General features: G+C 45.2%; 1 protein-coding gene across 1 annotated transcript; it reads right to left on the bottom strand.

The window, feature by feature from the left end:
* Window positions 1-26,886: 26,886 nt before the first annotated feature.
* On the bottom strand, window positions 26,887-45,836 carry Tnfsf10 (TNF superfamily member 10). The gene is made up of 5 exons (XM_059265283.1): window positions 45,475-45,836; window positions 37,755-37,886; window positions 35,007-35,049; window positions 28,806-28,904; window positions 26,887-27,533 (listed from the first exon to the last, which is right to left on the bottom strand). Exons 1-5 carry the CDS (start codon window positions 45,622-45,624, stop codon window positions 27,088-27,090), a joined length of 870 nt encoding a protein of 289 aa, XP_059121266.1. The 5' UTR covers window positions 45,625-45,836; the 3' UTR covers window positions 26,887-27,087.
* Between the last annotated feature and the right edge of the window lie 26,253 nt (window positions 45,837-72,089).

Genomic DNA, 72,089 nt, shown 5'->3' with positions numbered 1-72,089 from the left:
TTGCCACAAAGGAAAGAAACTCCATGCAGAGTATCTTCGATGCTCATCATCTTTTCTGGAGTGTATTGGTGCTGCCAGGAGCAGTTGTGTCTCACTGACATGAGAAGTCTAAGTTATTAAAACATTTTAAATGGCATATTATGTAGGTCTTTGAAGTGTTTGAAGATTACCTATTTATCTGAAATATATCTCTGTATACCTAGAAAATCTAACTAACATGACTGTAAATTTGACTATTATTGATGACTATTAATCTGTATGTCTTAAACTTAATTGAGCTGCATAAGCACAATACCTTAAACAAGAGTAGAAATATTCATACAGTATAACAAAATTAACTTTAAATTTGTATCAATAAACTAAAATCTATACCAGTATAAAATATTTTGAGATTGACAATTGTATTTTGGATTAAAGTAGATTCAATAATCTACCCTTTTTTCCTACCATAATAATCTACCCTTCCCCCCCATCATTTCTATATCATGTCCCCCTTTCTTCTGTTTTGAAAGAGATTTGTAACCAACCCCCCTTAAATGAAAGCAAACATTTGTAACCAATATTTTGAGGATGTGTGTGTAGTTTTCTAGACTACATCCTGCTGATTGGTGGGTGCTGGTAAACTTTGAGGGACCCTGAGAATATCAGGACAATTGTTAAGTTTTGGCTTGAGTATTCTGTGAGGCTGCATCATCTCAGTCAGAGACCTTCAAGCTGTTTTGGATGTTGGATCATCTGGGCCATTTTTATTGGTGTCTGGTCCCCTTGTTCTGAAAATACACAAACTTTTAAAGGTAACACACATATCTGTATTAATACAAATATAAACTGTGCATTATATGCAAGTCAGCCAAAGATGATTTTTTTGCTATGTGTCTGAGCAGGTAAAATATACTTCATATGTCTTGTAGTTCTTTTAGGTTTAGTTCTTTATGTCTATATTCAGGATTTCAGGGAGGTCTTCCTTGATCAAACCTGATCATCTTTAACCTTTAATGAATTCACTGCCTTTCATTTCCTGTGGAAATAAAAGCAAAGTCTCTCCCCCAAAGCAGCATACCTTCTGACTTAAATTTTGGAGTCAAGATATTTTTAAAATATATAGGTTGGTTTAATTTAGTAGCTTTTACAATCAAATGCCTCTCAGCAGCTATCATTCATCCATTAATAGTAAAAAAATCCAAAGACAATACAATAAAATATAGAATCCAGACTCTCTGTGTATTTCCCATCTTTAAGTGTCTTATTATAATTTTTATTACCCTATTCCTTTTTTAAGGACTTTTGGTACCATTTTTCTTTTCTCTCCCAATCCTACACGTACTTTTTAACACACTGTAAAACCATTTAGAGGTTTTTTTTTTAAATCTGAATCTGTCTTTCCTGCATATTTCTGTCTTTTTCAGATCACATGAGCCTTTAAACTACTAAGAGTCATGGCTAGGTCCACAGCAGTAGCCTTGGTGGCTGGCTCTGCCCCATTCCTTTTTTCATGGAGTGCCTAGCTTCATGGCAGAGGTACCAGCTGGAGCCATGTTTACCACCCCAACTCTAGAAAATTTGTGAGTCCACGCTGCCACTGAGTTGCATCCTGCCACCTGCTGCTCATTAACCCCATTTAAGTGTTTGGTAGCAGGACCTCTTAAAAGAGCCACTCAGTTTTTGCTGCTAGCACTGAGTTAGGAAACTGTCTCTTAGAGGAGCTGTGTCTCTGCTAGCTGCTAGTGAGCAGAACCCACCCAGGAAAAAGTGGTTATCAAGAAGCTGAGTTTGACTCCATTTTTGTGTGTTTAGAATCTCTTTTAAAGCTTTTTCAGGCTTTATGTGGAAATTCTTGCCAAAAGTTTGGCAACCATATGTAATTGGACATTTCCTGTAGAGACTGCCTGTTCCCAAATATCCAGCAGCTGCTTCCCAAATTACCACACAGAGGTTTAAAATAATTATAAATGCCAGGCCAGTAGCTCAGGCTTATTACTAACTAGCTCTTACACTTAAGTAACACATAATTCTTATCTGTTTAGCCATGTGGCATGGTACCTTCTCTCAGTATAGCATTCTCATCTTGCTTCTCTGCATTTGCTGATGACTCTCTGACTCTGCCCTTCCTCTTCCCAGAATTCTCCTAGTCTGGCTCTTGTGCTTAATCTCATCCTGCCCAGCTATCAGCCAATCAGCTTTTTAATTAAACCAATAACAGCAATACATAATCATAGTGCAGAAAAGGATTGTTCCACAGTAGCTGAGCCCTCTGGCCCTCAGATGATGATCTCTTCTTCCTCCTCCTCCTCTTCCTCCTCCTCTTCTTCCTCCTCCTCCTTCTTCATGTTAGGGCTCAGTTCCTTTTCTTGTTGCTGTGATACAACACCTTGGGGAGAAAAGCAACCTAATGAGAAAAAGGAAGGTTGTTTGGCTCATGGTTCAAGGACACAGTCCACTGTCGTCAGGAAAACAAGGCAGTAGGTTTGGAGCAGCTGGTCCCTCATGGTTCACGGATACAGTCCATTGTCGTCAGGAAAACAAGGCAGCAGGGGTTGGAGCAGCTGGTCACCTCACATCCACAACCAGGAAACAGAAATACTTACCCTTTTCTGGGCCCAGTACCCCAGACTTTAAGAAAGGTGACACCCACCTTTAGGATGTATCTTCTTATCTATATCACCCTAATCAACACAATCCCTAACACCAGCCCAGAGGCTAGATGATCCCTCACAGGTGTGCCTGGAGGTTTGTCTCCTGGGTGATTTCAGAGTGACTGTGAACCACCCCAGCAGGTAAACAAACGGCTTTGTTGTGGTGTTTTCCTATATGTCATTCTGCTTTGTTCTCTTCTTTCCTGTGCTGTCCCTACCCACGTTATTTCTTCCCACCACTGACCATCCTCTGCTGATTATTACACTTCTTTTCCTTACTATTTTCCCTATCCTCTCCTGCTTTCCTCTCAAGTTTCATGACTTACATTCTCATGTGTAAATAAATAACACACACACACACACACACACACACACACACACACACACACAAAACTTTAAATCTAGGTTCTACCTAAGAAAAAATTGTGTTTTGTAACATGAATTCTAAAATAGTCTTTTAATAAAAAAAAAACCCTGAACCATATATTGGGGTAAATGCTGAAAGGTCAGAGAGACAAAGGAACAAGCCACAGCTCACCTCACTAACTCCAGGAATCCTCTGACTGAATGTCTCTGAGTCCTCACTCAAAAGGCTCCGGCCAAGAAAGTCTCTGGCTGAAAGGGATGCTTCTGCCGAAAAGCCTTCAGTTCCTGTCTCCTCACATCTTATACACCTTTCTCTACCCAGCACTTCCTGGGATTAAAGGCTTGTGAGCTTCCCAATACTGGGATTAAAGGTGTGTGCCACCACTGCCTGGCTCTTTTTTATCTCCTAGACTGAGTCAATCTCATGTAGTCCAGGGTGGCTTTGAACTCACAGAGATCCAGACAGATCTCTGCCTCCTGAGTGCTAAAATTAAAGGTGTGTGCCACCACTGCCTGTCCTCTATGTTTAATCTAGTGGCTTGTTCTGTTCTCTGATCTTCAGGCAAATTTTATTAGGGTATACAACATATCACCACAGTGGGTTTTTTCCCTTTCTTTGTCTATCTTATTTTGGTTAACATAATAACTTTCATTTCTATGCATTTTCATACAAATATCATGATTTCACTTTTCTTTAGAGCTGCATAAAATTACATTGTGTTTATGTGGCACATTTCTCCGTTCATCTGCTAATAGTCACCTAAGCTAGTTAAAGGGTTAGACAGTTTTTCAGTGCTGGGGACTGAACTCAGAGCTTCCTTCATGCTAAGCAACCGTTAAACCACTGAGCACACACTTACCTGCTAGAGTTCTTTTCCTGGGTTCTCTTTCCTTCACTGCTCACCTCTTAGCAGGTGAGCTCACTCACACCTTAGAGTTCCTTACAAACATCCATAGGTATTTTAGAGATCTTTTAAGCTCTAATAACATGAACACTATTTAACTTCATTGTACCCAAACAACATTTCCCAAACTAACCTGGTGAAATGTATAAATCATAAAATCACAGGACCCCAAGCTGAACTATGATGTTTCCCTACCTCTGTGACAGCAATATCCATCCAGATGGGCAAGCCAAAGATGGAGGACTCGTCTTTTGTACTTGCTTCCCCTTTTCTACTACAATACCCACATCTAACATATCACAACACACGCTGACTGGGGCCCTACACACACTTTGAATTACCTAACTCTCCTTCTTTTCCGGTACCCACAGCTAACACCAAAACCAATCCAGGGCCCTACATTCCCTCTGAACTCTAGCAGTTTGTTGGACATATGGCAGACAGAATGAATTGGCCCTGTTAGGCCTCCATCTAACCCAAGAACACTCAATGCTCTGTATTAATCTTGTAAGAGAGAAAGGACCTTAAATCTTAAGGTGCCCTGTAAAAGATGAAGCAATTGGTGTGGTCTCAGTAATATTTGTTGCCTTATGGCACGGCATGCAGGCCATTTAATTCCCTGATAGGTTCTTGGCATTGGACCAATGCCATTTCCTCTGTCTGGGAAGTCCAATAACCCTGGCCCATTGCTCAGCCATTCCTCTCCATTGGCCCCATCCTGCTTTGATTTCCATTTCCACAAGGAGGTCTTCTGTGTCTCAGTCAACGTGGCTGTCTCACCCACGTGCCTTCTGTGGTTGATACCTGTCTTGCATTAGCTCCTACGAAATGTAGCCTCTGAACTACAGCAGACACACAGTATGCACTGAGTGCATGTCAACTGAAGAAATCCACGGTCAGTATTTGCATTTTTTCTGTAATTCCAACATGGGCAGTTTAAACTTTAAGCAGTATTGTGACATATTCTCTAACTGTGCTGAGAGTGTGTCAGGAAGAGTGTAATAAAACGCCCGAGTGAGGGAACCTCTATAAAATGTAGTTTGGGGCTGGAGAGAGGGTTGATGCCGAACCCATCAGCATGAGTTTGATCCCCAGAACCTGCATAAAGATGGAAAGAGAGAAGCAATTCCACAAAGTTGCCCCAACCTCTACACGAACACACATACACAATAATAAACAGCAAAGAAACTAGAAACTGCACTTTTGTAATCTAGACTCCGTCTTCACATGCAAAGTGGAGCAAACTCCATGTTCTCTTACAGACGTGGTCACTCGGTACTTTTTGAGGCCTACACACTAGGCTGTCTTGTCTTGTCAGTCAGTGGGTGACGCCGTTCCCCTCGTCACTTGATACCTGTCGAGAATACAGTCAAGGAAATGAAAACTTCATTAAAGTACAAACATGATCATCATGTAGTTTATAACAGCCCTCGAACCCTGTCAACATTCTGTTAGGCAGAGTTTTTAGTTCTCAACAAACAAACATGACTGCAGCTGATACAATCCGAGGAGGAATGTGTTTACTAATGAAGCCGGTGTGCTGCCACTACCCGCAACCCCAGCATTTGTGAGGTAGAGGCAGAAGGATCAGGAATTCAAGGTCCAGCCTAGGCTACATGTGACATAAAAATACATATAAACAGATTAATTAAAATAAGATAATAAAAAGGACAACTTGTAGGATTTCCAGAAAGATAAGAAAACCCAGTTTGGAAATGAGGGAGCATGAGGGAATACTTTGGTCACCACTGGGCCCCTGGAATCTGTTTGGCATGGCCATCACCACTGCTGCCCCTCTATCTGGCCACACTGATGGACGACCTGGCTGCCTGGGAAGCTGACTTGACTACAGCTCCTGCCCCTGAGGTCTGACAGGCTCTCTCTCTACCATCACACTTCTTCGGTCTAAAGAACAGCAACCCAGACACACTCTGGAATAGGTGTCTTGTATTTACAGGGAATTTATCTCTCTTCCAGCTGCAAGGAGGCTGGAGAGCAGAGGTTTGGAGTCTGCTATGTCTGGAACAAGAGAGCCTTCTTCCTGTCACAGTTCAGATGAAGTGAAATCCCCACACTGTGGGAGCCTGTTTTCAGGATCCTCATGACTTTACCCAGCAGGTCCTCATAGAGAGGATGATTGAACCACCGGCCTGAGTGCAGGTGTCTGAGATGGTCTGCACTTGGCTGTGCTGGGGGAGGAGGTCTTTTGCTCCACCCCTTGGTGTTTCTATAAATACCCTGGGGCAGAGACAGTCAGGGCCGTTGGAATAGGTTCCAGGCCCTCTCGAGGCTATCCTGTATTTTCTATCTGTTTATCTCCGCAATCTAAATCCTTCTATCTAATATTTCCTGCTACTTGCACTCAAGAAAACTGTGGGGAGCTGTGGGGTTGGTGGGTAAACGCCCCACACCACAGCATAGAAGCAGGTCAGATAGTACATATTCTCACCTGCTAAATAATAGGAAAGTATTATATAAATTATGGTTCAGCTATGTCAGGAAATTCTATAACCATTGAAATATCTCTGGGGTGGAAAAAAGAGAAAGAAAAGGAAGATGTGTTGGGGGAGGGGAAGATCCAGATGGAGTTGGATGTGGGGTAGTAGAGGGAGGTTATGATAAAAATACATTGTATGAATGTATGAGATTTTCAAAGAATAAATGAAAATATTATATGTTTTAAAAAAACAAGCAGGCCGGGCGGTGGTGGCGCACGCCTTTAATCCCAGCACTCGGAGGCAGAGCCAGGCGGATCTCTGTGAGTTCAAGGCCAGCCTGGGCTACCAAGTGAGTTCTAGGAAAGGCGCAAAGCTACACAGAGAAACCCTGTCTCAAAAACCAAAAAAAAAAAAAAAAAAAAAAAAAAAACAAGCAAAGGACAAGTGATAAACTTGACTCCTTGTTCTGAAGAGACAGTGATCCAGAGTGAACATGTTGGCCTTAGTCCAGAGAAGGTGGCATACATCAGCCTTCCACGCAGGCACTGGCAGCCTGGGTCACATTCCCTAAGCACACACCAGCCTCCCCCCCCCCCACACACACACACACAGGCACATGCAGCTTGTGTCACATTCCCTAAGCACACACCAGCCTCACACACACACACAGGCACATGCAGCCTGGGTCACTAGGCTTGAGAATTATGCAGAAAAAGATGGAGCTGACAATTCCACATTGTACACAAACATTAAATTGTCATGCTCTACTTGGAAATTTGTACAATTTAAAAATAAGACTCATTAATAAAAATTAATTATGCAGAAGAAAAAGTACTCTTGACCAGTGCTTAGTAGTATAGACTACAACATATTAAAATAGTATAAATACTTACAAGCACGAACTTAGACACCTCACTGTATTTGTCATTATATATGCTACATACTACATGTAGTTAGCATATTGTGTCATTTATCATGGCATGCAGTCATCTGTCAGTAGACGGTGGGTTGTTTCTGCCTTTGGTATTGTGGGCAGTGCTGTGCTAAATACTGAGTTACAAATATCTGTTCTGGTCCCTGCTTTGAGTTCTTTCCATTGTTCACTGAGATGTGGAACTGCTGGACCAAATGATAAAAAAAAAAATTCTACCGAAGAAATGAGGTCCATGAGGAATGGGCTGATGGCCACCCAGGAGCAGGGTGACATCTGGGCCTGAGCTGCTGCCAACAGCCATATCTGGGTCCACGGTCCTATCACACTCAGGGTCTGTGATGTCCGTGACCTATGGTGCCACCAAAGGCCACACAAATGCCCAAGGTCTAGGCTGCAGTCTGTGGCCAAGTTAGTGTCTGAGAGCCGTGTTGCCACTGGGGTCATGGGGTCATCAGGCCAGGGCTACTGCCGAGAGCCATGTTTGGGTCCAGGGCCTACTACAGCCAAGGTCTGTGTTGATGTCTGTGGCTCCTGATACCATCGAAGGCAATACTGATGTCAGGGGTCTGGACAGCTACCTGCGGCCATGTCAGTGTCCAAGGGCCTGGCTGCCACATAGGCCATTCCAATCCAAGTGGCCTATGCAGCCACACAGGACCTGACCAGGATGCTGCTGTATGCCATGTCTGGGTTCGTGACGCAATGGCAGCTAGGGTCTGGGCTGATCTCTATAGCTTGTGTTCCTATGGGGGTCATAGGAACCATGTGTGTTGAAATCTGAGGGCTGTGCTGAGCCGGCCCTGTCCCTCACTGGCCCCAGGATAGCTGGCCCTGCTTCTGGCTGGATACTGCAGCAGGAAAGCTGGTGCCCCCCTCTGACTGTAGAGCTGACCCCAGCACTTGGGAGAGACAGACACACCCCTCACCACAGGCATGGGAAAGCTGGCCCCAATGGCAAGGATCTAGGAGAGCTGGCCCTGCCCCTCACCTGAGGGTGGCCCCAATGGCCCACCAGCTCAGCTATCACCCAGCCCCACGTCCTGGGCCTTGGGTTGGCCCACCCTAACATCTACCACTTCTGTGACCTGCTGGAGTGGGTGAAGGGAGTGGTCCCTCAGAACAATATCCACAGGATCTCCATGATTCAGGGCAACAACAGGATGTCTGAGAGGAGTTTGGATCAGGGCCCAATGGTGCTGGCATTACCAGAAACCAGAGGCCCTGAACCAGATCAATGATTCACTGCAATGAACACTTTGTGGGTGGAGCTGATTGGACAAAAGGGATGTCCTTGGTGATACACTGAAGCTCCCAATGCCATTGGGATGCATGAAGAGCTGTGGAAAGATGGAGGAGCTGAGTGGGTATTTTGTTTGCTTTGTTTTGTTTTTAATTAATTTGGGGGGAGGCATACTGCAGGAGTGAGGGGCAGATATGGAGAGGACTAGGAGGTGAGCAGGACTGAGATGCATGATGTGAAGTTTCGAAAGAATCAGTATAGAATTATGTTTAAAGTTTTAAAAAAACTGTAGGGCCCACCATGCAGTTTTTCAGAGTGGACAGCTTTATGTCTCCAAGCGCAGTGTCTAAGGCACAAGTTTCTCCACAACCCTCCAACACTTGTTTTTGTTTTGTTTTTCTCCAAAGGACAGTTATCCTAACAGGTGTGAGGTGGTACCACATCGTGCTCTTAATTTGCATTTCCCTGATGCCTAATGAAGTTGAGCGTCTTCTCAGGTGCTTACTGGCCATTCATATGTTTTTGGAAGAATTTCCATGTAAATTCTTTGTCCATTTTTTAAAAATCAAGTTGTTTGTTTTGTCATTGAGTTCCTTTGTGCTTGAGATCATATTTTTTCCTCGTCACTTTATCTTCTAATGACTTTGAACACACACACACACACACACACACACACACACACACACAAAGAAGGGAAGTTAGTCAAAAGTGGTTTTTCAGTTTAGTGGATGCAGTCATCACGTCTGTCTACGTAGGCGAGGCAATTCAGATTGCCCAACAGATGGTGCAGAGACAATGAGCTTTTCGGATACAATCACAACACATTCCATTCAATTAAAACTCCCACTTAGCAGATGCCTTCAACAGTTGGTGTCCGCCGAAGCTCATCTGCAGCGGAGACATTAGTCTCTTATATTCGTCATCTGTAGTATGTTTGGGTCTTTGAAACTTGAGGTGTCTGACACAGCACTACACTGGTGTTTTTAGGAAAGTTGAGGAGTTCTGAAGATGGACAGAGAGTGTTTCCATCTCTGACAATAAGGAAGGCACTATGGAGAGTGAACTGCTTTAAAGTAGAAAAGATTTGTAAATGTAAGTTTCTTCATGAATGTAGACAGTGTACCCACAGATGACTTAGCTATAGACTTTGAAATATATATTAATTTTAATGGAAGTATTGTAAAATGTTTTTAGCCTCATGAATCTCATTACAATAGAGATCTACTCATCATTTTAAGAGTGATATTTAGAAAAATCTGACTATTTTTCTAAATATCAGCAGCTATTTATCAGAATGGATAAAGAATTCCATGATTCTATGACTGCTTAAGCAATTCCATTTTACTGTGTAAAGTATTATTCCATATTAAATTGAGAGGGTGTCTCAAAACATTTCATTCCATAAAATCACATAAGGCCTTTAGAAACCAGAACTTCCCTTTGTGCAAATTGTAGACCAGTCCTTGGGGAAGGTTTGTTCACTACAGGCCAATCATGGAGAATCCTTGGGGAAGGCTAGGTCACTACAGGCCAATCATGGACCAGTCCTTGGGGAAGGCTGGAGAGGAAAGACAGAGGGGCTGCACACGCACGGGCTGCACACGGCAGGGGCGGCACACGGCAGGGGCTGCACACGGCACGGAAATGCACACGGCACGTGCAGCACACGGCACGGGCTGCACACGGCACGGGCTGCACACTCACGGGCTGCACACGGCAGGGGCGGCACACGGCAGGGGCAGCACACGGCATGGGAATGCACACGGCACGGGCGGCACACGGCACGGGCGGCACACGGCATGGGAATGCACACGGCACGCGCTGCACACGGCAGGGGCTGCACACGGCACGGGAATGCAGACAAACCATCTGGTCTGCATCACCTGTCACATCTCCGGGCCTGGAGAACACCTTGTCATTGCCAGATCTTCGTATTTCTAAAGCAAATCTTGGACCTACTGACATCCCTAACATTCTCATCTCCATCCCCAGTTGTGTCCCAGTTCAGTCTCTTACTTGGTCACCATAGGTAAGGCGAGTTCTCTGCCTACTTAACCGCACAGATGTGTTAAAAACTGAACTTTAAAAATCTTGCTGTCAGCTGTATCTCTCCATGTTAAATTATTTTATTTTATTGAGACAGGGTCTAACGTGGCCCAGGCTGGCCTCAGACTCCGTAGGTAGAAAAGATGACCTTGAACTTTGACTCCCCTGCCTCCACTTCCCGAGTGCTGGGATTATGGGCATTTGCTGTCATACCTTATTTATGCCACACTAGGGATCAAAGCCAGAGCTTCACACACGCTAGACAAGCACCCTATGAACAAAGCTACATCTCTAGCCTGGAGTCAATATTGCTTAAAATCATGATTATCTAGGACTTACGGACTCTTAATAGACACTTGTTAACTAAATAAATTCATTTCTGACACGAAGAAGCCTCTCCAAGTCCTAGTCTTCCTCTGGGATCTCAGGGAACACTGCTCCACACCCCCAAACCGTGTGACAATTCACAATGCTGGAGCCGTGTATACTGATGGATGTGCTCCGGCCTCATTCATACACAGGTGCTTTTTACAAGTTACATGATATAAACATGCTTGTAGCTTCAGCTATAAGGGCGAGATCTTTTTCCCTCATTGATTTCACCTCTATAATCTGAGATAAATATTTTACCTCTAGAAGAAACTTAGATAAGCAAAACTATAGCATTTGAAACATAAATTGGGTTACTTCATAGAAAGATGAATTTCATGGACTGGCCATTTCAGACTAAAAATTCATTTTGAGCCTCAGAAGTGTTTTGACCATGCCCTGATGCTGTACAGATGTTGTCTTTTATGCAGTTAAGCAACAGAGCAGGTATGCAAGATATTAATAATCACTGAAGCTATGGTGTGCTGGTAAACATTTCATTGGGTCTTCAAAGGAAAAGGAAACAAAACATTATTTTGTGATGTAACTACTCCATACACATTGGTCAATTTCACACCACCACGGAGGTTACCCAGGAGGTTGCCGGAGGTGGCATTGGAAGGCGGTGCTAATAAGCCCTGTGAGTGCCAGCTCTAATAACTGCACTGGACTCTGACTTGCTGGAGCACTGTATAAACAGCATGAATGAGCTGAAGAGGAAGAGTGACTTGACTTCGTGTAGCCATGCCACCCTTTGTAGACTAGGTTTCTTCAGTTTGGGAATGCTCCAGAGAAATAAGTAGAAAATATCTAATCACACAACGATGATAAACGTAGGACTGGCTGCCTCCAATAATAATAAAATCAAAAGACCTGTTTTTAGAAGGCAATCAAAGGTACTGAGGATACCCCTGTGTGTGTGTGTGCCTCTGTGTGTGTGCTTCTGTGTATATGTGTGCCTCTGTGTGTGTGTGCCTCTGTGTGTGTGTGCTTCTGTGTGTGTGTGCCTCTGTGTGTGTGTGTGTGCTTCTGTGTGTGCTTCCGTGTGTGTGTGCCTCTGTGTGTGCTTCCGTGTGTGTGTGTCTCTGTGTGCGCTTCTGTGTGTGTGCTTCTGTGTGTGTGTGTGCCTCTGTGTGTGTGTGCCTCTGTGTGTGTGCCTCTGTGTGTGTGCCTCTGTGTATGTGTGCCTCTGTGTGTGTGTGCCTCTGTGTGTGTGTGCCTCTGTGTGTGTGTGTGCTTCTGTGTGTGTGTGCCTCTGTGTGTGTGTGCCTCTGTGTGTGTGTGCCTCTGTGTGTGTGTGCCTCTGTGTGTGCTTCCGTGTGTGTGTGCCTCTGTGTGTGCTTCCGTGTGTGTGTGTCTCTGTGTGTGCTTCCGTGTGTGTGTCTCTGTGTGTGCTTCTGTGTGTGTGCTTCTGTGTGTTTGTGTGCCTCTGTGTGTGTGTGTGTGCCTCTGTGTGTGTGCCTCTGTGTGTGTGTGCCTCTGTGTGTGTATCTCTATGTGTGTGTGCTTTTGTGTGTGTGTGCCTCTGTGTGTGTGTGTGCTTCTGTGTGTGTGTGCCTCTGTGTGTGTGTGTGCTTCTGTATGTGTGTGCCTCTGTGTGTGTGTGTGCCTCTGTGAGTGTGTGTCTGTGTGTGTAGGGGAACAAGGCGGACTAGGAAAGGGGAGGTCAGGGAAGGATGCTCACTGAACAAACAACATATACTTGTATGAACACAATTTTCATGTGCTGGAATACTAGAATGTGACACCTGATCTCAATGTCCTGAGTCTGAGAGATAAAAGGAAATGGTCACAGCAGTCACCATAACAAGCCTCAGTCAGAACTCTGCCATAGGAGGTGTTCACTGACTCACCTGTCTGTGCAAACACAGACTCAAGAGGTGTTCACTAACTCACCTGTCTGTGCAAACACCGACTCAAGAGGTGTTCACTGACTCACCTGTCTGTGCAAACACCGACTCAAGAGGTGTTCACTGACTCACCTGTCTGTGCAAACACCGACTCAAGAATGGACGCATGGCTCAGCTCTGGCCCGAGAAACAAGAACTGAAGTGCAATGAGGACCTGTCTAATGGGCTGGTGACACACCCTTTGGGGGCAGCATCTTTGGGAAGACCCTCCCATTCCTGGTGACACACCCTTTGGGGGCAGCATCTTTGGGAAGGCCCTCCCATTCCTGGTGACATGCCCCTCTGGGGGCAGCATCTTTGGGAAGGCCCTCCCATTCCTGGTGACACACCCCTCTGGGGGCAGCATCTTTGGGAAGGCCCTCCCATTCCTGGTGACACACCCCTCTGGGGGCAGCATCTTTGGGAAGGCCCTCCCATTCCTGGTGACACACCCCTCTGGAGGCAGCATCTTGAGTGGTTGTGGTAAGTGGAGTCACTATGGAGCCAGTTCTGAGGGAGGCAGGGGCAAGGGATGGAAGAGCTGAATCCATCATCCTGGGAGCAATGCTCTCTCCGGATGTCATGTCCTGTGACTAATGATGAATTGTCCTACCACGAGTCCAGCAGAGACGGAGCTTCTGTGAATTGAAGCTGAGCACACTGAGTTGCTTCAATTATGTTTTCTCCAAAATTGCTCTGAGTTACAAATATAAAACAGAAGCACTGTTTCTTCCAGGTAGAGTTTCCTGTCTCTTTTAAGAGACATCATAATCCTATTTAACCTTTCCTTGAAAATGCATCAGGGCTTGAAGCTGCAATAGCAATTCAGAAAAAAAAAGGAACACTGTTCTTAAGTTCTTCTCTTCTACAAAGCGGATGACTGGAAGTGCCACCCTACTTTGGGAACCGCTTCCGCTTTGGCTTCCCTCTGAGTTGTGGAATGCTAATGGACTAGACATTGTTAATATAATTCTTGACTGTATATAGTGTATATACTTATTTGCATATACCTTTTCTTATAGATATCAACTACAGTGGAGCACTGTCATGCAGGGACTCCATCCACTTATCTTTCCTGCAACCAGAGCCCCAAGTTTGGTCTTTTCTGGGACGGTGCACACTTGTGATGGTTAGTTTTAATTGTCAACTTGATGTGAAGAAGTTTCTGGGAAGAGTCTCTGAGAGAGATAGCCTAGATCAGGTTGGCTTGTGAGTTGTCTGTGGAGACTGTCTTGGTCACCTTAACTCAAGTGGGAGGACCCAATCTGAGAGGAAACAGCACCATTCCTTGGTGTAGGGCTCTGCAGTGTATGAGAAGAGAACACTGGCTGACTGCCAAGCATGCATGCATTCTCTCTGCACTTGAGTATGGATGTGATGTGGCCAATCGTCTTAAGTTCCTCCGGTTCCTCCGGCCTTGGGGTTCCTGCTATGATGAGCTGTAACCTGGAATTGTGTGCTAAATTCAACCCTTTCTAAGTTGCTTTTCATCAATATACTTTGTCACAGCATTGGAAATGCAGCTGGGACAGCACTTGAGAAACGCTTGGCTCTTTCCTCTGCCCAAGGAAGGGTCATCTGGATTCAGCTAAGCCCATTTCAATGCCACTCTCCTTGCCAATGGAAGGTTAGGGATGGCAGTGTCTATAATTCTGAATTGCAACTGTTGGGAAGTTTTTCTCCTTCACAAAAGCCTTTCTGTGTAGTGAAGTGCTGGGGGCAGATGTCATCACCCTGCCGTGGAAAGCCAACAGAGACAGCAAAGGGCACGGGGGAGCGAAGAGCGCCTGCCTCCACGCTGGCAAGGGGCCCCGACGGAACGAAGCCAGTTGTCCTACCCTGGGCCTTCTGTGATGGTAGGGCCAGGTGAATTAGACTCCTCTGGTTATGCTGGAGTAACGCCGAGCCGACACGACACGTATTCCTAACCTGCTGTGGGCAGACTGCACCTGGGCCTCCACCTGTCAGAGCAGGTTAAGGAGAAACAGCGTGATGACCCTCCTTCTGCTCTTTAACAGTCTTGGCAGGAATGAAGACGTTCTAAAGAGACACTGGTGCTCACCCTTTGACAGTTAGATGATAGAGATAATGAACCCTAAGACAGTGGAATTTCCCAAGAAACCCATGCTGGGAAAAGGAAGAGTCTGGGAGTCAGAGGAGGAGCTTGTCTTTGGGGGAAGAAAGTTCACCCTTCTGACTATCTGTCATTACAGGAGACTCTGGAACCTAGACAGCAGTAATGGTCAGGACCTCAGCTTGACCAGGATTGCATAGTTGTGCATAATTCTTGCTAAGTTAAACCGTCTGTCTGAACCCCAAAAATGGACACCTGTTCCTCTTCTCAAAGTGACCATATTGAATAAACCTGCTTTCCTCGGTGCTCCATTCCATGACTGTGGAGGAGGGGTTGGGGGGGGAGGGGAGGCCTTGACAACTCCAGTAACTCTCTGTCCACATACAGTGTGCACAGAGGACTAACTCTGGGGTTTCACAGAAGACCCATTGACTACAGACTGACTTTAAGGTATCAGGCACAATTAATGAGTAAGCCAGATGCTTCGCACAAATTAGCTAAATACGGATTGTTAAATCAATCAGTTTAAAGCTTAAGCCAAGGATTATTAAAAATATCGGGCACGATGGTATGTGTTTACTGTCCTGGCCCTCAGGAATTCATGGCAGAAGGGTTAGGAGCTTGAGCCGAGACTGAGTTACATGAGATTTGATGGCAATGCCCACTCCCCACCAAATTGATTTAATTAAGTAAAATGTCAGAACCAATTCTAGGTAAAACAGCTTATTCTTTATGTCTTATCTTCACAAACAGAAAATATTTAAAGTATTAATATGTTTGAAAAGTCTCCAGTGATGGAGAGCAAAGATACTGGCCATAGGAGCCTAACGACGTGAGTTTCTGCTCTGGAAACCACAGTGAAAGCAGAGAATTGACTCAAGCCTATCAATAGTAATAGTAATAATAATGATGATGATGTTGATGATGATAAATTTTTTAATCTCATAAAGAGTGGGGTGAGGTAAGGAGCTTCTAGAGTGTTTCAAAACACAGGCTTAAGCTGGACATGGTGGCACACGCTTTCAATCACAGCACTTAATGTCAGAAGCAGGTGACTGGATCACCAGGAGTTCATGTCCAGCCTGGGCCACATAAAGAGATTCTATCTCCAAATAAAAGTGTCTCTGTATTTTTTTTTTTTTTTTTGGTTTTTCGAGACAGGGTTTCTCTGTGTAGCTTTGTGCCTTTCCTGGAACTCACTTGGTAGTCCAGGCTGGCCTCGAACTCTCAGAGATCCACCTGGCTCTGCCTCCCGAGTGCTGGGATTAAAGGCGTGAGCCACCACCACCCGGCTTGTCTCTGTATTAAATAAGGTCAGTTTGTTGATTTTTTATTAGAACATAGCTTTGAGACCACAAAATTATTATATCTATATTTTCTATAATATATGTCTATTATTATATTTATATTATTTATAACATATTGTTACATAGAAAATCATTGTAATTTTCTATCATATTATTATAAAGAATAATGTGTTTATTATCTCATTAAGTGTGAAGAATGTAGAAAGCCATCTTCCATAATTTCCCAACAAATACTGCTCATTTAGTAATAATTTATGGAAAATTAGAGAATGTAGTATATTTTTATACCCATTTGGTTTAGTGCTTTAAGGAAAGAGCATGTGGGAGGTACATAAATGATCCTATATTTCTTTTTGTGGCTCCTGTTACCACCAAGGGCTGTGTGGATGCCCAGGGTCTTGGTCAGCCACCTGAGACCATGTTGGTGTCCAAGAGCCATGCTGCCACCAGAGCCATACTGATCTGGTGGCCTGTGATGCCACCGAGGGCCATGGTGACATCTGGGCCTGAGCTGTTGACTAAGGCCATGTCTAGGTCCATGGCCCTGCAGTAGCCAGGGTCTGAGTTGATGTCCATGATTCCTGTTACCACCAAGGGCTGTGCAGATGCCTGGGGTCTGGTCAGCCACTTGAGACTATGTTGGTGTCCGAGTGCCATGCTGCTTCTGGGGCCATATTGATCTGGGTGGCCTGTGCTGCCCCAGGGCCATGGTGATGTCTGGGCCTGAGCTGTTGCCAAGTGCCATGTCTGGGTCCATGGTCCTGCTGCATCTGGGGTCTGTGTTGATGTCCATGGCCTGTGTTACCACAGGGGGTCATAGGAACCATGCATGTTGAAGTCTGAGTGCTGAGCTGAGCTGCCCCATTCTTCACTGGCTCTGGAACAGCAGGTACTGCCCCTCCATGGACACTACAGCAGGAGAGCTGGCCCCACCCCTCATGGGAGACCTGCCTCCCTGCACTCTAGAAAGATGGTCCCACCCCTCACCACGGGCATGGGAGAGCTGGCTCTGATGGCATGGGTCTAGGAGAAGTGGTTCAGCCCCTCACCTGAGTGGGGCTGTCCCAGTGGCCCAGACCAACCAGCTCAGCTACCACCCAGACCCACACCCTGGGCCTTGGGTTGGCCACCCTAGCATCTACCCCATCTATGACCTGCTAGACTGTATGAAGGGATTGGTCCCTCGGAACAATAACCACAGGATCTCCCTGGCTCAGGGCACAGCAGGATATCTGAGAGGAGTTTTCGTGAGGGTCCAGTGATGCTGGTGTGCCAGAGGCCTTGAACCAGACCAATGACTCATTGCAGTGAACATTTACAAGTGAGCTGATTGGACAAAAGGGTATGATGTGTGACACACCTCGGCTCCCAATGCCACTAGGACAAATGAAGAGTTGTTGGAGAGAAGGGAATTAAAAATCAACATGGAAACAAATCTCTGAGCATAGCTATGAGAGATCTTTCTACATGAAGTTAATTGATAGGATGATCCTCACTATGTGGGGGTGGCACCATTCCATAGGCTGGAGTCCCAGACTGAACAAAAAGAAGGAAGGGAGCTGGATGGGAGCATCTGTCATCCTCCTCCTCCGGACTCTGGGAACAATGTGACAACTGGTCAACCAGGAGCCTCCATGACTTCCTCTCTATGATGGACTCTATCCTCAAACTCGCAGCCACAGTAAGCCCTTCCTGTCCTCCACGGCTTTTGTCAGACTTCCTGCCGTAGCAACAAGAAAAGTAACGGAGACAGCATGAATGTTCTGTCTCTCTTGAAGCATCTTCCTAGGTTTAAAGACGACCTGTTCCAGAAAAGATGACATAACAAGGAGAGGAAGGTCTTAGTTATCATCTTCCTAATGAAGTCTATGTTCATGTTCAAGTACAAGTAATATGTGTAGCAATTTTCTCTTTGAAGTTTGCTATCAATGAAACATAGGAGAGGGAAATGCACTCCCATTGAACTGCTCCCTTACCCAGCCCTTTATGCATTATATTCCTTAGTCCATTTTGTTTAAAAAAATATCAAATTACAATTTTAAATAGTAAAGGAAGTAAAGAAGCTTTTTTAATATTTTAGTCATGAATATGACCCTCACCTTAAAGTCTGCCAGCTACAAATAGTTCAAAACTGCTATAATGAAATAGTTAATGTTTTTCTTCTCTCCAAATTTTTTACCCATTTAAAATTTAAGAGGAAAGAAATGCCTCTCTATAATGCATCACAGACATTTATGTAATGTGTTTTTTAAGAACTTGCACATGTAGTCTCTCTTGAGTCTACTAATAAGCTTGTGGAGAACATAAACTAGATTCACAATTTCAAACAAGATAGAAGTTAACACAGACCCCTGATGCTGCCTTGTAATCTGGTCCTATCCCAGAACTGCCACGCCTCGAGGTAGCAAAGAGATTGGTGATGTGAACCATGTTCAGAGATCAACAAGAGGGTAAGAGGTGCTCTCCTCCTGTTGGACGTTGCTCAGGCCTGGGGTAAGAGCACAGGGGTCACAGATGAGAGGTGGGTTCAAAAGATCTCACATGGGTTATATCTTTCCCTCTGAATTCAGTGAAAGAAATCTGCAGTGCTAACCCACAGGGAAAGTGTAAGATCAGGACAATGGAGAAACGCATTGCTCTGTCTTGCAGGAATAACTCATGCATTAAAGCCTAAGTAAACAATGTCCCAACAGCAACAACAACAGCACTGGAACTGATGTTTTCAACAGCAATATGGAGATGCTGAAGTGCAAAACAAGAAACTTGTTTAACTTTCCCATTTGTTTGGGGTAGGTAGATAAGAGTCCAATGTAGTGGGTACCTGTTCTGCCTATGACCTTGACATACCAGCCCCTGGGGCGTGGCCTCGGGCCTACCCTTAGATCTGAGAGGCATGTACACCGGCTCTCTGTTGTCCCTCATGGACTTGGATGGTGGGAACTGGCTCAGGCAGAGAAGCAGCGTGGGACAGACCATCCACCTTCCAGGACCCTACGACAGAATTGCTTTATCTTGTTTTGTGAGTTGTTCTTCCCCCAAAATTTCTAAATAAATAGTTTCTTTATCAATATCTGTGGATTATCTGCAATAGTCCAAGATTCAAAGATTAATAACATTTAAATTTAGATAGAAAAATGAACATAACTATTGGTCTTGTAAGGTAGAATTATCAAATATTAAAAAACAAACTTTAAAATTGTAAAGTTACCTGTGACAGTTTTAATTGTCAACTTGAAATAATCTAGAATCACCTGGAAGAAGGGCCTCTGAGAAGGTCTAGGAGGGACTATCTTAATTATATTAATGACAGTGGGAAGGAAGACCTGTCCATATGGGTGGCACCATTCCCTTTGCTTAAGATCCTGGATTGTATAAAAATAAAATGAAGGAGAACTTGGTAGTTCTTTTTGGATGTCACATGACCAGTCCTCACAATCTCCTGCCTCTGTGACTTCCCTGCAATGTGGCTGTAACTTGAGACTGTAAACCAAACTCTTCCTCCCTTAAATTGTGGTTGTCAGGGTATTTTTTTTTTAACAGCAAGAGGAAATTAAACCAAGACATTACCTTAAAAGCATTAAGATTATCCTGCAGAAGATCAGGGAACAAGGAAAAGTACACAGGGAAAACTAAACAAGAGCAAAGACACACAAATGAGCTCCTGTTATACAGTTTTTACAGTAAGTGAACGTGGGTTAGATTCAAATTCAGAGACCCTCGGATTGATGACCAAGTGTGTCTCCACACTCTATAATTCAGAAGAATACACTGAGCCCACAGCTGACAATAAGATAATAGAAAAGCATAAGAGGAAAATATAAACCAATAGAAATCAGACAAAAAGAAGAATGTACCTTTCAGGGCAGTGCTACATGGCTGAGGGGCGTGAGGAAGAAGTGGATGCCTGAACCTCTGTGTTTACTAAGATGACATTCACAGGAACACTGTGAGGGGTGTGTGTGTGTGTGTATGTGTGTGTGTGTGTGTGTGTGTGTGTTGTGTGTGTGTGTTTGAAATAACCAACATCATAGTTAATATACTTTCTGGCTTCATTGCTATCAATTTGGAAGTCAAAAAGTCAAAAAAAATAAATAAATAAAAAGAAAATTCTTTGAGATTTTCATGTCTCACAACTGAAAATATCTATTTAAACCTTTGTTTCAAGAACAAATAACAAGGCTGGTGATAGACAATTTCTGACATTGACAATGAAAGTGTTAAGTGCCGAAATGTATAGTACAGTAAACGGTTAAGATAATACTCTGAAGGAAACTGCACAACTGAATTGACTTGCCAAAAAAGCAGCAGTGAGTGGACTGGGAGACGGCCCAGTGAGTGAGAGCTGTGGCGGGAGCCTGAGAGCCTTGGCGTCGAGTCTCCAGCATCCATGTGCAAAGCTGTCCCCCCCTCCCCCCCAACACACACACACAGGTACCTGTCCCCAGCTCTGCAGGAAGTGGCATCAGGGGAATCTCAGACTCTGCAGGCTGCCAGTAATGCCAGCTCTAAGGAGAGACCCTGTCTCGGAGAATACCCGGCAGTGATAGTCTACAATAAATGGGACAGGCAAGAGCCAAGTCGGCAGGGTTCCTCCCTTCACGGAGCCCTGGAGAACAAAGAGAACTTGGAAAAGTCGACTCAAATTCTCTTTCACTTAAAAACAGACAGGCAAGCCGGGCGGTGGTGGCGCACGCCTTTAATCCCAGCACTCGGGAGGCAGAGGCAGGCGGATCTTTGTGAGTTCAAGGCCAGCTTGGTCTACAGAGCGAGATCCAGGAAAGGCACAAAGCTACACAGAGAAACCCTGTTTCGAAAAACAAAAACAAACAAACAAACAAACAAACAAAAAACCAGACAGGCAAATAAATAAACACCTCAGATTCTTAATACAGAACCCGAAATTACTCTTGCAGGAAGCCTGTGGTGAAACTCTCTTCAAAATATCTTTATGCAAAATCTAGAGGTTTTATTTTGTGATCTCGGGTTTTTTGTACATTGATTTTTCACAAAATAAGAAGACTTGGTACCCATTTCTGCCTCCATATCTCTTATAACTCTGTATCCATTATAATCATTTTCAGTGTTGACACCACTACGGCTCTCTAGGGGCTTGTAAAAGAAAGACCAGTATGACCTAGAACTTGACATAAAAGCAATTTGAACAAGGCATGGTGGCATATGCCTTCAATCCCAGCACCCTGGAGGCAGAGGCAGGCAGATCCTCAGAACAAGTTCCAGGACTATACAAAGAAACCTTGTCTCGAAAAACTAAAACCAAACAAAACAAAAACCTCTGGAGGCTGGGTTCTTACTCTGGGGAGCCGTACCCTGTTCCTCATAGACCCAGCCTCAGTGTGGAGCTCCATTAGGGTACACAACCTTATTTCTTGTCTGTAGCTTCGATTGCCTATGGTCCAAAGGTAAGCCACCTACCTAAACCTAAGAATCTGAAGACGTTTATACTCAGGTCTTTAAAGGGAAATGAAGGGAACCTCGCCACCTGGTGGCACTCATAGTATGCCACAATAAGGTGGCCGGCCCCTTTTGGTCTGAAGACAAAAGCTTTTGTCCAGACACTTCTCCAAAACTGTAGAGCTGACCTCTCCTCTAGGATCACTGTCGCTTCAAACGCCATGCTTTGGCCAGGCCTCTCAGTCTGGTTAAGCCGGAATGGCAGTTTTGTCTTTATCCTTCAAGTCGGGAGGTTTGCTGGACTGGAACTCAACAAGGGATGGACAGTCCCTGCCCCCTCTGCCTGCACTTATTTCCTTTTCCAACAGATAAGTATTCGTGCCTTTTAAAAAAGGACTCATGATCGTCCACAAAGCCATCATTCTGGAATATTCTCTCCACCGTTGCTTCCGGTGTCATAAGCTTTAGATTTTAGCAGAGGAAAGAATACGTAGGCATGCTTCTGTAAACAAGTCATGGAGTTTAATGTTGCCCATGAACTGAATCTTTGAACATCTAGTCACGAGTGTCTGGGTATGTTGCATTCTTAAATATTTAATTTCTAAATCACAGCATTTGATGTTTTGGTAAATATGTGTCCTTCAGGCTGCCTGCTAATTACTTGAGGAAATTAAAATGCACACACGAAAAGATCCCTGGGCACCACTCCAAGATTCTAATCTTGTTGGTTTGTGGTTGAATCCAGGCATGAGCATTATAAAATTCTCCCCAGGAGACTCTGGGGCAGAGTGACCCTGGGGACCGTGGCTTGCAGACCATATGGAAACAGCAAACGAGGAATGATTGTGTTCAACATAAAAAGCAGAACTCAGAGACCGTTTCACTTGCCAGCCCGGCAAACAAGAGGGGGCTGTGCATTTTCCCTTTGATGGAGACTTGGGGACCAGGAATTAAAATAGTACTCAGTTGTTTCTGCCACCTAAAACATTAAGGCTGGGGTGTCATCCTCGTAAGGGCACATACCTACTGGGGGCAAGACCCTGGGTTTAGTTCTCAGCCCTGCATCCTCCCGAAGTTAAATTGGATCAATAATCCCAACTTAGGACTCAAAACATAAGGCCCAGTGACAAAGATGTTTGCTGTCATTTGGTTTGTAGGACAGATGACAGGAAGGAGTCTGGTGATCAGATATTATGATCTAGTCACTCGGTACAATGTGCAGTGTTTTTATTATTTTAAACCTTTTTGTATGTCATGCTTATATTATTGTTAATTGATGCTTTTAGTTAAGTGCAAAGTAATGGGTTTCTTATGACACCTTCATACATATCATTACACAGTGCCCTCCACGTTCCTGTTCCTGTCTCTCCTCTCACTGGTCCCTTCTCCCCACCAAATAGTCCTTTTTCTGCTTTCATGCCATTCACATGTGTGTGTACATATTGTTAAGTCTGACTTGGCATTTGAGAAAAAAAAAGTGTTTCTTATCATTTTCTCCTTTTTGGTTCTTCTTTCCAACACCATTCTGTGTGTGTGTGTGTGTGTGTGTGTGTGTGTGTGTGTGTGTGTGTACACACGTGTGCAGAGGTCAGAGGACAGCTCGCATGAGTGGAGCCTCTCCTTTCACTGCTGGGATCAAACTCAGGTTCTCAGGACTTGGGGCAAGTGCCTTTACCTTCCACCTTGAGTTTTCAAATTTTCTCCATTATTATTTCTTTATATTATTAAATTTACCTATATGGCTACTTATTAATTCTATTATTAATTTGTCAATTAACATTAATATACTTAATGTTACATTCATTGCATACAGTACTTTACTAAGTACCAGGGGTATAATTTTAGGCAAGACTGACTGTGTTTTGCTGTTACAGTGCTTGTATTCTAACGAGAGGAGGCAAACTTTAACATGGTAGATGTGAAGTCCGTTTGTGGTTTGTAGAGGCTTGACTGGAGTCATGAGAAGAAAAGGTGTCAGAAGTGACAACTCTGCATAACCTTAAATTCAAATAAGCTTTAAAAGAAGACATGTTTATTTTATGTGTACGGATTTTTGTCTGAATGTCTGCGCACCACGCGCATGCATTGCCTGCAGAGGCCAGGGGAGGGTGTCAGATCCCCCGGAACTCGAGTTAGGGTTGTTAGCTATCATGTGAGTGCTGAGAATTGAACCTGGGTCCTCGGGAAGAGCGATCAGAGTTTTTTACACCTGAGCCATCTCTCCAGCACCCAAATAGGCCTAAAAAATCAAACAAACAAAAAACCCTGTTTCGTTAAAACACATCACATGTGTTGGTTTTAGTCAGTTTTGTGTTACTGTAATGAAACTCCAGGCAGAGACACCTTTAAAAGACCATCTGAAACAAGGCCCACACCTAAGGTCAGGAAACATGTTGGGAGAGGTGGGTGGAAGCTTCCGGACAACACAAGCATGTTGAAACTAGTTCAAAATCGTTCCTGAGACTCAAGGCAAATTCTTATCTGAATGTAGTTGGCCTTTTTTTTCCTCTTTGGAGACCACTACCCAGCTCCCAAATAAATACATGGAGACTTATTCTTACTTATGAATGCCTGGCCTTAGCTAGGCTTGTTTCTAGCCAGCTTTTCTAACTTAAATTATTCTGTTTGTCTTTAACTACATCTTGCCTCTGGGCTTTTTACCTTTCTTTATTCTGTATGTCTTTCTTCCCCTCTTACTCCGTGGCTGGCTGGGTGGATGGGTGGCTCCTGGTGTCCTCCTCTCCTTCTCCTTTTCTTGTTCCTTGCTCTTCTTCTCCTGTTTATTCTCTCTGCCCACCAGCCCTGCCTATCCCTCTCCTGCCTAGTTATTGGCCATTCAGCTCTTTATTAGACCATAGGCAGACACAGTAACACAGCTTTATAGAGTTAAATAAATACAACACAAAACATATCTTTGCATCTTAAATATTTCACAGCATAAATGAATGTAACACATCTCAAATTAATATTCCACAACATCTGAATGTTGCATGCTTTCAAATTATAGGGGCACAAAGTTCAGAAAAGGGAGGAATGGAGACTGGGACAGCTCAGTGGTCGAGTGGTTGCTGTTATACCCAGCCTGGTACGCTCCATGAGGAAGGAGAGAGACAACACTTATGGGTTCCAAAGGTTTTAATCATTCACCACAGAAGCAGGTCACTGATCAGAGCTGCAGGACAAGGACTTGGGAGCCTTGTTTCTCCTGACAGCCCTGAGCAGGGGCAGAAGTGGGGTTTATAAACACAAAATTCACAAACATTTGTTGCAAGTTAGAGTTACAATTTACACCAATCAGGATTGAAGATTAGGGGCTTCCTTGAATGTTCCATCATTTTCAATCAACATATAATGTAAGCCTTTCAGTCCAACCAATCAGATTCTGTTGTTAGGAACAGCCATAGTGTTTCTGAAGAAATAAAGATGCCTAATGACTATCTCTGTGGTTTAGGGAGAAGATTGGTCAGCCACTGGAAAGTTCTCAGTGCCCCTAGGGCTTGGGAACTTGGACTTTATTTCACCCTGCAGGTAAACTGGACTCGGAAGTTAAAGGGGCAGTACTTGGGCCAGGGGGCTTTTGCCTGCTCCCTTCAGTTGTTTGCTGGGTATCAAGAAGCCCAGTTCTGCAGGACAGGGCAGGTTATGTGTGTCTATGCTCTGAGCTTATCCGAGAAGCAGGAGGCTGCACCGTTAAAGGTCACCCTTGGCTACACATTGGTTTGAGGCCAGCCTGGGATACGTGATACCCTGTCTCAAATGCAAAGAAGGACTGGGAGCGTGCCATGAAGGGAAGAGCCCAAATGAGACTGAGCCCCCTGCAACTCCACACCTGGCTCCCAGGGCATGTGGGGGCAGAATCTGAGCTCCATGGGCCTGGGCTGCTACAGTGGCTTCACCAGCCTCTTTCTTGGGCTGCTCTCACTCATTGCCTGCAGTTTTCATGAGTTCTTTGGGCAAGCTACATCTTCAAGGACACTCCCCCATGGCTGACTTATTCCAACTAGGCCCATTTTCCACAGTTTAACCACCTCCCAACCAGCTATTCAAATTTTGAATCTGTGTAGTAGACAAAACCCTTGTGACCTAATCCTCTCGGGAAATGCCCTCATGAGACACACCTAGGGGTGTGCTCTGTTAATCTTCACGGTAAATTTTAGTCATCACTGTCAGCAAGGCTGCAGAAAGCTACAACTTCTGGAGACTGGTCTACCTTGCAGCTCTGATGTGTTTCTCAAGAGTGGATCCAATTGTTCTCTTCCCTACAAAAGTCTGATTCTCAGTTCTCAGCATCCTTAATTGCTTGTAGCTCTTAGTGTAGAGCTGAGGCTTCCTGGGCTTCCCCCATCCACGTTAGTGTGTCTGTTGTTGTCCTGGTTCAGCTCAAGGTTGACTCTAAACAAGTAATACTAAACAGACTGAGAGAATTGTATAATCTCAAAAAATAAAAGAAACAATTTTATAAAAGAATGTATCCATGGTCTTTCTTCTGGAAACTTCCCAAAGACTAGAATCAGGGGTGTCCAAACTACTGGCTTCTCTGGACCTCACTGGGTGAAGAGAATTTTCTTGAGCCATACATTAAATTCCAGAGGTGTCCAACCCCTGTTACTTGTGGATTTTGAGCCATGAACACATATATTTTGTATGATGATGGGACACAATGTTGTTATCACAGAGTTCACATTTGAGAACCACATAAGTTACCATAGAAAACAGTTTTACACACACACACACACACACACACACACACACACACACACACACACACAAATCTCCTAATGGTCTAGGTGAGAGATTCTGTGATTTTTTTCCAACATAATATTTTTATTGATTATTTACTGATTATTTGGAAATTTTGCATAAATTTAACATAACCCCAGTCACACTCACTTCCAGTCCTCTCAGGCCCACCTCCACTCTTGTGAATTCCCTCCTAAAAGCCCAGCTTGTGTTCCCATACATTCTCTGCGGTACGGTCAAACTCCCAGGGCCAGCCCCTTAAAGAAAACTGAGTCCTTCCCTACTTACGCCCCGACAGTAACCGTCAGCTGTGGAGAGCTACACTTCAGCATCCATATCACAATTTTTAAGAGTTTTCTTCCATGGCCGGGCGGTGGTGGCGCACGCCTTTAATCCCAGCACTTAGGAGGCAGAGGCAGACTGATCTTTGTGAGTTCCAGGCCAGCCTGGTCTACAGAGCGAGATCCAGGAAAAGTGCAAAGCTACACAGAGAAACCCTGTCTCGAAAAACCAAAAAAAAAAAAAAAAAAAAAAAAAGAGTTGTCTTTGATGACTTCCTGTCTAGGCTGCTACTTTTTGGGGATTGGAGGGGGCGTAGGGGTAGAGGTTGTCACAGAAGCCTATTACGTCTCTCAAAACTGTGAGTTCCACGTGGGACCTGGCGACAGTATAAACCACAGACATCGACCTAGACGACTGGACATTTAGGGCTGTGTGTGATCGCTGCAGATCATTTAGTTAATTAAAAAGGCTCCAAAAAAACTGGCTTCTTGGTCCAGGTCCACCAAATTCTCATTTGTCACAGAAACAAAAATCCTGTCATTTTCTTTAAGCTCAAACAACCCCCCTTGATAGATGGAATAGAGTCCGTATTCTGCATCTCTGGACCAACAACTGTTTCTGGCACTCTTCATGAGCATTATGGGGTCTGGGTAGCTGGTGTATTTGTAGATGTACTGTATCATTTGTTTGTTTTTCCCTCTGTCCTTGGAGACTGCCTTGGAAGTGTCTTCAGCCTCTTTAAACCGGAAGTACGTCTGGGAATAGATGTAATAAAGGCCCTGTTCCTGGATGATCAGCTCTCCATTTCTCAAATGTACATAGCTGAGGAACGAATGCCCTTTCTTCGATGACTCCCAGGATTCTATCTTCTGGCCCAAGGTCTTTCCATCCTTGGAGACTACATGAAAATGAGAAAGAGTTTGCATCGAAGTGAGGAGATCCCTCACTGCTCAGCACAGTCAGTGTCCACCGAGCTTGACAAGATGTCATCCAAAACCAACTGCCTACCATTTCAATCTGACTCGGACTACAAAGGCTTTTGTAATCACATCGAAACTGGGAGGCTCCTGTACCATTTGACCTGCTGTAAGAACCTCACCTTTCAGTCCTCCATTGGCCAGCTATGCCCCACCCCCACACAGCAAAGGCTGGTAGTTCGGTGGTTCAAAACTGTCCCCGTGGTGGGAGATGCTAGTGCCTTGTGGTGAAAACAAATGCTGTGAATTTGAACTTTTGAGAAGGAGGAATTGATAGAGAGACAGAGAGAGAGAGAGAGAGACAGAGAGACAGAGAGAGAGACAGAGAGAGAGAGGAGAGAGAGACAGAGAGAGAGAGAGAGAGAGAGAGAGAGAGAGAGAGAGAGAGAGAGAGAGAGAAGAGGAGAGGAGAGGGGAGAGAGAGAGGAGAGAGAGGAGAGAGAGAGGAGAGAGAGAGAGAGAGAGAGAGAGAGAGAGAGAGAGAGAGAGAGAGAATATTACTTTAAAGTTGAAGAAAAAAGCCTAGGTATAGTGCTGCCCGCCATTCCAGCCCTTGGGGGCCTGAGACAGAAGGATCCGGAGTTCAAAGCCAAGAGGGAGAGGAAGACAGCCAGGCAGCAGCACTGGCAGCAGTGAAGGCGGCCCAAAGGGAGTCTGGGAGCAATGTTCTCTCAGGTCCACTTTTCCTAAGGCCAGCTAAGGCAGGAGAGTTACCAAGTGTGTCTTTTTGTTTCTCAAAACAGTCATCTGATACTTGATCATTATTGAGCACTCACATAGAAATATTTCAGATAAAAGTTAAAACTAAACTACTTTGGACAATTCTAGCCTCACACTGCCAGCCCCTACCCCACCCCCTCCAGCCCCAGCCCCACCCCCTCCAGCCCCAGCCCTACCCGTCAGCCCCACCTCTGCCAGCCCCAACCCCGCCCCCTGCCAGCCCCAGCCCCACCTCCTGTCAGCCCCAGCCCCACCCCTGTCAGCCCCACCTCTGCCAGCCCCACCCCTGCCAGCCCCAGCCCCGCCCCCTGCCAGCCCCAGCCCCGCCCCCTGCTAGCCCCAGCCCCGCCCCCTGCCAGCTCCAGCCCCACCCCCTCCAGCCCCAGGCCCACCCCTGCCAGCCCCAGCCCCGCCCCCTGCCAGCCCCAGCCCCACCCCCTGTCAGCCTCAGCTCCACTCCCTCATTATCTTACTTGGAATTAAGGCTGAGCTGCTTTTCCGAGTCATTCCAGTAATATGAGCTGCCACTCTCTGAAGTTTTCCACCTCTGGGTGGGAAATTAATTCTTTTTTCTAAAAGACACAAGACAGAGAAACATCAACACTTGTCAAAATAGCTCTCGAATACACTGCCCTGCTCACACCGCTGTGTCTGACCAGCGGTCTCGAGCACAGGGCCTCCTTCCTCAAACTCACCCTATAGTTTCTTAAAACAGCCCATATAGTGGGGCTCGGGAGGTGGCTCGGAGTGAAGACCACTGACCTGGGTTTGAGCCCACCACCCACATGGCAGCTCACAACTGTCTGTAACTCCAGGTCTGGGGCAAACACGAAGATGTGGGTTTGGATTCTCAGCAGCCACCTAAAGACCCAGACCCTGCCACATGCCTGTGTCCCGAGGTGAGAGCAGTGGGGAGGAGCGAATGGAGACGGTCTCTCTGTGAGGGACATGTCTGAAGGGAACAGGCAGAAACTGTTAGAGAAGGACGTGTGACAGCCTCTTCTGGCTTCCCAAAGCAGGCACACACACCTGCACACATCTGTACCATCATGTCTTTTAAAACGTAGCTTCAGAACCCCATTTCTGCTTACATTTAGTTAAGATAAATCATATTCTATCAACACACAAATATTGGCGAGGACAAGAAATTATACCACACTACACAGAGCTATATAGATTCCACTGAGTCCTCAAGGAACTTGCTATATTTTATGAAGCTATCAGAAAATAAAATAATTATCTATGAGAATTAGGGGGTAAGCAGAGGAGGAACAGAGTCCTATTTGCTGAGGATTGGAGACAGGGGAGGGTTTGCTGAGGAGATGCTGTTAAGACCTTTTCAGTCATTTATTCCTGTAAGCTGAAGTGTCCACCACATCCACCCCAGGGACCCTTCTAGGGACAAGGAGAAATGTCACAAATAATCAAGAAACAGGGGTACACAGGTGCATAGGATCTGCAGAGGTTTGGAAGAGAGGTATTTCCAGAGATCTAAAGTCCAGGCCCAGGGCAGAAGACAGGCCAGGGGGTCATTCAGGTCTGACTTGAAGGGAACAAAGAACACAAGATTTGATGTTCAGCTACCTTTACAGAACAGAAACTGGCAGGTGCAAAGAGATGCATGTGCTTCAGCTGACTATGCCGAGGTCTGGTTTGATGGGCAGAGGAAGAGAAGCTGGAGGCTGCTGGGCAAGTTACAAGGTTGTACTGGCCCCTCTTCCAAGCTGGAAGCTCAGGAAGCAACACCAGGCAATACAATTTCATAGTTAGGCAGCGAATGAAAAAGGAGAAACCATTTCTGTTTATCTGGTATTGGCTATAAATCACAATTAATATTGTTCTTGTTATTTCAGGAAGACAAGTTTTCTTCTTGAAGCAAAAATCTCCTGAGAGCTTCCAAGGAACCTGATAAACTATATGTGGTTTTGAACCGAGCAAGGTGGAGAGGGTAGATGAGTGGAGAGTGGGTGTGAGGATGGATAGACGGCTGTTTAGCTAGAGAATGTCGCAGAGCAGATCTGCTGGGGAAGTGGGGAATGATTGGCATACACTCTCTGTCTTCTGCTACTCACCCAGATCCCACAGGCATATAAACTACGCAGAGACATTTTCCTTTTCTTTCCCTTTATTAGCATGTACACAAACTAATGTGTTTCATTGTAACATTTTGTCTTTTGACCATATTCACTCCCTTCACCTTCTTGCTCCCCCTTCCCCCTCCTGCTGGTCCTCCCCTCCCCCCTCCTGCTGGTCCTCCCCTCCCCCCCTCCTGCTGGTCCCCCCTCCCTCCTCCTGCTGGTCCTCCCCCTTCCCCCTCCTGCTGGTCCTCCCCCTCCCCCCCTCCTGCTGGTCCTCCCCCTCCCCCCTCTTGCTGGTCCTCCCTCCCTCCTCCTGCTGGTCCTCCCCCTCCCTCCTCCTGCTGGTCCTCCCCTCCCCCCTCCTGCTGATCCTCCCCTTCCCTCCTCCTGCTGGTCCCCCCTCCCCCCTCCTGCTGATCCTCCCCTTCCCTCCTCCTGCTGGTCCTCCCCTCCCCTCCTGCTGGTCCTCCCCCTCCCCCTCTTGCTGGTCCTTCCCCTCCCCCCTTCTGCTGATCCTCCCCTCCCCCTCCTGCTGATCCTCCCCTTCTTTGCAAACAGTCCTCCCTCTATTTACATGTCTTTCTATTGGTGTATATTAACTGTATAAAGTAATGAGTTTCATTATGATACTTACATTAAGTGATATAACTTAATGTTTATTAGAGAAAATTAGTAAGCAGCACAAAGTGGGTCACATGGTCTAGTAAACACAGTGTTATCCCAGTCCTGTGTTGTAATATAGACGCTTCAATCACACTTTCCACAAAAACGTATCCAGGCAAGTGCAACAATATCCTGAAAACACGCCTGTTAACAGTTTACCAAATCTTATGACCTAAGCTCCCCCTGAATATTTTAGGGTTCTCATATACTGAATAGCACTAAAACCACAGGAACCAATTTCCAATTACCAAAGTATTAGGACTCAAAGGAGCATCTTCCAAAGTTCTTACAGTAGCTGCTTTGGGACTCTGGCCTCTCTGAGTAAATGCTAGCTACTCAACCTTAGAAGATAATTTTGCTAAGAAAGTTCTTTGTTGTTGTTGTTTTGGTTTTTGGTTTTTTGATACAAGATTACTCTATGTAGCCCTGGCTGTCCTGGAACTAGCACTGTAGACCAGGCTGGCCTAATATTCAAGAAAGCTTCACAACGACAAGAACTTCCTTTTTCTGTTTTTGTTTTTGCTCTGCCTGGCTAATAGTGAGGGAGCCAATACCTGTTGGATGCGTTAAGTTCCACGTAGATTTCTCTTAAGCCCTAAGATACAACATTATTTAAAATATGTATCATCTGGCTACGGTCATATCGATTCAACAATTACAAACAGGTTTGATACACACGTTACTGTTTTAGGGAGGTCAAGGGCTTAAACGGGAAAGTTAGCGGTTTAGAACTCGGCTGCTGGAAACCCTATCTTTATCCAAGAAGTCTATAGCAGTTTTCAGGATTCACTCCAGAAACCACATTCTCGACATCTCAGCAGAGTCAGGGCTAGAGGTACACAAAGAAAACCAAGATCAGGTAGAGAGGAAGAAGGGCCAGGGATCCAGCCAGCAGCCCTCCGGAAGCACTTCCGGTTCATCCCAGACTGAGGTCTCTCAACTTGGTTCAGCTGAGCTCGCTCACCCAGCTCTGCTGGAGGCTCTCCGCTCCAGGCTAGCTCACCTCCGCGCCAGGCTAGCTCACCTCCGCGCCAGGCTAGCTCACCTCCGCGCCAGGCTAGCTCACCTCCGCGCCAGGCTAGCTCACCTCCGCTCCAGGCTAGCTCACCTCCGCGCCAGGCTAGCTCACCTCCGCGCCAGGCTAGCTCACTTCCGCTCCAGGCTAGCTCACCTCCGCTCCAGGCTAGCTCACCTCCGCGCCAGGCTAGCTCACCTCCGCGCCAGGCTAGCTCACCTCCGCGCCAGGCTAGCTCACCTCCGCTCCAGGCTAGCTCACCTCCGCGCCAGGCTAGCTCACCTCCGCGCCAGGCTAGCTCACCTCCGCGCCAGGCTAGCTCACTTCCGCTCCAGGCTAGCTCACCTCCGCGCCAGGCTAGCTCACCTCTGTCACCTTCCTGCTCTCCCTCTCGAAGTTCTGCATACCTGAGAGCCACTGGGCTCTGCATTTAACACGCGTAGAAAATGTCTTGATTATATCCAGTCCTCATTGCCCCTGACTGGTCCTCTCTTCCTGGTGAGCCCTTCTTCCCGGATGGTTTCCCTTCCTTTTCTCACCCCTGTCTGTCTCTCTGTGTCTCTTCCTGTCTCTGTCACTCTTGCTCTCTCCCTCTCAACCTGGTTTCCACACATGGGGAAAAATCCTGCGGTTTTTTTTTCTGAGTTTGTTTTATTTTTGCTTAATACAAAGTCTCCGAATCCATCCGTTTTCCTGCAAATGACATAACTCTGTTCTTCATGTGAAGAGCACACTGTGTATATGTGACAATTCTCTTTCTTCATCCACTGATGTGCACCAAGGCTGCTTTGGTGACTTGACTATAGTGAATAGTGCAGCAGTGGACGACATCAATGTGCAGAGATCATTACTGTAGACAGATTTGAGTCCTTTGGGTGTATTTCCAGGAATGGTATAGCTGGTTGTGCAGATGCTCTATTTTTAGATTTTTGAGGACCCTCCATCCTCATTTCCACAGTAGATGGACAAATTTCATTCCTACCAACGGTATAGAAGGACCTCCCTGACACCCTCAGTGTTTATTATTTTTATGATACCCATGATGACTGAGATGGGGGATGAGATCATGGGAGATCTTTATCTCTCCTTTCTTTGTGTGTGTGGTGTGTGTGTGACACATGGAGGGTACATGTATCATGCACCCATGTGCAGAGGTCAGCGGAGGATGTCAGGTGTCTTGTTCTGTGTGATTCCCCACTTTGGAGCCTGGAGTCTTGCTGGTGCTGCTCATCTCTTTCCCTGCAGTGCTAACAGATGCAGCCATATGTGTGGTCACACCCAGCTCTGTGTGGGAGTGAACTCCTACCCTCTTGTCTGCACAGCAGGCACGCTTACCCTCTGAGCCATCTCTCCAACTCTCTCTCAAGACAGGGTCTCATATAGTTTAAGGTGACCTCACATTTCCTTTGTTAGCTTTGAGTTCCTGACCCTCCTCTTCCACGCCACATGTGCTGTGAGTGCCCAGCTTCTCTTGGATTTTGCTGGATACAGTATAGTCTGTTTTAAGCATTGTATAAATGTGTGTGTGTGTGTGTGTATTAGATATTAACCCTCTGTCCTATGCAAAGCTAGCAACGACTTCCTCCCACTTTGTAGGTTGTCCATCCCTTTAATAAACTATATCCTTTGCTGTACAGAAGTGCTCTAATTTCATGAAGTCCTTTTTGTCAGTTGACAGCATCTTTGTGACCAGAGTCCTTTCCAGAAAGTCCATACCGGTGTCTATACCTTCTTTTCTCTGATAGTTCCAGAATTTCAAGTTTTACATCGAGGTCTTCCATCCATTCTAAGCAGTTTGTCTAGTTCCATTCTTCTGTGTGTGGATATGCGCATTCTTTGGTGAAGAGACTTTTATCCAAAGTGTATTTTTGGCCTCTTTGTCAAAAATCAAGTATCTGTCACTCTGTGGGTTATGGCTGCTCTCTTTGTTCTATTTCAATGAGCTACACATCTGTTTTTGCATTAGTGCCATGCTGGTTTGTTATTATGGCTCTGTAGTATAACCAGAAATCACCACCAGCATTATTCTTTGTGCTCAGGATTGCTTTGGCTCTCTGGGATCTTACGTGCTTCAGAATGAATTTTAAGATCGTCTTTTCTGTGCTGTGAAGAATGCCATTAAGATTTGCAAAGATTTTCTTCACAATTATTTCAATGTGGTGGAAGAGAAGACAGTACACGGATAAAGTTGTATATAAAATACAACGAGACAACCAAGGGGTGTGATGGAAATAATAAGATGCAGGGGAACTTACTTAGAAATGTTCCAAGAAGAGAAATTTGTGGGCAAAAGAGCCATGAAGTAGTGAGAGGAGCCCTGGTCAGGAGAGGGAGAAGCCAGATGGAAGGTTTGATAAGCCAGCCTGGTGAGGAAACAATGAGAAGTGGTGTGAAGAATGTCTGCTGGCCATGAGCAGCATGGTGAGCATGTGCTCTCCAGCAGAAACCACAGCTGAGATCGTGGGTAGGTAGATAGGTGTCTGGGGAAGGAGTGACGCAGTGAGGGCCTTCAGGGTGAAGAAAAGCGTTGTGGTCAGAGGCAGAAAAGATGAGTAATTTTTGGAGGATTTTATCTATTTTATTTCCTGCCAAGTTCTAGGTAATACTTAACATGGTTTATTTCTAGCATATTAGAAACCAAAATAATTAAATAAGTTAAGAAATTGAAGTAAAAGGAAACTTCATATGGGAAAAAATAAGATAAAGAAAGAATAAAGTTCTGACCGTGAGTAGGCCATGAAGTTAATCCCAAGCTCTCCAGTCCTTGGCACAAACAGAGAAAGAAAATCAATAAACAGTTAAGAAAGTGGGCAGAGAGGTCCTAACTGGTAAGTATGGAAGGGAACAGAGAGACCAGAGAGCTGTTCAGCTTGTGAAGCAGATACTAGCAAGTAGAAATAACAACAAAATATTACTACCTGGAACTGTAGAAATGGTTTCCCCAAATGTCCTCAAAGTCACCTGCAAATGGCATGGAACAAAGCTTGTTAGTGACCCTAAAACTTCAACAGGATGCACGTGCTTCTAGGTTTTCTCTCTGACGTGGGATGGAATGTTTATACGGTGGTATCAATATAGAACTTCTTTTACCCAAGCATAGGTATCTGTGGGGGATGCCATGACCAAAGGGTGGTCTGCAAGTTCTGATTGACACTTGGAGCAGCTGAGAAGGAGGGGCATTGCTACTGCTTCCGTCAGTCATCTCCAAGGCCTCCCTCCATGAAGCTGATGATAACCATGTCCCGCCACTCGATGTGGAGCGTGTGTGTGTGTGTGTGTGTGTGTGTGTGTGTGTGTGTGTGTGACAGAGCCCAGCATCTGGGAGTGACTAGCTAGATCTGAACTATAGGATGTAAGCAAGGCCCAAGGCCCTTGGTGCCCACAGATAGGATCACTCTATGAATGTCTGACTTGGCACCGCTGTGTTTTCTCTACTTTTGGTAATGTTAAGTTCATACCCAAAGAAATAATACCTTGCTAAACATCTCATGACACCCCATCCCTTTGTGGTAACCCATGGAGAAAACCAGTACAAAGGGAACACCGAGCCTTTCCATGTGGGGAGCAAAGCTGGTTTGAGTCATACTTCTGAGCTCTCATTCATCCCTGTCACTCATTGACACATCACTGCAAATGTCACAAGCACATCAGCCGTGTGCCTGTGTTCTCTGTCTCTCCCGTCTCTCTGTCTCTCCCATCTCTCTGTCTCTCTCTGTCTCTCCTGTGCTCTCTGTCTCTCCTGTTTCTCTGTCTCTCCTGTCTCTCTGTCTCTCCTGTGCTCTGTCTCTCCCATCTCTCTGTCTCTCCTGTGCTCTCTGTCTCTCCCATCTCTCTGTCTCTCCCGTCTTTCTGTCTCTCCCATCTCTCTGTCTCTCCCTCTGCTTCAACCCCACCCCAGCTGTGAGCGTTCACTGGAGGGCCCCATTGGCTCTGGAGAAGGGACAAGGAAGTGGGTTTGAACATTCACCCATTTTTTTCTGTTTCTCTTTCTTTTTCCTATTCTAGCACAGGAAACAAGGAAGGAGGAGGGAAAGGAAAAGAAGGGAGAGAGGCAGGAGAGGAAATGAAAGGGAGGTAGGGATAGCGAGAGGAAGAAAGCAAGAAACAGAGAAAGGGTCATTCTACAATGACTACAAGCAGGTCAGGTGACCACAAGTGAAGACAGTGCTTTAAGGAGGTTTAGGTGACTTAACTGATCTGACATGTGATAGCTTTGTCTGCTTGAAAATATGGTTAAAAGCATAACAATGACTCCTTCTCTGAGAGTTGCTCTCAGAATCCACTGGGATGCTGTTCAATAGGGACAGATGTGTACAGGAAATAGAAGGCGTGTCGTGCCTAAGCAGATGTGGAATCTTCTCACACACTCACATCCACCTGATCTATGCGCTCTCTCCCAGTTTCTCTCTACTCTGGTTGTGCAGGATGAGTCTGGGAGGATGAGAGGGAATTAGTGGAAAGTGACATGGAAAATTGATCAGCATTCCTTTATATCTTCTCCATGATTGGCCGTTGTGTCTGCCAGCACCCCAGCCTCCAGACATTATACCCACTAACACCCTAGCCTCCAGACTTGTGTCTGCCAGCACCCCAGCCTCCAGACATTATACCCACTAACACCCCAGCTTCCAGATTAGTTCAAGTCTCTCTTCTTGATGACCCACTGAACCCCTTAAGTCAAGGGCTTTATAAGTCTCATCTCTGAGTTTCCTCCAGAGCTGTCCAAAGCCTGGGCTTTTCCTAGATCACCTTAATCATCCATGGCACCAAGTCTGGGAGTGCTCACAGAATGCCCAAGTGGAAAACCACTTAGAAGCCACATTCCAGGTGCTGTCTGGACTCCACTGTGAATACTGATCAAGTTACCCACTGAAGCCTGATCATCCGGATACTACTGTTTCCATGGAACGAACAATAGACTCCCAAGGTTGTCTGGCGTACAACCTCCTCCCACACTGGGAATTCCCGCCATATCCTTAGATGGTGATGTCATGTATGGGGCCTCTTAGTTTGCAGAGTATTTTTAATATTTGTGCCTCCATCTGACCTTCTCAGAAAGGCAGAAGGCAAATATTTGTAAACGCCAGCTTCCTAAGAAGGAAGCAGGCAGAGAAGAAATTGATCTGACTTAATCTAAAAGTAAAATCAGCTAACCACATTCAGTAAAATGAACTGTTAGCCAACCTGAGCTTTCTGCCAGAGATCCCAGGGTAGCAACTTGCATCAACAAATGCATTTTTCTAACTTGTCATGTGTTGACAGTGAATTGAGATAACCTCACCTCCAATTTCTCAAAGTATTCTTCTTTACATTCACACGCAAAAAGCAAATGTGCATTTAATTCTCAAGATCAGCCATGTGTGATGAGTAGAAAATACACCATTTGGCCTCTTTTGTCTTCTGAATAAAAGTAAATAAAAACAAACAAACAAAGAGACACCAGGCAACCTTAAGCACATGCTGTCTGTGCCTGTGTTCCTGTAACAAGACCCAAAGCCCCAGGAGCCCATGGCAGCCAGGGCTTTCTCTGCCATCTGATATCAGGTGTTGCACCATGTTGGGGAAATCACTTAAACCCTTTGGGTTTCATTTGCAAAATGCAGATTTCCAGACTTGAAGGTCTGAAAACTTTCCCCTCTGACCTCATGTTCCTGCTGAGTACTTACTTCTTCAATAAGCTGATACAGTTTCCTCTTAGCCTGCAAGCAGTGTCTGTGTTCTTCCTCAGTGGAGCCCCAGGGATCCTCTTCCTCTTTTAACAAGCACGATATTCCACTTCTGGAGAATTTGTTCTGCAGCTGGGTGGAGACAGAATATAACTCTAATGAACACATCCTTTTTCTTTTTACCCATTTGGAAGCTAAAAAACAAAGTGATGAAAACTGACAGGAGTTGGGGTGCCATGAGTAGTTTGTGGTTTAAATGAACGTAGGCATGCTGCCCGTTGTCCTTTGATATTGACTAAGTGGTTGGGTGTGGTAGCAAGGACTAGCCAGGCATCCTGGTTCCCTGTGCTCTTCACTGCCCATTCCTAGCAGCCCTGTGGTGCTCTTTCTCTCCCTCACTTGTACTTGTTTCTTGGTACCTTAGGTAATGACTAAGGTTTCTTCCAGCTCTGACATTGTGTGGCTCTTCTTCCAAAGCGGGAAACCTGCCTGTGTTCAAATCCATTTAAATGCCCACATCTTTAACAAAAGCAGTCAACCCCTTTGGTGTATGGGAAGGGTTTCTGCCCCCTTCACCACAGCCCCTGTAGCTGAGTAGATTGTTGTTATTGGCACGGCTCCTACTCTGGATGGATCCACAATACCACTAGAAATCTGTCCCTGACTCATCGGTTGTTCACAAAGCCTAGGAACTGATCGAAGGAGACTTTATCGCCATTGAGGTGTTTGCCAGGACCAGAAGCCAATATTTACAGCCTCAAATTGCCAACAAAGTCCTTACCCTTGTCAATAACCACTACCTAATATTATAACTCCCATACCCACTGCATAGTTCCCATGAACCATCCAGAACATGCTAGTACCTCAGGCTGTTACCAAATCAGAAGGGGAGGGGGAGGAAGGAAGAGGAGGAAGTAAAGGTTCTGAAGGAGGGGGAGGAAAAAGTTCTCATTTCTTTTTCCCCCTTCCGTTTTGTTTTCCTAATAGCCTGGGTTTACAGCCCATGGTTTCTCAATGCCTGTTGACATAGGCCTGTGAACTTAGCCAATTGGGAGGCTGAAGCAGGAGGATTACAAGTTTAAGGTTTGCCTAAGCTACAGACTACATTCGAGACCCGTCTGCACAAATCAAACAAAACAGAAGAAAACAAAAACAAAGGGTTGGAGTGTTGCTCACTGGTAGAGTGCTTGTCTAGCGTGTGACCCTGGGTTCTGATCCTGTCACTGCAAAGAAAAAATAACATGTCTCCTTATTAAAAAACATCTCATGATTTGCCTTTAATTGGGATACCTTGGAAAAATCATCTTTTTGTTGTAGCCCTGGCTGGCCTGGAACTGGCTATATAGAACAAGCTGGGCTCAAATTCACAGAGATCCACCTGCCTCTGCCTTCTGAGTGCTGGGATTAAAGGAGTGCTAAACATAATAATTTTATCTATTATTTAAACTTGGTGTATAGCAAAGTTAGGGGTGGTGGAGAATTTAGCAACCCACACTTCCTATAGGAAAAAAATCTGCTGAGTGTGTGATTGAGTGATTGAGACAAGTTCATATAGTCCAGACTGACCTCACATTCCCTCAGTAACCAAGGATGACCCTGAATTTTGGCTCCTCCCATCTCTGCCTCCCAAGCTCTGGAATTATCAGCACTTGACAGTTCTCCTCATCTTATATGGCACTGTGGACTGAACCAGAGCTTTGTACTTACTAGGCAAGCATTCCACTATCTGAACTACACTCCCAGCCCACGCCATCTCATTAAAAAAGCCCATTATTCATAAGCGGTCCTGTCCAGAATCACATAGTTCTATACTATACTAAACCTGAGTTAAAGTATTACTTCTACAAGACTTAAAATGGATCATTCATCCACTGTTTAAACCAGATGAGCAGCCTCAGAGACCGCCATGGTCTATTGGAACACTGGTGTCCTCAGACGCTTTGTCTCCTTCCTTCCTAGCAATGGGTCATCTCAACAGGAAAGGGTTAAGAGCCTGGAAGCTAGGGCCCAGGGCACAAGGAGCTGCTGTGCTGCATTTGTTCTGACAAGATGGTGTCTAACTGTCCTTTTTAAACTGAGGTGGAGGGCAAGAAGGACAAAGTATCCAGGAGGGGCAGACAGCCCAGCCCAAAGCTGGCTGCTGTTCAAAACTCCTTCAGGGACTTTCCAGAAGTGTTTTCAGGAGGTGGGAAGGGAAATCTTGATTGAGTGGGGTTCTGGGTGAAGGCATAAAAGTTAATGTGATTAAATTATTAATTATTACACAATGCTAATGAAGCTGGGGGTGTGACTCGGTGGTAGCAATAAAAATAAAATAAAAACTTAGGGAAGCCCAGATTCATTCAGAGACATGGAAAAGTAAAGAATGCTTTCCTAAGGTAAATGCAAATTCTCCCCAACTAATAATACTCTAGGACTAAACCAAAACACCATGCTGAAAACAGCAGTCCCACATCCACCTAAGCCCTGCTTGACCTTCTGTGTACACGGCTGGGGTTAGAGTATGTGCGTAATTGTGTGCATTTTCTCTTAAGATTATATGGAAGTGGCATGTCCTTGAATTCGAAGGGCATAGCTCAATGGCAGAATTCTTGCCTTGATTTGCCCAAGTTCCTGGACTCTAAGGAGTGAAAACCTCTGTGACAACCACAGATGACAGCTTAGATATTTTTATGACATTCACCACAGAAAATTCATAAAATTTGGAAAACTGAAAATGAGAGCCCCACTCTCTAGAGATCACAGTTGTCAGCTTTTGGGTGTTGGCCTTACTAGACATTTCTATGCATAAGCATTGATTTCTGGACAAAAGAAACAGAAAGGAAGCCTCAGCCCCCACTCCTCATTCACCTTCAGCAGGTGCTAAACCAAGGCTGGTCACAGAATGCTGAATGACTGATGATGAGCACTTTGCATCCTTACTTCACCACATCCTTTCTACCTCAGGAAACATGCTGAAATGAAGAGATTCTAAGCTTTATTTGAAATTGCTGCAATTTTTTGGTCAGAGTTTTGAAAACCTTAATTATACAGTCAGACAACTATATGAGTCAACAGAGGATCGGGTCAATCTAAAAATAAGGTCAACTTGTAATGTGTGCAAATTGATTTAGCCACATGTGCATAGAGACGCAGTCTCACTCTGTTTATATTGTGAAGTTAACAAGCTTTAGTGTGCTGCCACAGAGCAGTAAACATAGCTATACTCCAATCTCTTATGTGAACTTAGAACTAAAGAATGATTATAGATACATCCTTTTTTTCCCTCAGAAATATGCAAACTTGGGGCCAGCAAGATGACTCAAAGGACCAAAGTATTTGTCATCAAACCTGAAGACCTAAGTTCAATCCCCAGGACCTACAAGGTAGAAGTAGAAAACTAATTCTTCCAAGTTGTCCTCATGTGCCCCATCCCCCCCACACACACACACACAGCACATGTATGCTGTGGGATGTCTTCTGTATGCTGTGAATATGCATTGCTCTCACTGGTCAATAAAGCTGTTTGGCCAATGGCGAGGCAGAATGAGGTCAGGTGGTACAATCAAACTAAAGACAGAAATGAAGAAGGTCAGAGTCAGGAAGATGCTTCGAGCTGCCCAAGAAGCAAGATGTGAAAGAACCAGTAAGCCCCTGGCCATGTGGCGATACACAGATTAATAGAAATGGGTTAATTTAAGTGTAAGAGTTAGTTAGTAATAAGCCTGAGCCATCAGCCAAGCATTTATAATTAATATAAGCCTCTGAGTGGTTATTTAAAAGTGGCTGCGGGGTGGGACAGAGAAAAGCCTCTGGTTACATAATGTAAATAAGTAAATAAAAATAATTGTAATTTTAAAAAGTTTTTTAAAGAAATATACAAACTTAGTATGGGGAAACGACTCAGTCAGCACAGTGCTTGTCAGACAAGCATGAGAACTTGAGTTCAGTCTCCAGAGCCCACATAGGCATATGCCTGTAGTCCCCATTCTGGAGAGGAGGAGAGAGGTGGATTCCTGGGGTTGGCTGGTGAGAGACTATGGGTGAGTTCCAAGTTAATCTGAGACACTGTCTCAAAAAAACAAAAACAAAAAAAAGGAGGAATGAAAAGAAAAGAAAGAGGAAAATGTGGATGGTATTCGAGAAATATCAACAGAGGCTATCCTCTGGCCAACAGTTATATGCATATGCACATGTGTATTTGCTGGTGCACACACACACACACACACACAGAGAGAGAGAGAGAGAGAGAGAGAGAGAGAGAGACTCTTATAAGCATGCCCTCTAGTAAAAAGATCATTATAAGCCATAATTTTCAAAATTATTTTCAAATAAAAGGAGAGTGCCTCAATTTGAAAAACTTCCAGCTGATTGGGATAATCAAATTCATATTCCCTAGGGTGTACAAACTGCATTGCCCTAACAGACCAGTGCTACTCTATAGATTTTGCTTAGTTCATTTTCCCTAAGACTCTTCCTTGGTCTTGTGCTTCCAAACAAGACACCAAGTTGGATGTAGCAGGGCATCCTGGGCATGACAATGTGCAAATTTTCAGAGTCCATGCGTGCCATGGTGGGGAGGGAAGAGCCATACCTGGCATCCACAGCCCTGGCACTAACCCTACCCTGGCTCCAAAGCCCTGTCTAAGCTTTGCTAATTCATTTCTGTGATGAGGGTTCTGGACAAGGGAGTGTGGTGCTCATAGTCCCTTCCAGTTCTCAAAGTGGGCATAAGAAACCTAAAGCTGAGGTCGTTTATTCTCCCCAGTTTCACATGCCTAGTCATAGGGGCTTTCTATGACTGGGAAATGCACAGGATGAGAGGACACTGACTCTCGTCCTCTGTACTCTGTACCAGATACTTTGTTATCTGGGTTCCACTTGGCATACAATCCAACTGCTTTCTTGTGAGTAGTTAAACCCAAGTAGCTTCCTTATTACAGACCATTAGTCAAGACACACCTAATCCCAGGGAAAGAATGGCTGAAAGCCAGACCATTGTGTTCTTACTTGTTGTCAATACAGGCACTCCACAGGCCTAAAACCAAAACATTTATTTAAAAAAAACAAAAGTGTGTGTGTGTGTGTGTGTGTGTGTGTGTGTGTGTGTGTGTGTTCCCAAGAGTTATTCCCAGTACTGTCCCTCAAGAGCTATATACCTGCCTTTTTTGATGCAGGGTCTCTCACTGGGACCTGAAATTCACCAATCAGACTAGATGCCCCAAGCCAGCAAGCCCCAGGAATTCTCCTACACCCTCCTCCAGCACTGGGACTACAGGTACATGCTGAGTAATGGGGATCAAACTCAGGTTCTCACACTTACACAGTAAACACTTCACTTTATGAGCCCCCCAAGACATATTTCAAATATCTGGTTAGCATCCACCCCACCCTCAGCCTTGTGGGACTGAGAAATGTGATATTTGAAACTTCTGATTTTAGTTCAGATACATACTATTCTACCTGCCAGCATTTCAAAGTATGACTTTTCTATGTGAGAATTTTTCACTCATTTTAAAGACATTAAAAAAATTTTAAAAAAAGGTGTGGGACCAGAGGCCTCCCTCAAACAATGGAGGAGATTGCCCTTGCTCTCAGTTGCTCACCACACTTGGTACTAAGACATGATTGCTGAAGACACCGCACACATGGTCACAGGATGTGGAGAAATCAAGCAAGTACTGAAGCTTTCTCACTGCAGACCAGCTCTCACAGTGCCATCTCACTGCTGACCAGATCTCACTGCTGGCCAGCTCTCACTGTTCATCTCACTGCTGACCAGCTCTCACTGTTCATCTCACTGCTGACCAGCTCTCACTGCTCACCTCACTGCTGGCCAGCTCTCACTGTTCATCTCACTGCTGACCAGATCTCACTGCTCACCTCACTGCTGACCAGATCTCACTGTTCATCTCACTGCTGACCAGATCTCACTGTTCATCTCACTGCTGACCAGCTCTCACTGTTCATCTCACTGCTGGCCAGCTCTCACTGTTCATCTCACTGCTGACCAGCTCTCACTGCTCACCTCACTGCTGACCAGCTCTCACTGTTCACCTCACTGCTGACCAGCTCTCACTGCTGACCAGCTCTCACTGTTCACCTCACTGCTGACCAGCTCTCACTGCTCATCTCACTGCTGACCAGCTCTCACTGTTCATCTCACTGCTGGCCAGCTCTCACTGTTCATCTCACTGCTGACCAGCTCTCACTGTTCATCTCACTGCTGACCAGATCTCACTGTTCACCTCACTGCTGACCAGATCTCACTGTTCACCTCACTGCTGACCAGATCTCACTGTTCACCTCACTGCTGACCAGATCTCACTGCTGACCAGCTCTCACTGTTCATCTCACTGCTGACCAGATCTCACAGTGCCATTAGGTGCTATGCAGGCTGCTGGGAGAGGAAAGCATCACCAGTTTGATCTAGTTGTAAATCCTGCAAGCTACAATAACAAGTGCCTGGCGAGCTCTGCCCATGGGTGCAATCATGGTCTGAGTGTTACGGGGGAACCATCTTCTTCCTTATTAGAGGTAAGTCCCACTTTACAGGAGGAAACCTGTGCCTAGCCTATAAATCTAGCGAAGAAGCCATGGCCAGGGAGCTCCTAGGTCCTAGGGGAACACTGCTAAATAAACATTGCATCCAACTGTCATCTAAATACATATTTCTATATCCATAGGTTATTACAGCTCTCATTTCTCATCAGATATGCTTCCTCATATGTAGGACAGCAGTTATAGAGATTCACAACTCATCAAAGTGTGAAGAAGAAATATCCATGGAGCTCTCAGACGTAAGTGGGCAGTCTCCATCCCTCCCTGGCTTCGATGTTCAGGTAACTCCAGAGCAGGGGTCTAGGGGACAACTCAGCCAGCAGAAGGTTTGCTGTGTAAGTAGGATGGCTCAAGTTAGATCCCCAGAATCCAGGACTGGAGGGGCAAAGAGAGAAAGATCCCAGGAGCTTGCCAAGTCCGGGAGTTCAAGGTTCAGTGAGAGACCCTGTCTCAGAAAAGTAAGGCGGGGGGTGGGAGGGGGGGAATTGAGGAAGACAGCTGACTTTGACCTCAGACCTCCACATTGCATGCTTCTCTCTCTTCTCTCCCTTCCTCTCTCTCTCTCCCTCCTCCTCCTCTCTTCCTTTCTCCTTCCCTCTCTCTTCCTCTTTCTCTCTTCCTCCCTCTCTCCTCTCCCCCCTCCCTTCTTCACTCTCTCCATCTCTTTCTCTCACACACAAGAAGTTACTCGAGAGCATTTCGCAGAATGCACGTGTGCGTGGTGGCGATGCTAACTAACAGAATGCACGTGTGTGTGGAGGCAATGCTGCACGTGTGCGTGGTGGCAATGTTGCATGTGTGCATGGAGGTGATGCTAACTAACAGAATGCACATGTGCATGGTGGCGATGCTGAATGTGTGCGTGGTGGCGATGCTAACTAACAGAATACACGTGTGTGTGGTGGCAATGCTAACTAACATCACCAAGTGCAGACACTTTTGGAAGTTGCTGACGAAGTTCCCCAGGAGTGCTGTTGCATCTACCGGTAGCTTCTGGAGCCTGTTCTCTAACTCCACCTGCTTGGGAGTCTTTCAAACTTGTGCTTTCATAAAGTCCTCTCCTCATTAGTAGTTAGAGTCTGCAACTGCAAAGGGCATGTTTTTAATCCGCAGCTAAGGTTTTAAAGAGGAGCAGGCTGAGAGACAAAAGAGAGGAGCTGCTGAGCACATGGCTACTAACCTGCTTCACCTCATTAGTGAGGTACACGTAAGTCAGCGCCGCACACAGGGCTTGCAGGAGCACTTGCAGGAGCACCGTGCAGATCACCATCATCCAAAAGTGCTGGCCGAAGCTGGGGCTCTTCACGGTCCTCGTGGAGGGCATGGTCATGTCCAGGTCCGACTTCCCACAGCGGCAGTGCAGCCCAGCAGCAACTGGAAAGCCCTCGGTTCCCTGGAGTTGCTTTTCATTGTTGAGAGCAAAAGTGAAACTGACTTTACCGCAAGCAGAGTTAGTGAAAAAAAACGAGATTGCATCTACCCAGCTCAGGAACTGAGGACGGAAGGTCACTCAGAAATTCTCCCCAGTCACCCAGTAAAAAACTGTGGTGCTCAGTCTAACTAACTGCCTTCAGGCAGACCGTGGCAGTGCTCAGTCTAACTGGAGTCCACTCCCTGCCCTTCCTATACTGGTATCGCTCTGCCAGACTAAAGTCCCAGGCTTTGACACTAGAGAAAACGTGTTTTCAGGAGGGTGAAATGAATAATTCATGACTGGCTCTCAGGTGGTGCCTAGTAAATACAGACTAAGAGGGCGGAGCCACGGCCTGCTTGTCAACCTAAGATTTGATGGACAGTAGGTATGGATTCCAAAAGAAAAAGAAGCGTATCTGAGTGAATTAGAGGGGTTATACCCACTCCCAAACAAAAATCATCCAGGGGGCCGGAGCGATGGTTCAGCTGCCCAAAGCACTGTGATATGAGCCTGAGATCCTGAGATCCACACCCGGAACCCACGGTAGAGGAGAGGACAGACTCCCCAAAGTTGTCCTCTGACCTCCACACACACTGTGACGCGAGCCTGAGATCCTGAGATCCTGAGATCCATGCCCGGAACCCACGGTAGAGAAGAGGACAGACTCCCCAAAGTTGTCCTCTGACCTCCACACACACTCTGTGGTACACCCAAGCCTGCACACAGACACATTTAAAATAAGAGCATTCACCATAGCCCAAGATGGACAGGAAAAACCAATAAATGCTGTGGTCAGAGAAAGAACAACCAGAAACAACTGGCTAATCGTATTAATATATGTAATTCAATACATTCAAAATACTTGAGTGCTAACATGTAACCAATATACGTGTCTCTATAGTGAGGTTAGGAACGTCGCATGAGGACCTGGGTTTAATCCCAAGAATTACAAAATAAATACAAATAAGGAAAACAGGAATATGTGTGTTTATTTTACACTTCGGTGTACGTCGACCTTAACACCAACTCCTCATCTGAAACACTTGATCTGCATTTAGACTTTTTGATTTTCATTCCTTAGTTGTGGCACATTCTAAAAAATTTTCAATAATTATATCAAATATGAGTCTTTAAATTAAAATTGAAGCTGGAGGATCAGAAGTTAAATGTCATCCGAGGTTACTCAGCAATTTGTGTTGATCCTATACTCACTGGAGCATGGTGACACTCCCAGTGGCCAGCCTCTTAGAGAAAACTGAGTCCTTCCCCACCTGCACCCTACCAGACGCCATTAATTATGGAGAGCTACCTTTCAGCATCCCTGTCACAGTTTGTTTTGTTTTGTTTTGAGACAGAGTTTCTCTGTGTAGCCCTGGCTGCCCTGGAACTCACTCTGTGCCTACATATGCTGCAAGCATTCTGGCTTCCACAACCAAATGTAATGGGTTTGTATCTTGGTGTGTGTGAAGCCAAAAAAGGATGAAGAAGACACAAGAGTGGAGAATGGTCCGTTTCCCGACACAAGTAAGAACAGCATGGCATTTGTTTCCAAAGCAATGTCCTTTTTCAATAAAGAAAGCATAGGGCTGTTATGTGGGAAGGTCAGACAGATTCACACAGAAAACTGATTGGGTGGTGAACACATTCCTGCATGTTCAGTTCAAGACATACAGTACTGGGAATGTTCAGTTAAAGATCATAGTTTAAAAAGAAAAGATGGCAGCTGGAGAGATGACTTAGCAGTTAAGGATGCTGTGCAATCACGAAGACTAGAGTTCAGATCCCAGCACCCATGTAACAAGTCAGACACTCACATGTGCCTATAACCCCAGCTCCAGGTAGGGTAGAGACAGGGGGATTGCTAGGGCTTGCTGCTCCCAGACTGGCTGAGAAAATGAGTCCTGGGTTTAGGGAGAGACCTTGCTTCAAGGCAATAGATGAGGACAAAGACACACACATCCACACATCGTTTTCCCTTTATTTTGTGTTCTTGAAGCAAAGTCTCACTATGTACCACAGGCAAGGCTCAGATTTACAATCCTCCTGGCCCAGCTTCCCTAACTCAGGGATTACAAACACATGTCTGCACACTGTATATTCTGTAACCTTCTACCTTGTTCCTCTATCAAGTCTTTCCGAAGCATTTAGCTTCATGTTTTGAGGAACAACTCACTGGCTGCTATAATATTTAACTGAATCATGTGATGCCATCAAGTAGCATACTCAGTATAGGAGTCCTTGAACTCTTGCTAGAAGTATAGGTTGGTACAGAAAGACATTAGCGTCTAGAGGGTAGTTTCAAGCCATCTGTATTCAGACTTCAGCCTGTATACTGTGCAAACATAAAAGAACTAGTTGTGAGTCAGCTTACTGGAAGTCAGAACAGAGGTCTGTTGGTGTAGTCTATGCTTTTGTATACTTTCCTGGATGCCCTGTTATAAGAATGTCAGTGACATGAGAGGATGACACATTTGTCACATATGCTGTAGGCAGCTCCTGCCACAGAGCCTGGCTCACTGTGCACACCATACATGATGAGTAGACATGAGACTCTCTGCAATCTCCAGGCTCTTTCCCTGCAGATTGGTTACAAATGTGGGGCTCTTTAGCTCCCCTTTCAAAGTGTAAAAAGAAAGCTCTCACTTGCTTCTCTGTGCATGAGTTCCCATACATAAGTGCTGCAAGCTGAAAAAATACACAAAGTAGGATTTCAACTGATTATGACAAAGCTAATACCTGGAAGAAGCCAAGGGTCTTCCAGAGGTCAAGCTGAGGCTCAAGGAGCCTTGGTGATATTTGGCTTTTGACTATCAGCCGTTTCCTGCTATGAGTTTCTTGTGTGCTATTGTAGCTTTTCCATCATTCTTTGGGCACCATTTCCCCTCTACTAAAGGAGTATTTAGATAACCTTGTGCACTGACAAGTATGCACAGCCAGAACCCCAGTTCAAGCCTCCCTGTAATTATCGTCATTGGCAGCATCCGGCCAGGTCCATCCCCAGATGGAGGAAAAGTACCTTATCAGAGATACCTCTGTACTCTCTAAGAACAGACTTAAGTGTCCAGACTACCTGTTTGAGAAGGCCTGGCGGATGTGCCAATTAAGCTTTACTTCCTTCTTTCCCAAATCTTATCTCCAGTTCCAGATCTCCCTTTAACTATCACCAGAGGCATCCAGCTGTACACAGGTTGCCTAGTGACCAAGCACACCTTCCCCCACCCTGCAGAAAAATGGCAGATAGCTTGGACAGATAGGAGCCACAGGAAAAAAGAAGGCAGTTTTATTTTCTCCCATTGACCTAGCAACTTATAGATTCTTAACATTTTCTACCAATCACATTTAAGACTATAAGATCCCTCTTCTTAGATATTACCCGAATTTAGCCTTTAGTTAATTCATTTCCCCATTAGTAGCTTCCCTTTTGGGATGCAAATGATAATTAACAATTACTGCCCCTCTTTGTGATTCTTCTCACTCTTCCGTTTGACCCTGGAAGCCTGGCTTTGCACTGCCAAGGGAATACTGCTTGTAAGTGTATATATACCAAGACTCCCAGGGCACAGGAGGACAGAGAAGATTTGGAAGAATAAATGACTGGACTAAGAGCTCGGTGTGCTGAGATTCTATTTCCCGAAAATAGTTCTCGCCATTCATAGTTCTCCCTCCTGAGCCCCTGGGATGTATAATATTAAGGCTGGTCCCTCTAATATTATACAAGACGTAAGTAACAGTGTTAGTTCTGCGCCCAAGGTTGCGATCTTAAATGTAAATTTCCAAGTAACTCATTAAGCAGACAAGAAGGAAAGGTGGTAAAGGAAAGACTTCCTCATTGAACACAGAACTCTATGAATGATAGTTTCAACAAAACCCCAACTGTTTTAGTGTCAGTCAACCAGGAGCAATTCAAATAAATGGAGACAGAAATGACAAATTATGAAAAGGAATGCTGTCGTCATCTTGATAAGGAGGGAGGAGATGAAAAACTTACATTTGAATCTGTCATATCCAGAGACACCATCACAATCTGCCCACACACTGTTGAGGTACGTACATCACAGGCACCACTACACTTGACCTTCAGTGCTGCATCTAGATCCGTTTATACTGCTTTTTTTGGAAAGCGAACTAGTGGCTACTGGCAAACCCGCCAGAGCAGAGTCTACTCGGTGTCTGGTTCCTCGTATGACTCATGAGCCTTCGTAACTCACCACTGGTTTCTGTTTCCTCTGTTTCTGCCCCTGACAGACAGAGCTTAGGTTCAAGGTTCAGAGATGAGCATCTGACATTTTTAGTTGCTCTGGTGATAAGCACACAGTGCTTCATAGGGTAAGGAAAACCCAACATGAAAAGTAAGTTGCATGGTAGTTAGTTCAAGGAAAGTCCTTGGGTAGCGAAGAAGAACTGGGGATGATTTGTGACCCATGGAGTTCATAGTGACTCAGGCACCAGATGTGGACGGTCCCAGGCTTCTGCCCCACTCTGGTGATCTAGAAGCAGCTGCAGAAATGGAGGCTCCAGGACCTCCTACCCCCATTCAGTGTAAGCCAGATAAGCCAGGAAGTCCACATGACTAGAAGGGATCCATTGCCTAATAGAACTCTTCTTCAGACTATAGACACTGTTAAGTCACAGGAGAACAAAGTTGTAATTGTCAGGTTAAGTAATTCAGGGAACACTGCCTTTCTGTGCCAATTTCCACAAATGTGCTTGTACACACTTCCAGGAAGTAATGTGGAAGAGGCACTAATGCATGAGATATGCTTCCCAACGTGGAAGCATTGGTGGCCCAGCATCTCTTCTTTCTCCCTGAAATGCTTCCTATCCTAACACAGAGTTTGCAATTGTCGCAGACAGTACAGAGAAGGGATTTCTGTAACAGAGAAGACAATCCACAATTTGAGCCCACGAGGACCCAAGGAAAGCTGGTCTGCGGACTTAGCGAATACACAAGATGCTGAAGAATGCGCGCGACAGCAGCACAAACATCCCAGCTTTTGAAAATAACTCTAGTAAAGATCCCCAGAGGCATAGCCAAGCGTGCTGTGTTCTTACTAGCGAGAGTGATCAAGGACTGGCATGGATGGTGTCGTCGCTGAAGATAAGGTGACCTCTGCTGACCTCTTCTCACAGATTTTATACCAATGAAGAACTGGCCTTGACTTGAAAGCCACAAACATTAGTAATTCAGTTTTGTTTGTTTGTTTTTGAAATAAACTACAACACATGTTCTATTAGAAGGAAAAGAAAGACCATTCATTTGAGAACACGAATCAAGTCTCACTGTGCAAAACGCTTTCTCACTGGATCCTCCCAGAGTCCACTAAACTTGTGGTTGGCATTTTTTCCCCTAAGGAATCCTCTTGAGACATTGCATGGTCTGTGAAAAGTACAAGGGATAAGGAGACCTTTGAACTTTAGTGCTTGGCCATCTGTGTGCCCCTCAAACTGAATGTTATGTCCTTGATCCTTCAAGTTAAAATAGAAATCAGCACAGACACTGTTTCCAATATTTAAAGATGTACTGCTATGAAAATTATTTTGCTTAAAGTTATGCATGTATTATGTGTCTACCTCAAATTCATGCTAACAGCTTTCATTCGTGGTCTAAAGAAAAGCAAAGAACACGAAAATTAGAAACAACCTCCCTTATCATCCTGGTATCACTGTGGACATGCGCTGTATACCCCGTATCCTGTGTTGTACTAGCCAGCCAACCCTTCCAAAATCACTGAGCTGCTCTTAGGAAAAGGTGTGAGACTGTATATGTATTTCTGCTGCACAATTAACACATGGAAACACAATGTATTATGGGATGTCTGCCAGATGTTTTGGCTTCGGATCACTATTGGCAAAAGTACACAGTGGGTATCAGGCTATTGTTTTTGTTAGTCCTTACTCCATTTAAATCACAGAATAAATTTTTTTTTTTTTTTTTTTTTTTTTTTTTTTTTTTTTGGTTTTTCGAGACAGGGTTTCTCTGTGTAGCTTTGCGCCTTTCCTGGAACTCGCTTTGGAGACCAGGCTGGCCTCGAACTCACAGAGATCCGCCTGGCTCTGCCTCCCAAGTGCTGGGATTAAAGGCGTGCGCCACCACCGCCCGGCACAGAATAAATTTTTAGTCAATCACAAGAAAGTAGTGAGGAAAGTGATTTGCTCACATATGGGTCAAGGCATAAGGCAAGTGCTAGCCTGGGAATCCCATGCCATCTAGATACAGAGTCCATTGTCCTTACACTCTTCTTCAGGCTGCTTACCTTAAAGTTGTGCAACAGAAAACTAGAAGTTAGGGCTGGTAGGGGGCGGGTCTGGGCCTGGCAGGGGGTTGGGCTGGGGCTGGCAGGGGGCGAGTCTGGGGCTGGGGGGGGGGGGGGGCTGGGGCTGGCAGGGGGCGGGGCTGGGGCTGGCAGGGGGCGGGGCTGGGGCTGGCGGGGGGGGGGGGGGGGCTGGGGCTGGCGGGGGGGCTGGGGCTGGCAGGGGGGGCTGGGGCTGGCGGGGGCGGGGCTGGGGCTGGCGGGGGGGGGGCTGGGGCTGGCAGGGGGGGGGCTGGGGCTGGCAGGGGGGGCTGGGGCTGGCAGGGGAGTGGATCTGGAGCTGGCAGGGGGTGGGGCTGGAGCTGGCAGCGGGTGGGGCTGTGGCTGGCGGGGGTGGGGGGAGTGGGGGGGGCTGGGCTGGGGCTGGCGGGGGGGGGGGGGTAGATCTGGGGCTGGCAGGGGGTGGGGCTGGAGCTGGCAGGGGGTGGGGTGCTACGCGCTGGGAACCAAGCTCTTAACACGTGGGCCTCTGGGGAGGGTTGTATTCTCAATCCAAGCACAGGCAGGCAGCACCAAGCAGAGGAATGCATTTCTGAACTTGAGTGCAGGCCTTTATTTTACCTACTGAGGGAAAATGGGGTGGAATGAAAATGAGTAAAGAGAGCCTACACGACTCACAGGGCATTGATGGTGATGTCACTCTGCATGCTGTGAATGTGTGTTGCTCTCATTGGTTGATAAATAAAACGCTGATTGGCCAGTAGCCAGGCAGGAAGTATAGGCAGGATAAGCAGACAAGGAGAATTCTGGGAAGAGAAAGGCTGAGTCAGGAGTTGCTAGTCAGACACAGAGGAAGTAAGATGTGAAGGCAGAACTGAGAAAAGGTACCAAGCCACGTGGCTAAACATAGATAAGAATCATGGGTTAATTTAAGTGTAAGAGCCTGAGCTAATGGCCGTACAGTTTGTAAATAATATAAGCCTCTGGTTTACTTGGGTCTGAGAGGCTGCAGGACTGGCAGGTGAGAGAGATTTGTCCTGACTGCGGACCAGGTGGGACACAGGAAAACTTCAGCCACAGGGCAACAAGCAAATAGTACCTTTATATTAGTTCCAAGGAGAGAAGAAAAGGAGAGAGACATAGAAAGTATATTTAGCAAAACAGTATTTGAAAACTTCCCAAGTATCAGTACCAAGTACTGATAACCAGATCCATGAAAGTCAAAGAATCCCATTAAACCCAAGCCAAGACCCTTTCCAAAGCATGCTATAATCAAGATGTCAAAGAGAAAATTCCAAATGTAGAAAGAAAAATGCCCAATCACATATGACAGTATCTTCATTACAGTACCAACAGATTTCTCTGCAGGAAACTTAAAGGCCAAGAGATAATGGGGTGAGCTAGTCAGGAGTGCAACAATAACAAAATCCCAGCCAAGGACACTGTGGCCCAGCAAGCTGTCCTTTAGGAATGAAGAGAAAATGAAGTAATTTTTAGAAAAGCAAAAACTGGGGCTGGAGAGATTGCTCCAAGCATCAGTACTGTACTGAAGACCCTCAGAATCCACGTGAATGCCAGCTTGGCACCTTGGCCCCCTGGAATTCCAGCTCCAGGAGATGAAGACAAGGGGGTCCTCAGAGCAAGCTGGCTAGAGAGATCAGCCATATCAGTGCACTCTGGTTAGATTGCAAGACCCTGCTTCAATGATCAACGTGGGAGAGTGATCAAGAATGACTCCTGACACCAGCCTAGAGCCTTCAGACACACACATGTGGACATGCACACACACACACACACACACACACACACACACACACACACGCCCTCAATGCAAACATACACATATACACAGACATATCACACATGCTGGGAATGGGAAAAGCCAAGCAGAAAGCAGAGGGAGCCTGTCAACACTAGCCCTGCTGCTCTTGGCTGATTGTTTCACTAAGATTAGCTGTGGATGGGCACGGAGAGACAGATGTCTACGTGAGAGTCTTAGTACGTGGGTGGGACTGTCCCTGGTGACTCCTGGGCAGGATCTGAATGTGTACCTAAATGCCTTAGGACAGCAAGAATGACAGAAGGAGGGCTCTCTGGGGGAATAAGTTGACACCTGGCTAGCTGTCAGCCAGGTGCACGTGCACAAATGTCACTGGCTATGTGTCACCCTCAGTTCTGAGCAAGGCCACATGTGCTCTGGAGGATGAAGCCAGGGTTCTGAGCTCTCTGTTGAGTCATGGTGCTGCCACCAACCATGTGAACATGGTGGAACTGGCATCTATGTGGGCTAGCTCTGGGGAAGGATGCATTCTTACAGAATTCCAGTTTCAAGAGGGCAGCAAGCCATGGTAGCTTGGGTCTGCGGTAATACAGATGTAAGAAATCCAGAGCACTCTCCAAACTGTGTTCTCGGCCTGTGAGGACTGAGTGAGTCTTCTCTGTAATCATCTGCAGGAGTGATGTTAGAAATAGCTAGCTTACTTGTTCCTAATAAGGAGTGTTGAAACTAGGCTGTGCTTGCTCGAAGCTACTCCAGATTGTATAAAACAGTGGTGAATTCATCTTATAAGAAGCATTTGGCTCCAGTTTGGGAAGAGGTCAGGATGACTCTGCTCCTTGTCATAAACATAACAGTGTCTTCTCTGCATCACCACAGACTGACAACTTATTTCTAAAATGGAAAAGGTGTTGCCTCTGAACTTCTCAAGATAGGTTGGGACCAAGTGAGTACATGGGTACATTAAAACCATATCAGAAAGAAAACAGCCTTGAGAACTTACCAAACATTGCAGTCCAAGGAACCAGGCAATACCCTCACTTGGACCCCAACACTGTGATGCCGAAAATCCCCTGCAACCTGTTACCTGGCCACCTGACATGTGGCACCCAACAGAGAACCCTGACTGTCTCTGAAGCATCAGCTCCTCTTGGTCCAGACTACTGACTCATCCTAATCAAGTGCAACCCATCTGTCATCTGTGGGCTTGTCTGGACCAGGTACTACAACCCTCCTCCATAGTTGCTGTTGGAAAGAGGAAATCCAGCTGAAAGTACCATCCAGCAGTTCAATTTTCTCTCTTGCTGAAGGGAAGCTAAGCAACCCTGCCTCTACTATGGAGCAGCCGTCACCTGTGGGATATTTTCCCCACAAGGAATGTGGAAACAAAATTATTCTGAAGGGCTGTTGTTCCACACACCTTGCTGACTGGTGCTTTAAAAGCTTTTAGCTCATTCCTAGTCCTGTCAGGGAGAAGTGGACCTGATTAATTGGCCAGGAAATAAAGGCACACAACCTGTTTGTGCCCCCATTATCTGGCTAATGGAGGTCACTGTGTCTGATTGGAATCAGGTTAATCATGCTGAGAGCTGTGTGAGGGGAACTCCAGATCAGTTGTGTTCATCCTGTAATTACGTTTCTGTCACTGCAGGTAGGGTCACCATGCTGTTATTTTTGCACTATATGTGTCTTGCACTTTCTTGTCCCTCCTCTGGACTCTCTGGCTTTTCCTGTATTAAAGCTCTGCTGTGTCATGTGGTCAGGCTCTGTGACTGCTCCTTCTCCGCAGAGAATTCAACTCAACAGAGTCTCCAAGGAGGGCTGAGGATGTAGCTCAGCAGGTGGAATGCTTATCCACCGAGCCCAAAGCCCAGGCTTGATCTCCAGAGCTGCATAAGCCAGGAGCAGCACCGCTCAACTGCAGCCCCGTCACTCAGGAGGCGAAGACAGAGGATCAAAACTTCAGAATCATCCTCAGGTCACAGTGGGTCTGAGGCCAGCCTGAGTTACACAAGATCCAGGCTCAATCAATCAATCAATAGATTCTCTAAGACTTTATAAGATAAAAACAATTCTAGGGCTTAACAAAATCCATCCTGAGGGTGTGGTAATAGAGTGCTTGCCTAGCATGGCTAAGTCCCTGAACTCAATTCCCAGCATGGAAAAAATAAATGTATCAACTTTGCTTTTTCTCTCAAAGAAGACGTGTCCTTTGTGATAGTCTGGCTGTGCCGCAGCCACCTGCTGGACTGGTATTCCTGGTTGTCACTTCTGTTCTGTTGTCGTTCGCATTTTTAGCTGGGGAAGATGTTGGCATCATGTCTCTGGCCTGTCTGACTCGGGCTTCCTTTAGAACACATTGAACCATATGGTAATGACTTTCTTAGGCTGCAGAGCTACCCTCCACTGAATGTGATTCTAGGTTCTGTTTAACATCCTCTATGACTTCATTAGTTTTCTCATCTTTGAACTAATATTGATATCGATGTCATACATTGTAGGAATGTTAATTATGACACTGAAGGAAACTGACTAAACATGATGGCTGCCAGGGCTTAGGGTTTGCTCACTGTCCACTACTTTGTCAGGGCCAACCTACCCAGTTAGGCACAGCGAGCCAAGTATCTACGGCTCAGAAAACTTTCTGGGGTCCGTAGATATATTTTCCTTTTAATTTCTCTTAAATTTAGAGGAAAGTGGATGTGAAATGATACGCACACAACAATTATTTCAGCCCAAATTATACTTGTCATTTGGGCACTGCAGTCATAAAATATAATTGTTCATTTTTATTTGAAATAAGGGGCCTCCACAGCAAAAGTGCTGGGAGCCTCAGAATCTCCCACATGGCTCTGACTTTTAGTAGATGTAATTGAGGTAGCAGCAGGACCTTCAACAATATGAGGGATGTAAAAACGAAATGTGAACTCTGTGACCCAGTCAATGCCTGACCCAGCTGTAGTCAATGTCTCCACGAAAGCAGTGGGAACAGGCTTCTGTAACAGATGAGTGCTGCTTCTCTTCCCAACCAGCCCCGTCAAAAATGGAACACATGCCACCAGGCAGTGGCGGCGCACACCTTCAATCCCAGCACTTGGGAGGCAGAGGCAGGTGGATCTCTGAGTTCAAGGCCAGACTGGTCTACAGAGTGAGTTCCAGGACAGCCAGGGCAACACAGAGAAACCCTGTTTCAAAAACAACAACAAAGAACGCATCCCTTTGAAAAGAATGTTTCTTTCTATCCTATTATTATTTTAATTTTTTTATTTCTATGTTTGTGTGTGTGTGCTATACGTGTGTGGCTGGCCTTGGAGCCCTGAAGAGGGTATTGGATCCTCTGGAGGTGGAGTAACAGGTGATTGTGAACCACCCAACCTGGGTGCTGGGAGCCGACCTCCAATCCTCTAAAGAAGCAGTGAGTAACTGCTGAGTCATCTCTCCATGCCCTATTTTAATACCACTGGAGTATCACGAACACATCACCCAAATAGATAGCACATTAGTTGAAAAGGCTAACTGTTTTTAGTGTGCAGTGGTGAGATAGACCTAGATATAGTAAAAGCCTTTCACAATGGAAAGACTACACCACACTGAAGAATGTATTCTCTGGAGACAAAATGATCCATTTACCCCCCAAATTCAGTGGAAGAAAATCATGTTGCTTATGAAAGAGTACAGCGTGCCAAGTTTTGGCTGTGTGTTTTTTTTAACTAAAGAATAACTAGGGCTGAGGGTGAAGATCAGTGGTCGAGTGCTTGCTTAGCATGATCAAGGCCCTAGACTCCACCCTTAGTACTATAAAAGAAGAGTGAGTGAATAAAGAGTATATTAATACTAATTTATTTTAGAATGACATGTGATATGGAGTAACTGTATTTTATGCATATTGCTTTTGGAATTGAATCCATTTGGACAAATTTCTATGTCATTTAAAACCATGTATGTTATAAAACAAAACCAGTTCCTGCTAACCCAGCAGTAGGGTACACATTTGTTTACAAAGCATGTTTCCGACTGTCCAGGGGATGGTGCTGCTCACAGTGGACAGGTTTCCCACATCAATTGACATAATTTAGATAATCCCTCACAGACCTTCTCAAGGCCCTTCTCTCACAAGATAGATCAAGGCAAGTTGGCAACTAAAGCTAACTGCTACACTCAGCTACACATAGGCTCTGAGGCCAACCCGGGCTACATATGTCCATGCCTGAAGAAACAAAAATGGGAGAGGAAGAGAGAGAGAGGAAAAGGAGGTGGAGAAAGGAGAGGCGAGGGGGGAAGAAGGGAGAGGCAGAAGCAGTGTCTACTTCCGCCACCATTCTACCAACGTTGGGTCAGGGATGGTGGTGGGTGCAGCATGTAATAATGTGATAGGTCCATAGGTTCCATCCCCTTTTCATCTGCTCATTTCTTGTTGGGTGTCAGAGTTCGTTGGTCTGAGATAATGTTCTGTGGAACCCCTTTTTGGTAGACTAGCTGTTGGCCAGTCATGGTGAGTGTCACAGCAGGCTAAAAAGGCAAACCCTTGCCCAGCAAGAACAGAACATTGCCTTTGCAGGCTGAAGGGATTTATTTCATCCATTCAGTTTGCCTGTGCAGTCACTGGTTTACTCCTGCGAGGAACGGTGCCCTGTCACATCCTCATGGATATTTGTTTTGTTTTTTGTTGGTTTTTTGGCTCCCTACCATACAAACATGTTCCTTATTTGAGAAGACTCCGGCAACATGAGAGGTCAGGCTTCAGTTCCTGCTAGAGAAGCCAGAGGAGGAGGAGGGTGTTAGTCACTGGGGCTACAGCTACGGAGTCAAGATCCCAGAATCCAGTGTGCGAGAGTCCTGCAGCTTAGCAACAGAGAGAACACAGTTAAGTAGCTGTGGGTAACCACGGTGACAGCACCTGTTTGAAGTCTTGGCTTGCTGGTGCTCCCTTGCTTCCTGCGGGGATTGCTGGTGATGATGTTTTTTTTCGGGAGGGTGGTTTGCTTTTGTATTTGTTTGTTGTGTTTGAAGACAGGGTCTTACTGTATAGCCCACACTCACAGCCCTGCTGCCTTAGCCTCCTAAATTCTGGGATTCCGGTTGTGCCCCATTCTTCTGATCTGGAGTTCAGAACCCTTGCCTTTTTTATTCTAACACTTCCATTGACTCTTTTTATCTTTCAAAGTTGTCCAGGGTCAGTGTTTGGTCACAACATTGGAGAATCTGGACAAATATGTACCGTTTTCTCAACACTACTCAAGCAGTTAGCATGGTAGATAGTACCAGGCAATAGACAGAAAGCTATTATCATTGCCCTAGAAAGACAAATACCCAGGCAAAGCCGGAGTAGGCAGTATGGAGAATATACTCACAGAGCAACATACACATAGTTTGACCAGTTGGGGAAGCTATTGGCTGAAGAGAGGCCCTTAAGGCCCACATAATCAACTAACCTGGGCTCATAGGGGCTCACAGAGACTGAACTGACAATCAGGCAGCCTGCAGGACTGACCTAGTCACTCTGCATATATGTTACAGTTGTACAGCTTGGTCCTTTGTGGGACTCCTAACAGCAGGAGCAGGGGCTGTCTCTGACTCTTATTGGCTTTTGGGACCCTACTCCTCATACTAGGTTGACTTGCCCATCCTTAATACATGGGGAGGTGCTTTAGTCTTACGGCAACTTGATATGCCATGTATTCTTACTCCCAACACCCTCCTAGCTGCTTCTGGAGTCACATGACCATGCATGGGCTGTCAGCAGGCAAGCAAAATGCTTAGTCACTCCAGGGCCTTCCGTCCTACTAATCCCTGCGCAGCAGAGTCACGTAATCTATAGATACAGAAACCCATATACACATTCGCAAGGCGACCCATAAAAGCAGACTCACCTGTTCCCTCTCTCTCTCCTCATGTTCTCTTTGTAGGCCAACTCACACCCATCTTTCTCCTTTCCATAATAAAACTCTCAAGTGGGTTTGTTGTGCCTCATGGTTCGTTTCTCGTGCCTGGTAAATAATGTCAGTAAATAAATAATGCCATGATACTCATGGGAGACCTGCCCTTTTCTGGATGGAGATGGAAGCGTGGGGGGGGGGGAACGGGGGGGGGGGGACGGACGACTGAGGAGCAGGAGGGAGGAATAGGGGAGAGGGACTGGGAGGGGAGGGGGGAGGCTGCAGCTGGGATGTAAAATAAACAGATGACTAAAAAGAGGAAAGAGGCCTTTGAACTGTGTCAGAGGCAGCTGGTGCGGTTATTGTGGTGACCAAGCATCATATTTGCCCCACTTACATTTGTTGGCAAACCCCCGTGAGCGAGCGATTTCTGCTCATTCAGTCATATATATATATATATATATATATATATATATATATATATATATATATATATATATCTTAGAGGAATTAATGAGACAGAGAAATGTAAAAGCCAGAAGCAATGATTATCAAGAACCATATTACATGGGATATTTTTAGTTTTGGGTATATTTCCCTCAAGAATTATTTTATGCTTATTGTAGTCTGTACTAACAAATGGACAGGGTGAGAGGTGCTATACTTGTGTATTTGCACGCGCATGTACAGCCTTTGTACTATATTCCCTGCTTACCCATTTAACATTTTATTTCCATTTTAGTTATTAAATTTCCTGAACATAACATTTTATGACAATCATATTCTATCAGCTAGTATTTTACCGTTCTTCTGACATTTAGATTGCTTCCAAATAAAGCCACAATCAAAACAAAATTATGACAAATCTTTTCTCACATACCTAATTGCTCTTTTAGCTTAGTAGAATGACTAGGTTAAAAGACTAAAAATAATTATTAGTCTATTAAAAGCACATTTGGGGACTGGCTGGTTTGTTCAGTGGTTATCAGCACTTGCTGCTCTTCCAAAGGACCCGTGTTGGGTGACTCACAACCACCGGTAACATTAGCTCAGGGGATTGGACATCCTCTTCTGGCCTCACTGGGCACCTGCACACAAACACATACACATAAAAAAATTCATTTACAATTTTAAAATCTTTAGAAGCATGTTTGGAAGTTACTCTCAGAAAGGTTTTACTAGCTCACACTTTCAGTTTGAGTTGATGAGCAGCTGTGCTAGCTCACACTCCCAGCAGCATTTGCACAGCCGACCTCACTATTACACTTGTAAGACAGTGGCCCGATGGTTATTATTTCCGTGTTATTTAACGTATTTAAGTCTAACTCCAGGCTGGAGAGATGGGTTGGTCAGTAAAGTGCCTACTGCACAAGCATGAAGACCTGGCTTCAGTCTCCTAGAACCCACATGTACTGGCTGGTGTTGTGGTGTTGTGTCAACTTAACACAAGCTAGAGTTATCAGAGAGGAAGGAGCCTCAGCTGAGGAAATGCCGCCATGAGATTCACCTGTAAGGCATTTTCTTAATTAATGATCAGTGGGGAAGGGCCCAGCCCATTGTGGGTGGCGACATCCCTGGGCTGGTGGTCCTGGGTTCTATAAGAAAGCAGACTGAGCAAGCCATGAGGAGCAAGTCAGTAAGCATCACTCCTCCATGGCCTCTGCATCAGCTCCTGCCTCCAGGTTCCTGCCCTGTTTGAGTTCCTGTCCTGACTTCCTTTGATGATGAACAGCAATGTGGAAGTGTAAGCCAAACACTTTTTCTCCCTAGCTTGCTTTTTAGTCATGGTGTTTTGTCAAAGCAAGGGAAACCCTAACAAAGACACCATGTGAAAACAGATAAAATGGAGTCTGCCATAGGAGTGCTGGGGAGGCAGAGACAAGCACTCTAGCCAATCAATTAGCTCTGATTTCAGTGACAGGACCTGTCTCACAAATAAACTGAGAGCAGCTGAGGAAGCCACCCAATGCAGACCTCTGGCATCCACACACATGCCCACAAACATGAACACATACGTACACACAAAATGATACCCTGTTCCTGCTCTGAGGATCATGCTGTCACTTACCTGTTGTTTTGCATTTACAAATGTACAACTTAGTAGAAGAAAAATACAGGGGCAACTTCATCAGAAAAGTAACTCATATGAGCTAGACAGCTTATTCAAGGACGGAGAAAGACTGCCTTGACTGTTTCTTAATTGGCCTACTCAAACAATGAGCAATATCTGAATAATCCAATAAGGAGCATGTCTGCCATTGACTGTACAGGCAAATTCTATGTGTATACTTTCTACCCTGTGGTAAACCTATTTCTGCAGGAGTCTCGAAGTTCAGTGGTTTAATATCAGTCTAAAGATCATAGCAGCCTTGTCTTGTTGCCACAAAGTAATTTCTTAAAAGCAATTGCAAGCTGTAAAACTAGCAACTCCTCGATAAGGTCTACTGGAAAACCAAGATGCTGGGGCTGACAAGTCACACAATTTATGGGGAAGGACTTCAGAAAGTGGTTACTCAAGTACCATTGACCCAGACAGTGCGGGGAGAGATTGCTGTTGGGTTTTCTTTCTTCGCAAGGATGTTGCTTCTATACTGTCTGGACGGCCTCATGGTAAAAAATATTTTGAATAACATTTTTCAAGTCAAGTACCACCATGGCACTTGCTTTAATTTCTAGTACAATGAGGTTTAAAAGCAATCCTTACACCAGGTTTTTGTTGTTGTTTGTCTGTTTGTTTTTAATAAATTTATTTTTTATTATCTATTTATTTTACATCCAAGCCACAGCCTCCCCTCCCCTCCTTCCCTCCCAGTCCCTCGCTCCCATTCCCCCACCACCCTAATCTCTTCCATCTTCATCGAAGAAAGGGCAGGCCTCCTATGAGTATCAACAAAACATGGAACATCAAGTTGCAGTAAGACTGATCACCTCCCTATGTATTAAGGCTGGGAAAGGAAACCCAGTATGAGAAATAAGATTCCAAAAGCCAGGAAAAGAGTCGGAGACAGCCGACAGCCCCTGTTCCTGCTGTTAGGGGTCCCATAAGACCAAGGTAAACAACTGTAACATATATGCAGAGTGCCTAGGTCAGTCTCATGCAGGCTCCCTGGCTGTGGGCTCAGTCTCTGCCAGCCCCTATGAAGCCAGGTTAGTTGATTGTCCTCCCCATAGACTTCTGGGAGATTTCCCTGCGTCAGGCTTCTGACTGCCCTGAAATGCCGCCCCCCCCAGAAGTTCCCCTCAGGGCTCCCCACCTCTATGCACCCCCAACCTGATCGCTCATGTTTCCATCCCCACCTGCCCTCAGTCCACTCATGAAACCTCTTCTCTTTCCCCTTCCCAGGGAGATCTGGGTGTCCCTCCATGAACTCTCCTTGTTACCTAGTCTCTCTGTAGACCCAGGTTTTTCCAACCAAGTTTATGACCCATTGTGGCTGATTCGTGTTATTTTTTTTAAAATGCTTTTAGAACATGGTGCTTTGGGAAGAATGCTATCTTTTTTTGACATTCAGTCATTGCCTCTAGAAGAGTGGATTTCAGGACTCCCTCATGGCACACACAGAGTCAGGCACACATGCACCCACACTGCGTCTCCTCATCTTTCCTTTGGTGTGTCTCCCTCTCCATGGTAACTCGATCACATGTTGTCCTTGCACCTACATTAATTAAGGACTTAGTAAGGCTGTTCACATATATAAACTGAACACTTCACTAAGAAGGTAATAAAAGTCACATGATTTTTATGGCGTTAAAACTGATGTTAGCTGAACAGAGTAACTGAGCTAAGGTCAAAAGCTCACAAGTCAGTGTTATCCAGAGAGGAAATTGGCATCATGCATCAAAGCCATGAAAATGTCCATTCTTGTTGGACCAGCAGTTCTAACTACTAGGAATTCATCTCAAGAAAACAATTACTTTTACAGAAAGATTTATGTGAAAAATATTCATTGTGTCTTTGTCTACAAAATTAAAAAATAGAAATAACTCAAGAACCCAGGAATAAAAAAATATCAGACTGAAGCACATAAAACTGATTACATTCAACTACTTCAGTGCCCATGAAGCAAATACATTACATAGATTGGACATAATTTATAAATCAGATTCATGGATAAAAGAATCATGGGGTGAAAGAATATTTAATGGGATGAAAAACTCACAATGTATTGGTTAGAGAGAAAAAGAGGATATAACAGAACAGTGAATAAAATGTCCTTGCAGTGCTAATTGGATACATAATTGTGTGATAACTTGATTCACATTTATCACCTATGATGTGGAACTATGAATTTATATATATATATGCATAGTTGTGTGTATATTGCTTTTAATTGCCTATGCTAATTTTTCATTGTTTTGCAATCATAAAACACACACACAAACACACACACACACACACACACACACACACACACACACACACACACACACACGTTCCGCAGAAAAGTCACTTTGCTCCTGTCTGAGTCTTTCACAAACATGTAATTGATCCTTCTTCATCTGCAGCTAAAGATAGCTGGTTATAGAGGTCACACACTGTGTTGTCCACCCTGAGGTTGGCTCTGTGCCTGAACAGCTGAGTGAGAAGCTGGGCCTGTAGGGAGGAGCATTCCTTGTGCTTCCTAGATGGCCAAAATACCTTTAGTGGAGGAAAAGTTTTCAAAGGGATACTCTTCCGGGAGAGACATGATTCCCATCAGGCCTATCGGAATCTGGGAGGTAGCAAGCACAGGCCGACCAGTGAATGGGGCAAGGCAGTGAAGCATCAGGAAAGGTTGGTGGCCTTCCTGCAGACCTGCTCAAGCTCATGACAGAGACATAAAAGAGAAACAAAAGCCACACGGTCTCTAAAGTTGCACTCATTGTGTTGTGGGGTGATGGGTTCCCAACAGGACTGTAGGGTGAACCAGAGGAAACTCTTGGTTTTACCCTGAGCACCAACATCCAGATCCAACCGCCCAGAAATGCAACTGGACTGACTCCACACTCCACTCCAGAGGACAAGAACACGTCACAGAAATGGAGCAAATGGGATGAGAAAATCCAGACTTACTTCTACACACTGGACTTCTTCAAACTGCAAGTTCAGTTACCTCAGCACTTGTCATGTTTTCCTGATGAGCTCCCTCAGAACTTCAGGATTCCTGACTTGGTAGTTCTTCATAAGGTCTTACAAAGCAAGAAGTTGAAAAAAGCCTGGATAGCATTACTGGTAAAACACAGAGTTGCTAAGTAGCTCACGTGAATGCGAACTGTATGTGGGCAGCATTTTAGCTACAGGTCTTCTACTCCGTGGCTGGTAGCCAAAGCATCCCAAGCTAGGCTGAGTTAATTGCCTTTGAGACAAATGCTCTGCTCTCTGGAAAGGCATGTTTCTCTGGCTGTAAGATGAAGGTGTAACAGGGAATCTCACGGAGACTAAATGAGTTGAAATGAGGAAAACTACATTATCTGGACTTCATACATGATAGGTGTAGCATCTCCACTATTCCTCTGTGTTCCAAATCAGCCATGGCTGGTTCCTCTGATCCATCTCACTAAGAAACACAGTGCACTTCCATCAGCAATGGCAGCTTATAATGGCAGAGACGTGGAAGGGAGCTGAGGCAGGAGAATTATAATTTTGAGACCCGCAAGGCTGGTTCCCAAAGAAAGAGGTGGAGTGCGGGGTACAGCTCACTGGCAGAATGCCCAGCACGCACGGTGCCTTGGGTTCAGCTGCTACAGAGAGCATGGACACTTCTGAGTTCTCAAGTCTTTCCGTCTCTTAAGCACATTTGTTCCTTCCTTCTGTAAACAAGCGTGCCAGTGTTATTCCAAAGGTTATACTGAATTGTTGGGCCGTTTATCTCAGACATTTAGCTCATTTAAGTTTTTATTTTGGGGCCGGAGAAATGGTGCAGCAGTTAAAGCGCATACTGAACCAGGGTCTTGTAGCCCAAGCTGTTTGCGAAGTCTGACCCTGAGCTGACCCCCTTAGTTCCAATCTGCCAAGGGCTGGGACTGCAGGTGTGCCCTACTACACCTGACCTGGGGAGGTGATTTTAAAAAATATTTAGTGTGTGTATATGTGTGTGTGTTTATGTATGTGTATATATGTGTATGTGTGTGTATGTGTATATATATGTGTATATGTGTGTATGTGTGAGTGTGTATATATGTGTGTGTTTATGTATGTGTGTGTGTGGTGTGAATGTCATGATGCATGTGTGGAAGTCAGAAGAAAATTTTGGGGTGTTGGTTTTCTCTTTCTACCACGTGGGTGTTAAGAACTGAACTCAGGGCCGGGCGGTGGTGGCGCATGCCTTTAATCCCAGCACTCGGGAGGCAGAGGCAGGCGGATTTCTGTGAGTTTGAGGCCAGCCTGGGCTACCAAGTGAGTCCCAGGAAAGGTGCAAAGCTACACAGAGAAACCCTGTCTCGAAACCCCCCCCCCAAAAAAAAAGAAAAAAGAAAAAAAAGAACTGAACTCAGGCTGTTAGACTTAGCAGCAAGCTCCTTTATCTGCTAAGCCATCTTGCCTGCCTAACATTAGATTTTAAGAAGTCTTAAATCTGTGTGACTAGGTTACCCATGAGCCAGTGGATGACCCTACATCATATGGGTAACACAGTATATATCCCCCAAATCTACTTAGTTTCATGGAACATGGTATTTTACAAATAAAAGACAGGTAATTCACTATAAAAACATGTTGATATTTCTAAATTACTTTCAAATAATGTCAACATAGACTCAGCCTTTGGCCCTAAAGGTAAAGGTAAGCTTAGATGGCCAGCAAGCAGCGTAAACTCCAGAAGTAGTAGATTTAAACACTTGTGTTAGTGTCTCAAAACCCCCTACAATTTGAAGTACTTTTAATAAATATATGGAAGCCTTGAAAAAAATCCTACAGTTTTCTGATTGGCTTGGTATGAAATTAAGCATTACTTTTTATTGGTGAAATGCTGACTGACCAAGGAACAGGTGTACCATGGAGACAAGCTCCCTCTGGTAAAACTAAAAGCAGGACACCAGCATTCTTTTATGAAGAAGGCCCATGTTCCAAGTATGTCCTGCCTCGCTGTACCTGAAGGAATGGTGGCAAAGTCTTATTCCGTTTCTTTCTGTGCATTCAGCTGTTGGGTGTTTGTGTTAATCTTACTCTTTTTTTTTTGTTTTTTGTTTGTTTGTTTGTTTGTTTGTTTTTCGAGACAGGGTTTCTCTGTGTAGCTTTGCGCCTTTCCTGGAACTCACTTGGTAGCCCAGGCTGGCCTCGAACTCACAGAGATCCACCTGGCTCTGCCTCCCGAGTGCTGGGATTAAAGGCATGCGCCACCACCGCCCGGCTAATCTTACTCTTAAGGGTAGGATTCCTGGTTGCCTGGTACCTGCTGTAGAAGAAATGGACCTTTCACCTAAGACAGAGGTTTGGGCTGGATGTGGTGACACACACCTGTAATCTCAGTCCTCAGGAGGGTTAAATCAGGATTGTCTCGAGTTCAAAACCAGCCTGGGCTACATAGTTAGTCCAAAAGCAGACCACTGGAATAGAGAAAATTCTGTCTCACTAAATAACAACAAAATATTTTTTAACGGAAAGCGTGGGCACCACCAGTCTTTCTAGAACAAAGCTATGCAAGCCGTACTACGTTCCCTACTTTCTATTGCTGTGACAGAATACTCCGACAACCAGAAACTTTGGGGAGAAAGCATTTATTTTAGCATACAATTCAAGAGGATACAAAGTCCATTAGTGGTGGGGAGGCCTGTCAGCGAAGCCCAAGGCCAGCCTGGCCATCAAGAAGTGGACAAGTCACCCGCACACAGGAAACAGAGAGAGAAAAGAAATCCTCAAACCCACCCCCAGTGATGTGCTTCCTCCTGTGAGGCCCTGCCTCCTACAGGTCTGTACCCGTCCCTGCTGGGTACCAAATATTCAAGCATCGAGCCTGTGTGCCCTTCTCCTGTTCAAAGTGCAGCACGTGTGTGTATATACGCAGATGAACGAATGTATTAGATGTCGGCATGGGCACAGCTTGGGCTGACATTTACTTCCATTATACCTTAAGAGCAAGAGCATGATGAGTAGGTGAACTTCGCTCACATCAAACCTTTTAAGAGACTATTGCCTTAAAAACAGAGAGGCTGGGGTTGAGGATAAAGGTCAGGTGGAGATGCCAGCCTGGTTTACATGGAGCCCAGGATTTAATCTCCAGCACTACAAAATAACAAGAGAATAAAACAGTCCTCTACAAGAGCCAAGTGTTCTCAGGAGTTAGTTTGTGATAAAAATCACCTTTAAAAATAGTAGACAGGTATGGTGATGCATGCCTTTGATCCCAACACTAGAGAGGCAGAGATGGGAATCTCTGTGAGTTCAAGACCAGCCTGGTCTTCAAAGCTAGTTATAGGTCAGTTAGGGCCACACAGTGAGACTCTGTCTCAAAAAAAAAAAAAAAAAAAAAAAAAAAGAACCAAAAAACAAAAGGCAAAACCAAAACCAAATGCTTAGATAAGAAGGCTGGAGTTTACAGCTCATTGGTTGTGTTTGCCTAGCACTCGGGAGGTCCTGGGTTCAACCCTATTAGTGAAAAAAAAAGGAAAAGAAAAACATTAGGCAGTGTGCATTGGAGAACATAAGATCTATAAAAGGGGAAATGGCTGAAAAATAATTCTAGAAATTTAAGGGGGAGAATGGCTTCTCTTGAATGTATAGTCAATTGTGTATTTATTTCTCTGACTGTGGTACTTCCGGCAAGGGAGAATGATCAGAGGAACTGAACAAAGCTATTGAGAATGTGTCCAGTGTACCTGCCTGGGAATTAGTCACAGATCTGTAAGTCCTGTGGTCTCTCAGCTCTGCCTAGAGCAAAATGATGAAAGAAAAAATAACATCTCATTGTTATGTCATCGTAACTGTCTTTCACAGAGCCCACAAATCAAAACAAAAGGTGAAAACCGCTCAACCAGTGAGTGTTTTAATGGGCATTCTGAGCTGAGAACATAGCTGGAATATTCTAGAAACTGAGCTCTTTTGGGTGGCCCCTGCTATTGAGACTGAAATGAGATAACACATTTCCTCTTCCTTCCTGTTCCCACAAACTGACTTCCTCCTGGCAATAAAGTTAAGGGTCAGGAAGAATTCTGCTACCAGAACAAACATTCACAGGTAAAGGTCACCTGTTCATGTCAGCTTGACAAAGTCCAAGTTCTGTGGCTTCCTGTGCCTAACCTATCTTTCACAGAAATGTCCCTGAGGTAAACATAAAAATTTTAGCAGGAAGAGTCAGTCAAACTCCCAGAATCAGTTAGTAAAATCCTTGTCAACAACCTGTCAACAAGAAGCATTTTTTGACCCTAATCTAAGGGGCCAAAACAAAAGTGTGGGCTAGTGGCTTCCTCTGGACTTCCACCATGCGGGACTAGAACATTCCCTCGGAGGGCTCAGCAGATAAGGATGCTCCCTGCCAAGGCTGACAACCTGAGCTGGATCCCAAGATCCCACATGGTAGAGGGAGACAACTGACTCCCAGTTTACCTCTGACCTTCACATGGCCCCCCAACATGAACACACACATGTGAACAGAGAGAGAGAGAGAGAGAGAGAGAGAGAGAGAGAGAGAGAGAGAGAGAGAGAAGCACTTGTTCTGCAAATCACTACCCGTTCCAGCAGGCTTTCATTGACAGAGCTATGGATAAAGCAGATATGATACATACGTACAGTGGAATATTACCCAGTCTTTAGAGGAGGGCTTCAGAGATAGTTTAGGACTTAAGGGCACCTCCTGTCTTCCAGAGACTGGAGTTTGGCTCTTGCACTGTCCGCTCACAGCTCCAGCTCCAGAGATAAAAATGATAAATCTTAAAAATCCAACGAAGACAGGGAGGCAGCCCTGTCACACGTCCTGCATGGATGAAGGTTTGGGATGGGGCGGAATTAAGTGAAGGACAAAAGCCATGATCTTACTTAAAGGAGGGATTTAAAGCAGTTCGACATACAGAGGAGGTTGCTGTGAGGACGCAGGGGGAGCGGGCTGTCGGAGGAGTGTGTCCATCATCTTTCAGGATGGAAGACTCCGAAGGCTGGCTGCAGCCAGAGCCATGTGTGAGTTTACTGAACTCCACAAAGACACACAAGCAAAGGGTGATGTCACCGCTGCCTTTTATGCCTCCGTTGTTTTGTGAAGATGGAACCTGGGGCAGACGTGGAGAGTGCCAGCAGAGGTGGGTTAGGAGGCTGCGACAATGTGGGTGGTCTAGGCTAGGGTGAGAGAGAGGAAGTAAGTCACAGGCTTTGACACAGTCAGCCCTCCCCTGCAACTGCTCTCTCTGGTCCCATTGAGATTTCTCACCCATCCCAGTAATCGCACTTCTAGTTTCATACCACGTGTCTGTGCGCGTGTGTGTGTGTGTGTGTGTGTGTGTGTGTGTGTGTGTGTGTGTGTGCGCGCGCGCGCGATTCCTATAGGACAGAAAATGCAATATTTATCTTCTAAAGTGCTTATTTTCCAAAACATGATAATCTCCAGATCCATCCATTTTCTACATACAATATAATCTCATTTTTCTTCATGGCTGAAGAAAACCCCATTGTACCACAACTATTTAAGAAAGGATTAGCTTTAGAAAGCAAAATAAGAACTGGGCAGTTGTTTTTTGTCGTTGTTTTGTTTTGTTTTAAATTTAGATTTCAGTTGCAGTTAAGCAGGCCTGCAAGTCTGAGTTATTGTGTGTGGGAAGTGCTGGAGGGTCTGCTGAGGAAGAGCCAAGCTTCCTGTTTTGCAGGCTTTCCCAGGACAGTCCTTATACCTGACTTCCTCTTGGCAGTGCATAAGTCACCTTTGGCCTTGACAAATCAACTGTAGCACACAGTGCAGGAAAAAACAGTTTGAGAAGAAACAAACACAGACTAAGAAATGTTAGGGCTGGAGGAGGTCTCACAGCCGAGTGAAGATGGGAAAAAGGAGCAGACTTCTAGTGCCCAAAGCCTTACTTCCACAGATTCTCCCCACCGTTTCTTAGAGACTTCCCTCTTATCTACCATTATTTTATCTTTCAGGATGCAAATAGTAAAATGTCTTGCTGCCCACATGTGCACATACACAAAAAGACACACACACACACACAAGTAAAAATAAAAATAAAATCTTTTGAAAATGGGAACATGAGAGATGGCTTGTTAATTAAGAACATGTACTGCCTGTTGTTATTTGTTTTTGCTCTTTTTTCTCTTTGGGGCCCACCACCGAGCTCCGAAATAAATCCCACACAGAGGCTTATTCTTAATTATGAATGCCCGGCCTTAACTTGGCTTGTTTCTTGCCAGCTTTTATTGACTTTAAATTAATCCATCTGTCTTTTGCCTCCAGGCTTTTTCCTTTCTCTATTTTTTGTATACCTTTCTTTCTTACTCTGTTGCTGGTTGTGTAGCTGGGTAGCTGGCCCCTGAAGTCCTCCTTCTTTCCTTCCTAGATCTCTCCTCCCCAGATTTCTCCTTCTATTTATTCTCTCTGCCTCCCAGCCACACCTATCCTTTCTCCTGCCTCACTATTGGCTGTTCAGGTCTTTATTAGACCATCAGGTGTTTTACACAGGCACAGTAACACAGCTTCACAGAGTTAAACAAATGCAACATAAACAAAAGTAACACACCTTAAAATAATATTCCACAACAACTGCCCTTGGAAAGGATCTATATTCAGTTGCCAGAATGCATGTTGGGTGGTCCACAACTACCTATAATGTCAATTCCAGGGGATCTGACATCCTCTTCTGGCCTCCAAGGGCACTGCACTCATGTGTACATAACCACACATAGGCACACATATACGCGACATTGAAAATAATTTTTTTTGAAAATAATTTTTAAAATTGATTGTTTACTCTAAGCTATGCAAATATTCTGTTGAAAATAAGCAATTTATCTCATTGGCCTTTACTGCTGTTAATGTAAAGCAAGTACTTCCTAATTCCCTTTAATCTGTGAAGGTACAAGAACTGAAAAGTCAAGCCAATAACCACACATCAGAAGACTTACACATCCTATTTTAAATCATTCTGTTTACAAGTCATGGTGGCGCATGCCTTTAATCCCAGCACTTGTGAGGCAGAAGCAGGCAGATCTCTGTGAGTTTTAGGCCAGCCTGGTCTACAGAGCAAGTTCTAGGCCAGCCAGAGCTACATAGTGAGACTCTGTCTCAAAAATAAAGACAAACAATCACAACAACACAATTCTGCTTGTTGAACCCTTAAAATAACTTTATAGATCATTATATTGCTTCACATATTTATATTGGCATCTAAAAATATTTCCTAAGACGTTTAAGTAAGTGCAAACTTGAAAATATATTAACATTTTAAGATAAAGTTGCTGGGGCTGGAGAGATGGCTTGGGAGTTAAGAGCAAGTGCTGTTCCTGCAAAGGGTGTGGGTTCAGTTCCCAGCACCTGCATCAGGTGGCCCACAGCCGCCTGACACTCCAGCTCCAGAGATCCA

The sequence above is a fragment of the Peromyscus eremicus genome, chromosome 6 (genome assembly GCF_949786415.1).
Source record: "Peromyscus eremicus chromosome 6, PerEre_H2_v1, whole genome shotgun sequence".
Taxonomy (NCBI): domain Eukaryota; kingdom Metazoa; phylum Chordata; class Mammalia; order Rodentia; family Cricetidae; genus Peromyscus; species Peromyscus eremicus.
The sequence above is the reverse complement of the archived record's forward strand: the minus strand, read 5'-3'. Positions and strand labels throughout refer to the sequence as shown.

Bases quoted from the DNA above. Each gene is read 5' to 3' on its own strand.
- Tnfsf10 (XM_059265283.1), bottom strand. From the start codon at position 45,624: ATGACCATGCCCTCCACGAGGACCGTGAAGAGCCCCAGCTTCGGCCAG. The intron at 37,887-45,474 runs GTTAGTAGCCAT...GTCTCCACCCAG, and splicing joins TCACTAATGAGGTGAAGCAG to CTGCAGAACAAATTCTCCAG. The intron at 35,050-37,754 runs GTAAGTACTCAG...TGCCATTTGCAG, and splicing joins TGTATCAGCTTATTGAAGAA to GTGACTTTGAGGACATTTGG.